This window comes from Lolium rigidum, chromosome 2 (genome assembly GCF_022539505.1).
Source record: "Lolium rigidum isolate FL_2022 chromosome 2, APGP_CSIRO_Lrig_0.1, whole genome shotgun sequence".
NCBI classification, from domain to species: Eukaryota; Viridiplantae; Streptophyta; class Magnoliopsida; order Poales; family Poaceae; genus Lolium; species Lolium rigidum.
The window spans coordinates 85,069,494-85,134,815 of record NC_061509.1 but is presented as its reverse complement, the minus strand read 5'-3'; the positions used below and the strand labels follow the sequence as shown (position 1 = coordinate 85,134,815).

Sequence of the window (65,322 nt, the reverse complement as noted above, 5' to 3'; positions counted from 1 at the left end):
CATATACTTTGAATAAGGAGGCAATTTAATTGCATCAATCAAAGGGATTTGCAAGAACAAAGGTTTCATCCAATCACAAAATTTATTATAGTGTTCTTCTTCCTTTGATTTTAGTTTCTTAGCAGGAAAAGGAATTTGCTTTTGAACCCAAGGTTCCCTTTCATTACCATGTTTCTTAGCAATAAAATCTTCTTTAGTATACTTTTTATTTTTAGCATGCTTTTCGGGTTCATCTTCAACTTCTTCTTTATCGAAGCATCATTCTTATCATTATCTTTATCATGTTCATTACCACTTTAAGTTTCAAAGCATCGAAATAGAAATACTATTAGGATCATTAACGAGGTTCAGAGGATTCTACAACAGTTTTATGTTTCTTCTTCTTTTTCTTAGAAGGAGCACTAGGTTCAATTCGTTGAGAATCTTGTTCAACTCTTTTGGGATGCCCCTAAGGATATAGAGGATCCTGAGTAGAAACACCGCCTCTAGTTGTTACTTCATAAGCATGTTTTTCTTTAGAACTATTTTTTAACAAGTCATTTTGCACTTTATTGAGTTGATCAATTTGAGTTTGAACCATATGAAAATGTATGACAAGCATCTTAACATCATTGGAGGTTCTCTCCACAATATCATGCAATTTACTAATAGCTTGAGAATTTTCCATTAAATGATTCTCTACTCTCATATTAAAATTATCTTGCTTAACAATATAATTATCAAACTCATCTAAGCATTGAGCAGGAGGTTTTGAATAAGGAATATCTTCCCTAGTAAAGCGTTGAAGAGAATGTACCTCAATCATGGATGAAGGGGGGGTTATCTTACATAAATCTTCTATGGGAGGTAAATTCTTCACATCTTCAGATTTAATACCTTTCTCCTTAAGAGATTTCTTGGCTTCCCTCATATCTTCATCATTTAATTTAATCAAACCCCTCTTCTTCAATATTGGCGTCGGGGTTGGTTCGGTGTAGTCCAATCATCATGATTTCGGCCTATTTTAGCCAATAATTCTTCGACTTCGTCCGGAGTTCTTTTACTGAAAACACAACCAGCACAACTATCCAGGTATGCCCTAGACTCAATGGTTAGTCCACTATAAAATATATCAAGTAAATCATGCTTTTCCAAATCATGTCCAGGTCGAGCTCTGATAAGAGAACAAAATCTTGCCCAAGCTTCAGGCAATTTCTCTCCATCTTCCTGGTCAAAACTATAAATTTTCTGCAAAGCAATATGTTGAGCACTAGCAGGAAAGTATTTCCGAAAGAAAACATCAAGCAAACCACTTGGACTATCAATAGAATCAGGAGGCAAACTATTATACCAAGTTTTAGCATCATCCTTTAATGAGAAAGGAATTTTTTTAGCAACAAAATAAGTACGCTTCTTGACATCATCAGAAAACAAGCTACTTAGAGTAGACAGCTCAATCATGTGTTCTACATCACTTTCCTTTTCAGTACCACAAAAAGGTGTTTTCTCAACGATAGATATATGAGATAAATCAAGAGAAAAATCATAATCCTTATCCTTAATGTTTATAGGAGATGTGGCAAATTTAGGATCAGGAGACAGTTTATGTCTAATGCGTATGTTGTGCAAGAAGGTTTTTAATTTTACTTGCATCAGTAGTAGCATTGCATTTAACAATAAAATCATCATCAAGTTCCACATAATCTTCATCAAGATCATCACTAGAGTATTCAACAGACTCAGGTGAATTAACATGTGTAACAATATTTTCATTAGGAGTTTCAGTATTTTCAATTTGTCTAGACCTAGAAATTGTAGCATCTAGAAAAGATCCTAACGAACCACTATCATCAAGCACAGCAGAAGCATCATCAAAATTATAAGAATTTTCAGATTCAGCAGAAGTACCAGCATGTGAAGCTTGTGGTGGTGAAACAAGTTGACTTATCACAGATGGTGAATCAAGAGCAGCAGAGGTACTCAGAGTTGTACCTTTTCTTGTAGTGGATGGTAATATGGCGACTTTAGTATCGCGAGGTTTACCCATGATGGAGAATTTGCAGCGAACAATATCAATCCAAGTGAACTTGCAAATAAAGCTATGCTCCCCGGCAACGGCGCCAGAAAATAGTCTTGATGACCCACAAGTATAGGGGATCGCAACAGTCTTCGAGGGAAGTAAAACCCAATTTATTGATTCGACACAAGGGGAGCAAAAGAATATTTGTAAGCCTTAAAAATGGAGTTGTCAATTCAGCCGCACCTGGAAACAGACTTGCTCGCAAGAGTTTATCAGTAGCAACAGTTTTATAGCAGTAGCAGTAGTGAAATATCAGCAGCAGTGTAACAAAGATATCAGGAGTGATTATAGTAAACAACATGATTAAAATACTGTAGGCACAGGGATGGATGAACGGCGTTGCATTGATGAGAGAAACTCATGTAACAATCAAGGTAGGGCATTTGCAGATAGTAATAAAACAGTATCCAAGTACTAAACAATCCATAGGCATGTGTTCCATATTTAGTCGTACGTGCTCGCAATTAGAAACATGCACAACATCTTTTGTCCTACCAGCCGGTGGCAGCCGGGCCTCTAGGAAATCTACTGGAAATTAAGGTACTCCTTTTAATAGAGCACCGGAGCAAATCATTAACACTCTGTGAACACATGTGATCCTCATATCACCGCCTTCCCCTTCGGTTGTCCCAATTTCTGTCACTTTGGGGCCTCGGGTTCCGGACAACAATACGTGTATACAACTTGCGAGGTAAGATCATAAAGCAATGAATATCATCATGAATTGATAACATGTTCAGATCTGAGATCATGGCACTCGGGCCCTAGTGACAAGCATTAAGCATAACAAGTTGCAACAATATCATAAAAGTACCAATTACGGACACTAGGCACTATGCCCTAACAATTTTATGCTATTACATGACCAATCTCATCCAATTTCTACCATCCCCTCCAGCCTACAGCGGGGGAATTACTCACACATGGATGGGGGTAACATGGCTGGTCGATGGAGAGGTGTCGGTGGTGATGATGGCGATGATCTCCTCCAATTCCCCGTCCCGGCGGAATGCCAGAACGGAGTTTCTGGTCCCGAGACGGAGTTTCGCGATGGCGGCAGTGTTCTGGATGTCTTCTGGCGATTTCGTCTCACCCCCTGTGCGTTTTTAGGTCGAAGCCTTTAAGTAGTCCAGAGGGGAGCACCTGGGGATGCCCGAGGCGTCGCCACCATAGGGCGGCGGGGCCCAGGGGCCCACCGCGCCGCCTTATGGGGTTGGCGCCTCATGGCCCCCCTCCTTCTGGTCTTCTGGCTCCATCCCTCTTCTATAAAAATAGGCCCATTGGAATTAATCCCGGGGATTTTCCTGAAAGTTGAGTTTCTGCACAAAAACGAGACACCAGGGCAATTCTGCTGAAAACAACGTTAGTCCGTGTTAGTTGTATCCAAAATACACAAATTAGAGGCAAAACAATAGCAAAAGTGTTCGGGAAAGTAGATACGTTTTGGACGTATCAGTCTCTGGAACTTTTTCCGTATCGTGGCTCTCGGTAATAGGGTTTTCGCGACGGAGAGTTTAAGTAGGCGGAAGGGCAGGGTCGGTGGAGGCACAGGGGCCCACACCATAGGCCAACGCGGGCCCCTCCCTGGCCACGCCGCCCTATGTTTTGGGTGCCTCGTGGCCCCACTTCGTATCCTCTTTAGTCTTCTGGAAGCTCCGTGGAAAAATAAGACCCTGGGCGTTCGTTTCGTCCAATTTCGAGAATATTTCCTTTGTAGGATTTCTGAAACCAAAACAGCACAAAACAGGAACTGGCGCTTCGGCATCTTGTCAATAGGTTAGTGCCGGAAAATGCATAATAATGATGTAAAGTGTGTATAAGACATGTGAGTATTGTCATAAAACTAGCATGGAACATAAGAAATTATAGATACGTTTGAGACGTATCAAGCATCCCCAAGCTTAGTTCCTACTCGCCCTCGAGTAGGTAAACGATAACAAGGATAATTTCTGAAGTGACATGCTATCATAATCTTGATCAATACTATTGTAAAGCATATGAGATGAATGAAGTGATTCGAAGCAATGGTAAAGACAATGATTAAACAACTCGAATCATATAGCAAAGACTTTTCATGAATAGTACTTTCAAGACAAGCATCAATAAGACTTGCATAGGAGTTAACTCATAAAGCAATAAATTCTTAGTAGAAAGTTTTGAAGCAACACAAAGGAAGATATAAGTTTCAGCGGTTGCTTTCAACTTCAACATGTATATCTCATGGATAATTGTCAACACAAAGTAATATGATGAATGCAAATAAGCAAGTATGTAGGAATCAATGCACAAAGTTGACACAAGTGTTTGCTTCTAAGATAGAAAGAAGTAGGTAAACTGACTCAACATAAAGTATAAGAAAGGCCTTTCGCAGAGTGTCGGGGGGGATGACCCCCGGTATGGCAAAGTCCTAGAGTGGACGACCGCGGAGCACTTCGTGGATCAAGAAAAGATGCAACAGATCAAAAGATATGCAAGAAAGAAGATAAAAAGAAGAAGAACCGCCCGCTGGGCCGGCTTCCGGCTCAGCGGCCCGTTCGGCTTCCGCCATGCCAAGCCGGCTTCCGCTCCCATCGGCCCGTCTGGCTTCAGCTCTACCTGGGCCGTCTTCATCTTCAGCTAGGCCGCGTCCGGCTGACGGCACCCAGTCCAGCTCGCCCAGGCGTGGCCTCGCTACGTTCGGCTCACCATCTCCTCCTGGCCGACACGATCGAGGCCAGCTGCTCCCTGCCATGCATGCATACGCGTACGTCCGGGCGCTCTATGTACGTGCGTGGCCGGCTGCCGCTTCCTCTCTCCACGGTACGAGCTGGCCGAGATCAAGTACCAAAGCCACGTACAAGCCAGCTCCATCTCCTACATCAACGTGAAGACCAAGGCCAAGAATAGGATCGACGACAAGCACAAGGCGTTGGATCCTTCTGCCTAGACAGCGATTGTACGAGAAGACAGGGCATCGTACATGCCTGCTCTGCCAGCGACAATACCAAGCGACCAGGCTACCGATAGGCTCACTGTGGTGCAATAGTAGCACTGTAGTGTACAGTTGATGAGACCCTAGTAGTCAAATCGTGTACAATGCATGTGGGCCATCTCTTGTCCCCTGGGTGCCACTATATAAGACACACCAGGGGGAGCCCTTCAGGCTCATTTGGTCCAGGCTCATACGCCTCTCTCTCTCAGCTCACATACGAGCAGCCGGCCAGGCTCTCTCCAAGCCAGCTAGGCTCCCTCTTAGCTCATAGTAGCTTCTTAGTTATCAGGACAAACAACTCAAGGAGCAACTCTATCTCACACATATACTGTCATATACATCAGACATGCAGGAGTAGGGGTTTTACCTCCACCGCGAGGGCCCTGAACCTGGGTACATCACCGTGTGCTGTGTACCAATCCCGCATCCGGATACCGTCGACGCCCATACATGAACCACCTCTCTTTAGCTACCCCGTAGCATATGGCCGTGACGATACCACGACACAGAGGGAAGCATGGATTACTATTTTTGTGCTAGAGCTTTTATTTTGAAAACATAGAAACAATTTTGTCAACGGTAGTAATAATTCATATGTGTTATGCATAAGACATCCTATAAGTTGCAAGCCTCATGCATATAATACCAATAGTGCTCGCACCTTGTCCTAATTAGCTTGGATTTACATGGATTATCATTGCATAACAAATGTTTCAACCAAGTGTCACAAAGGGGTACCTCTATGCCGCCTGTACAAAGGTCCAAGGAGATAGATCGCATTTGATTTCTCGTTTTTGACAGATCTCAACTTAGGACATCCATACCGGGACAACTTAGAAAACAAATAATGGACTCCTCTTTAATGCATAAGCATTCAACAACAGATAATATTCTCATAAGAGATTGAGGATTAATGTCCAAACTGAAACTTCCACCATGATACATGGCTTTAGTTAGCCGCCCAATGTTCTTCTATAACAATATGCATACTCAAACCATTTGATCATGATAAATCACCCTTACTTCAGACAAGACGAACATGCATAGCAACTCACATGATATTCAACAAAGGTGTAATAGTTGATGGCGTCCCCGAAACATGGTTACCGCTCAACAAGCAACTTATAAGAAATAAGATACATAAGCTACATATTCTTTACCACAATAGTTTTTAAGCTATTTTCCCATGAGCTATATATTGCAAAGACAAGGAATGAAATTTTAAAGGTAGCACTCAAGTAATTTACTTTGGAATGGCAGAGAAATACCATGTAGTAGGTAGGTATGGTGGACACAAATGGCATAGGTTTTGGCTCAAGGTTTTGGATGCACAAGAAGTATTCCCTCTCAGTACCAGGCTTTGGCTAGCAAGGTTGTTTGAAGCAAACACAAGTATGAACCGGTACAGCAAAACTTACATAAGAACATATTGCAAGCATTATAAGACTCTACACTGTCTTCCTTGTTGTTCAAACACCTCACCGGAAAATATCTAGACTTTAGAGAGATCAATCATGCAAACCAAATTTCAACAAGCTCTATGGTAGTTCTTCATTAATAGGTGCAAAGTACATGATGCAAGAGCTTAAACATGATCTATTTGAGCACAACAATTGCCAAGTATCAAATTATTGAAGACCATATACCAATTACCACATGAAGCATTTTCTGTTTCCAACCAAATAACAATGAACGAAGCAGTTTCAACCTTCGCCATGAACATTAAAGGTAAAGCTAAGAACACCAGTGTTCATATGAAACAGCGGAGCGTGTCTTTCTACCAAACAAAGAATGCTAGGATCCGATTTTATTCAAACACAAACAAAAATAAAAACATACAGACGCTCCAAGTAAAGCACATAAGATGTGACGGAATAAAAATATAGTTTCACTAGAGGTGACTTGATAAGTTGTCAATGAAGAAGGGATGCCTTGGGCATCCCCAAGCTTAGATGCTTGAGTCTTCTTGAAATATGCAGGGATGAACCACGGGGCATCCCCAAGCTTAGACTTTTCACTCTTCTTGATCATATTGTATCATCCTCCTCTCTTGATTCTTGAAAACTTCCTCCACACCAAACTCAAAACAAACTCATTAGAGGGTTAGTGCATAATCAAAAATTCACATATTCAGAGGTGACATAATCATTCGTAACACTTCTGGACATTGCACAAAGCTACTGAAAGTTAATGAAACAAAGAAATCCATCCAACATAGCAAAACAGGCAATGCGAAATAAAAGGCAGAATCTGTCAAAACAGAACAGTCCGTAAAGACGAATTTTTCAGGGGCACTTAACTTGCTCAGATGAAAAAGCTAAAATTTAATGAAAGTTGCGTACATATCTGGGGATCACGCACGTAAATTGGCAGATTTTTCTGAGTTACCTACAGAGGGGGCTACTCAAATTCGTGACAGAAAGAAATCTGTTTCTGCGCAGTAATCCAAATCTAGTATCAACCTTACTATCAAAGACTTTACTTGGCACAACAATGCAATAAAATAAAGATAAGGAAAGGTTGCTACAGTAGTAACAACTTCCAAGACTCAAATATAAAACAAAAGTGCAGAAGTAAAATAATGGGTTGTCTCCCATAAACGCTTTTCTTTAACGCCTTTCAGCTAGGCGCAGAAAGTGTGGATCAAGTATTATCAAGAGATGAAGCATCAACATCATAATTTGTTCTAATAATATAATCATAAGATAACTTCATTCTCTTTCTAGGGAAGTGTTCCATACCTTTCTTGAGAGGAAATTGATACTTAATATTCCCTTCCTTCATACCAATAATAGCACCAACAGTTCGAAGAAAAGGACTTCCCAAAATAATGGGACAAGATGCATTGCATTCAATATCCAAGACAACAAAATCAACGGGGACAAGGTTATTGTTAACCGTAATGCGAACATTATCAATCCTACCCAAAGATTTCTTTATAGAATTATCAGCAAGATTAACATCCAAATAAGAATTTTTCAATGGTGGCAAGTCAAGCATATTATAGAGTTTCTTAGGTATAACAAAAATACTTGCACAAAGATCACATAGAGCATTACAATCAAAGTCATTGACCTTCATCTTAATGATGGGCTCCCAACCATCTTCTAACTTCCTAGGAATAGAAGTTTCAAGTTTTAGTTTCTCTTCTCTAGCTTTAATGAGAGCATTTGTAATATGTTTTGTAAAGGCCAAATTTATAGCACTAGCATTGGGACTTCTAGCAAGTTTTTGCAAGAACTTTATAACTTCAGAGATATGACAATCATCAAAATCTAAACCATTATTATCTAAAGCAATGGGATCATTGTCCCCAATATTTTGAAAAATTTCAGCAGTTTTATCACAAGCAGTTTCAGCAGTTTTAGCGAGTTTCGAGGCGGTTTTGCACGCTTTGCATTAGGAGTAGAAACATTGCTAACACCAATTATTTTACCATTGATAGTAGGAGGTTTAGCAACATGTGAATCATCAACATTACTAGTGGTGGTAATAGTCCAAACTTTAGCTACATTATTCTCTTTAGCAAATTTTTCTTATCTTTCCCACCTAGCATGCAATTCAGCCATCAATCTAATATTTTCATTAATTCGAACTTGGATAGCGTTTGCTGTAGCAAATGACTTAATATCTTTAGTTTCATTAGGCATGGCTTTCAATTTTAAAAGATCATCATCAACAGCAAGACTATCAACCTTAGAAGCAAGAACATCAATTTTACCAAGCTTTTCTTCAACAGATTTGTTAAAAGCAGTTTGTGTACTAATAAATTCTTTAAGCATGGCTTCAAGACCAGGGGGTACACTCCTATTATTGTTGTAAGAATTACCATAAAAATTACCATAACCGTTACCATTATTAGAAGGATATGGCCTATAGTTGTTACCAGAATTATTCCTATAAGCATTGTTGTTGAAATTATTATTTTTAATGAAGTTCACATCAACATTCTCTTCTTGAGCAACCAATGAAGCTAAAGGAACATTATTAGGATCAACATTAGATCTACCATTCACAAGCATAGACATAATAGCATCAATCTTATCACTCAAGGAGAAGGTTTCTTCAACGGAATTTACCTTCTTACCTTGTGGAGCCCTTTCAGTGTGCCATTCAGAGTAGTTGATCATCATATTATCAAGAAGCTTTTTTGCGGCGCCTAAGGTGATGGACATAAAAGTACCTCCAGCAGCTGAATCCAATAGGTTCCGCGAAGAAAAATTCAATCCTGCATAAAAGGTTTGGATGATCATCCAAGTAGTCAATCCATGGGTAGGGCAATTCTTTACCAAAGATTTCATTCTTTCCCATGCTTGGGCAACATGTTCATTATCCAATTGCTTAAAATTCATTATGCTACTTCTCAAAGATATAATTTTAGCAGGATAATATCTACCAATGAAAGCATCTTACATTTAGTCCATGAATCAATACTATTCTTAGGCAAAGATAGCAACCAATCTTTAGCTCTTCCTCTTAAGGAGAAAGGAAACAATTTCAATTTTATAATGTCACCATTTACAGCCTTATACTTTTGCATTTCACGAAGTTCAACAAAATTATTAAGATGGGCAGCAACATCATCAGAACTAACACCAGAAAATTGCTCTCTCATAACAAGATTTAGTAAAGCAGGTTTAATTTCATAAAATTCTGCTGTAGTAGCAGGTGGAGCAATAGGTGTGCATATGAAATCATTTTTATTTGTGCTTGTGAAGTCACACAACTTAGTATTCTCAGAAGTACCCATTTTAGCATTAGTAAATAAAGCAAACTAAATAAAGTAAATGCAAGTAACTATTTTTTTGTGTTTTTAATATAGAGAACAAACAAAGCAGTAAATAAAGTAAAGTAAAGCAAGACAAAAAACAAAGTAAAGAGATTGGATGTGGGAGACTCCCCTTGCAGCGTGTCTTGATCTCCCCGACAACGGCGCCAGAAAAAGAGCTTGATAACGCGTTAAGCACACGTCCGTTGGGAACCCCAAGAGGAAGGTGTGATGCGTACAGCAGCAAGTTTTCCCTCAGTAAGAAACCAAGGTTATCGAACCAGTAGGAGTCAAAGGCCACGTGAAGGTCGTTGGTGATGGCGTGTAGTGCGGCGCAACACCAGGGATTCCGGCGCCAACGTGGAACCTGCACAACACAATCAAAATACTTTGCCCCAACTTAACAGTGAGGTTGTCAATCTCACCGGCTTGCTGTAAACAAAGGATTAAATGTATGGTGTGGAAAATGATGTTTGTTTGCGAAGAGCAGCAGAGAACAATGATTGCAGTAGATTGTATTCAGATATAAAAGAATGGACCGGGGTCCACAGTTCACTAGTGGTGTCTCTCCAATAAGAAATAGCATGTTGGGTGAACAAATTACGGTTGGGCAATTTACAAATAGAGAGGGCATAACAATGCACATACATATCATGATGACTAATATGAGATTTACTTAGGGCATTACGACAAAGTACATAGACCGCTATCCGAGCATGCATCTATGCCTAAAAAGTCCACCTTCGGGTTAGCATCCGAACCCCTTCCAGTATTAAGTTGCAAACAATAGACAATTGCATTAAGTATGGTGCGTAATGTAATCAACACAAATATCCTTAGACAAAGGATTGATGTTTTATACCTAGTGGCAACATCACATCCACAACCTTAGAACTTTCTGTCACTGTCCCAGATTCAATGGAGGCATGAACCCACTATCGAGCATAAATACTCCCTCTTGGAGTTACAAGTATCAACTTGGCTAGAGCCTCTACGAGCAACAGAGAGCATGCAAGATCATAAACAACAAATATATGATAGATCAATAATCAACTTGACATAGTATTCCATATTCATCGGATCCCAACAAACACAACATGTAGCATTACAAATAGATGATCTTGATCATGATAGGCAGCTCACAAGATCTAACATGATAGCACAATGAGGAGAAGACAACCATCTAGCTACTGCTATGGACCCATAATCCAAGGATGAACTACTCACACATCAGTCCGGAGGCGATCATGGCGATGTAGAGTCCACCGGGAGATGATTCCCCTCTCTGGTAGGGTGCCGGAGGCGATCTCCTGAATCCCCCGAGATGGGATTGGCGGCGGCGTCTCTGGAACTTTTTCCGTATCGTGGCTCTCGGTAATATGGTTTTCGCGACGGAGAGTTTAAGTAGGCGAAAGGGCAGGGTCGCTGGAGGCACAGGGGCCCCACACCATAGGCCTGCGCGGGCCCCTCCCTGGCCGCGCCGCCCTATGGTTTGGGTGCCTCGTGGCCCCACTTCGTATCCTCTTCGGTCTTCTGGAAGCTCCGTGGAAAAATAAGACCCTGGGCGTTCGTATCGTCTAATTCCGAGAATATTTCCTTTGTAGGATTTCTGAAACCAAAAACAGCACAAAACAGGAACTGACGCTTCGGCATCTTGTCAATAGGTTAGTGTCGGAAAATGCATAATAATGATGTAAAGTGTGTATAAGACATGTGAGTATTGTCATAAAACTAGCATGGAACATAAGAAATTATAGATATGTTTGAGACGTATCAGAGGCGCCCACACCACCAGGCGGCGCGGTGGGCCCCTGGGCCGCGCCGCCCTATGGTGGCGTCGCCTCGGCCAGCCCCCGACGCTCCCCTCTGGACTACTTAAAGCCCTTGACCTAAAAACGCACGGGAGTTCGACCAATTTGCCAGAAGACATCCAGAACTCCGCCGCCATCGCGAAACTCCGTCTCGGGATCAGAAACTCCGTTCTGGCACCCTGCCGGGACGGGGAATTGGAGGAGATCATCGCCATCATCACCACCGACGCCTCTCCATAAACCATCCATGCTTCCCCCATCCATGTGTGAGTAATTCCCCCGCTGTAGGCTGAAGGGGATGGTAGGGATTGGATGAGATTGTTCATGTAATAGCCATAAGATTGTTAGGGCATAGTGCCTAGTATCCGTAGTTGGTACTTTTACGATATTGTTCCAACTTGTTATGCTTAATGCTTGTCACTAGGGCCCGAGTGCCATGATTTCAGATCTGAACATGTTATTGATTCACGATGATATTCATTGTTTTATGATCTTACCTGCAAGTTGTATACACATATTGCTGTCCGGAACCCGAGGCCCCAAAGTGACAAAAATTGGGACAACCGGAGGGGAAGGCTGTGATATGAGGATCACATGTGTTCACGGAGTGTTAATGCTTTTCTCATGTGCTCTATTAAAAGGAGTACCTTAATTACCAGTAGATTCCCTAGAGGCCCGGCTGCCACCGGCTGGTAGGACAAAAGATGTTGTGCAAGTTTCTCATTGCGAGCACGTACGACTATATACGGAACACATGCCTATGGTTGTTTAGTACATGGATACTATTTTATTACTATCTGCAAATGCCCTACCTTGATTATTACATGAGTTCTCTTATCCATGCAGCGCCCGTTCATCAATTCCTGTGCCTACAGTATTTTAATCCTGCTGTTTACTATAATCACTACTGCTGTCTTTATTACACTGCTGCTTATATTTCACTATTGCTACTGCTATAAAACTGTTGCTACTGATAAACTCTTGCGAGCAAGTATGTTTCCAGTGCAGCTTGAATTGACAACTCCGCTGTTAAGGCTTACAAATATTCTTTGGCTCCCCTTGTGTCGAATCAATAAATTGGGTTTTACTTCCCTCGAAGACTGTTGCGATCCCCTATACTTGTGGATCATCACTCATGTGATTGCCTTGCTTGTTTCTGAAGCTCTGCACCAAGTACTGGTGCATGTTGTTGCTTGGTTATGCATGGTTGTGGCTGATTGATCTCTATGATGCACTTGGTGTCATCTATGCAAGCTATTTCAATTACTTGTGCTTGTCAGTGAAGCTTTGCTTCCTATTTCTGACAAACAGGCATGAACTGATTGATGCAGTGGTGATTCATGTGCATTTGTGCAATATCTGGATGGAAACCAACATGTGTTGGCACCTCCTGTTGTGTTTGAACTCCTAGGAGTGATGATATGCTTCTCTGGTTGGATTTTATGTATGGCTGGGTAGCTGTTGTGACCCTAGTAGTGCTTTGCTTGCTAGATATGGTTGCTCCTACCTCTTCTGTATGCTTCTGTGCAATAATACTGGTAGTCATTTATATGATTCCAGTATCTTTGATGTTGACATCGAAATAGACATACAAATGTCTATAGTCTGATGGTTTAGCTAGCTATAGGGTGCTAGGTGAGTCTGGGTTGGTTAGTTAGGGATCAAATCCTTGCTGCATTGCTTTGGTTAACTCAATGATGATTATATTGACTTAACCAGTGTTCCCTTAGATGAATTTATACTAGCCTCTCCCTTATTTTGCTTGCACCATATGGTTGGGTGCCAAATGATGATACAAACAGGGTAGCTTAACCCTATGGCTTGTGTGGATTATGCATATGGTTGATTATTATGAGCAAAACAATGCTTTCTCTTGATTCTTTGGTATACCTCGCTCCAGCTCCTAGATTAGTTGTTGATGTAGAGGTTTGCTTCTGGATATGTGAGATAGATGATGTGCTTGTCCTTCTCTCCTCCTCTGGATTGTGATCTACGATGCTTCTACTCCATTCTTGATCAACAACTATCTGTTCTAGTGGAACAGATGCTGGATGGTTTTGGGTTTACAATGGTGTTTTTGCTTGCTGTTCTTACCTCCTGATGCTTGTGTCGGTGCGCACTTAGGGTTTGGGGCCGAAAAGCCTTTATACTACCCTGTGCTATGCTCCCTGGTTGACAACAAGGCTGTTTGTGTTGGTGACTAGCCAGAGTTGTTGTGTGTTGTTGGTCATGCAAGTATCCTTGTGAGCTGTGTGCTTCACTGGGTTGGAACTTGGGCCTGTGGAGTGGATCAGCTCAGCTGTGCAAGCTTATCCCCTATAAATTCCATTTTTTTACTAATCTGTCAAGTGGTTTTGCCACTTGGTTCAATGTAGTGTATTTGTGCTTCTTTGATTGCAGGTTTGGAGCAAGATCAAATCATTCAAGGCTTGAACAAGGTCAAGATGAATTTTAGTAGTTAGGGCTCTAGTCATATAATCATGTAATTTTCCTTTTTGTATTTATTTCATTTTCTATTATTTGCTGTATGGTAATATTCATAAGAATATTGTAAATTACAATGTTATTATTTGTGTATGGTTCAATAAAGCTCAAGGTTTTCTCATTTGAGCTTTATATAATTTATTTATCTTTATTTTATATTGTCAAGTGGGTTATCCAATATTATTATTTTATGATTTGAATTATATTTGAATTGTTTGAGTTTGAATTTAAATTCAAACTCAATTCTTGTTTCATGTTTGAATCACACAAGTGATACTCAACTTATATGCACTCTAAATACAAAGTGGTCATTTCAAAGTTTATAGTCTCGAAACCCTAAACCGTAGATGGTGTCGAGAAAGAAACTTCACCCCTCTAAGATGTATTTTGCAATTAAGCGCGGAATTTTCCCAGTTTTTATGATGCAATGCACATCCCGTTCTAAAAACTACACCGCAATTGTCTGAAATCCTGGGATGTTACGTTAAGTTACATAAACAATGGCGCAGTCATATAGAGCATCTCATGCGTTCTTAAGAAATGTGAGTACATAGAGAGATATGATCATCTAGTGCTACTTCTTACTCTCAATTCACGGTGGAGATCAACAAGGATGTGATGGAATACCATGTCACTTTTCTTGTTCTTACCACCCTTCATAGTCTAGGATTCTTTCCTTTTCTTATGACTTTCGTTCAGTTTAAAGTAGTTTTTACAAGGTAATGCGTTCTTAAGAAATGTGAGTACATAGAGAGATATGATCATCTAGTGCTACTTCTTACTCTCAATTCACGGTGGAGATCAACAAGGATGTGATGGAATACCATGTCACTTTTCTTTTTCTTACCACCCTTCATAATCTAGGATTCTTTCCTTTTCTTATGACTTTCGTTCAGTTTAGTTTTTACAAGGTAACACTTCCCCAACCTTCGTGAATCACCAGTTCATGGTAGCCGAATCCCCAAATCCTCGGGTGCCCAAAATCGTGTTTCCCGTGGAAGAAGTGTGAACCGAAAAATAAGCATATTTTAAAGCGAGAGACCTCTATCTTGTTATTATTAAACCTAAAGGGTGGTTGTTCCTCTCAAGTTCATGGTCAACCCACATTCTCCTTCGTCATGCTATGAGCAAAGACAAAATAAAAAGTAAATTCTATTTTTTTGGCGCACATGGAAATTTACTTAGAGTGTGGGTGAATACCACATATAGGTACACATGGTGGACATGTAACATTTAATGTTTGAAATAAAATTCCACTTGCAATCAAGACCATGTCATGCATCCTTGGTTTAAAAATTCTAAACAAATGCATTGAGGGAAATCAAATCACCTCATACTCCTATTTGTCTCCTTATGTTAAATGGCCTTGAAAAGGTCTAATTTTGAAAAAATAAAAATATATGAAGCTTCTATAGTATGTTTAGAAGCTTTGCAATAAGAAGGTTGATGGACAAATAAGTTAAGTGAACATTTTTGGGCACAAAAATGTGATTGGAAACAATAAATATCGTCCATATATACAATTACCCACGCACCCGATGGTAAACCTAAGGAGGCAAATCGCGAAGACACAAGTTCTGAGCACTTAACGATCGTTCTGGGCTGTATCACGCGGCGTTGGCACCGCCTTGTAAATTAGTTTCACCCGGGAAATCAGATGAGATTGGACACACAAGGAAGGATCTGAAGGGGCAACTTGCAGAAGGGCCTCCATCTCCACCCTAGCTCAGATCCTGAAGGATCTAGCATTGATTTTCATCATCATCATCATCATCATCATCATCATCATCATCACCACCACCATATCCATCACCATCATGAACCCTCCATATATATGGTTGTAATAATTCCAAACCCTAGTGTGGACTTGCACATGTAATTTTTTTGGACCCTGATACTCTATTCATATAATCACGACGATGTTGTTTGCCTTAATGTGCGACTAGTTTCAGTACTTCTTGGGGAATGGAGAAACCCTAGCACCACCATGAATTGAATATGATTATGATGTCTTGCCTTATATAAGTGTGTAGTAACTTTCTTCAATGAGGTTGTGCGAATGTCAACCACGCAATATTTAGCTCCTTGCAGACTTTGGAGGAAATTATCGTTGTGCACTAGTAGGGAAATGCTTATAGGTGGATCTTAGTTCTGTGGCGCACCAGCAGAAATGCGCCACAGAAAGATTTTCTCTGGCGCATGAGACAGAATGCGCCACAAAAATAAGCTATTTTTGTGGCGCACTACTGAACCGTGCGCCACAGAAAGTATGTGGGGCCCACATCCTGCCACCACCAACTATTAGTGTAGGTATTTCTGTGGCGCACGTGGCCTGCTGCGCCACAGAAATAAGTGTTTCTGGGGCGCACTGTCTTTGGTGCGCCACAAAAGTAGTTGATTCTGTGGCGCACTCGTGCGGGTGCGCCACAGAAATAGCGCCTTCTATATCCAACCGTACCCCCTCCCCCGCCTGTACTTCTTCCTCCTCCACCCCTCTTCCTCTCCCTCGCGCGTCGCCGCCTTCCATGGTGAGCGTGGCCATCGTCGTCGCCGCCGCCTCCTTCCTCCGCGAGGGCCGCATGCCGCCACACTCCACCCATCCCCGCCACCAGGAGCACAAGCCGCTGCGGCGTGGAGGAGGAGGGGCCTCCGCATGGAGGAGGAGGGGCCGGCGGCGCGTCAAGGAGGAGGATCCGCCGCGTCTTCCTCCTCCTCCACCCCTCCCATCATCGTCAACCTCCTCCTCCACCCCTACCCGCCCCCTCCCTCTTCCTCTACCCGGCCCCTCCTCCAACAGCATCGTCGGTGAGCTCCACCTCTAGCGCCTCCCCTCCCCTCCCTCTTCCTCTCCCGTGCGGGCACAAAGTGCTCGACGAAATTACTTTGTCTCTTTGTCCCTGGTTGCCTCCTTAATTGATGCCTTATGATCCAAATTACTATATTATTGGATTGAGTGATATGGCTACTACTTGTTTGCTCTCCAAATTACCAAGTGATGAATATATATAATCCCTTTGGAGCATCTGCCCCATCCTATATATGTGTATTTGACCATGCTTATGATGGATTTCTTTTAAGGACTCTAGCTAGATTACAGGGGGAAAGTTGCTGCTTTGTTGCCTATGATAATGGATCATCAAATGTTTCCCTTTGTCCCTGGTTGCCTCCTTAATTGATGCCTTATGATCCAAATGACCCAAGTCCCTTGCATGATCCCATTTGTCCCTAATGTTGCTTAAGATGAATAAATCCCCTCTAATCACCATTTGGTGATCAAGACTAGTTCTTGATTTCCATTAGCTAGACTCCAATATTAAAAATGTCTCCCAAATATGGAGACAAACATTTTAACATTACCCCAATGTTATTTCTCTCAAATGGACAGTTTCTGATGGTATGCTTGCTCCTCACTGTACTTTATCAATTCCCTACTGATCCTAAGTACCCATGAATATTTGGTGGTGTTCTTCTGCTGTTTAGTTACTGTCAACACATGTGTTTGCATATGTGTGTGAGCTGCTTGCAGATGTTTATCCACTGTTGGCCTTTATTCTTGGTAGCTCAAAGTGTCATGCACTTACTAGATCATCAAATGTTTCCCTTTGTCCCTGGTTAATTGCCTCCTTAACTGATGCCTTATGATCCAAATTACTATATTATTGGATTGAGTGATATGGCTACTGCTTGTTTGCTCTCCATATTACCAAGTGATGAATATATAATCCCTTTGGAGCATCTGCCCCATGCTATATATGTGTATTTGACCATGCTTATGATGGATTTCTTTTAAGGACTCTAGCTAGATTAGAGGGGAAAAAGTTGCTGCTTTGTTGCCTATGATAATGGATCATCAAATGTTTCCCTTTGTCCCCGGTTGTCTCCTTAATTGATGCCTTATGATCCAAATGACCCAAGTCCCTTGCATGATCCCATTTGTCCCTAATGTTGCTTAAGATGAATAAATTCCCTCTAATCACCATTTGGAGATCAAGACTAGTTCTTGATTTCCATTAGCTAGACTCCAATATTAAAAATGTCTCCCAAATATGTAGACAAACATTTTAACATTACCCCAATGTTATTTCTCTCAAATGGACAGTTTCTGATGGTATGCTTGCTCCTCACCGTACTTTATCAATTCCCTACCGATCCTAAGTACCCATGAATATCCGGTGGTGTTCTTCTGCTGTTTAGTTACTCGTCAACACATGTGTTTGCATGTGTGTGTGAGCTGCTTGCGGATGTTTATCCACTCGTTGGCCTTTATTCTTGGTAGCTCAAAGTGTCATGCACTTACTCGGATCATCAAATGTTTCCCTTTGTCCCTGGTTAATTGCCTCCTTAATTGATGCCTTATGATCCAAATTACTATATTATTGGATTGAGTGATATGGCTACCGCTTGTTTGCTCTCCAAATTACCAAGTGATGAATATATAATCCCTTTGGAGCATCTGCCCCATGCTATATATGTGTATTTGACCATGCTTATGATGGATTTCTTTTAAGGACTCTAGCCAAGCATCACTTGGTTAATTACTACCAAGTGATGAGTAATCCCTTATGGTAATCCCTTATTTCTTGTTGGCTTTGATGAAAATAGAGATATCCACGAGTAGGGGATCATGTAAATGAATGCCACCGTGGTATCCTTTGAAGAAAATGGACTAGTTTCGATGGTTTTAAAAGGCTAGGTGGTGCTAGGTGATTAAGTTGGCTACCAAGACTTGTCTCATCTGGTTAGCTGGGATATGCTATGTGTTGTTGCTTGTTTAGGCATATCTATCACTTACTGGATTTACTGGTTCTTGATTGGCCTCTCTTTTGCCAGTATCACTTGGTTATACCAAGTGATGAGTAATCCCTTTGGAGCATCTGCTCCATGCATGCTATGTGTGTTTGCGCATCTTGACTTATATCACCATGGTTGCTGGTTTGTTGGTGTTTTTGTACTTGCCGATGATTAGATGGTTGGTCGATCACTCGTACACTCGGGGGTGGAGCAAGTGAGGCTTGGTGTGATGGCACAAATATCAATATCTTGTGCATCCTACCTGGCCTCACTTACTCCATCCCTGGATGTTAATATTTGTTTCGACCAACAAAGTATGAGGCATTCCATTTAGTTCATACTAGCTACTTCTTGATTGCATTGGCTCTTTCTTCCATTTTAGTGCCGATGATTAGAATGTTTGGTCACCTATACGCCGCAATATACTTTGTAGACGGGCCCCCTTTCCCCGGCCGCCGTTCCGTGAACGAGTCCTTGACGAGACAACAACGCCGACCTACCTCTCCGGTGTAGAACCACGCCAGTCCAAGCCTCCTCCCTTGTAGCCACAAGGGAGGCGGCTGGGACTGCCGTGGTTCTGCGCCGGAGAGGCAGATCGGCGTTGTTGTGTCGTCAAGGACCCGTTCACGGAACGGCGGCCGGGCAAAGGGGGCCCTTCTGCAAAGTATACTGCGGTGTATACTGCAACTATGGTTTCTGACCATAATATTTGTGTTGACCAACAATGTATGAGGCACTTATTCCATTTTGTCATTCCATTTTCTTTGGTATTTTCAAAATGCCGATGATTAAAATGTTTGGTCACCATACACTTGGGGGTGGCGTAAGTGAGCCTGGTAAGATAGCACAAATATCAATCTCTTGTGCACCGGACTTGGTCTCACTTACGCCATCCCTGAATGTTAATATTTGTGTTGACCAACAATGTATGAGGCACTTATTCCATTTGCTTTGGTATTTTCAAAATGCCGATGATTAAAATGTTTGGTCACCGTACACTTGGTGGTAGCGTAAGTGAGCCTGGTAAGATAGCACAAATATCAATCTCTTGTACATCGGACTTAGTCTCACTTACACCATGCCTGAATGTTAATATTTGTGTTGACCAACAATGTATGAGGCATTTATTCCAATTCTCTTGTGCATCGGACTTGTTGGTCTCACTTTCTTCCATTTTAATCATAGTAGGAACTGGATGAAGACCCCGATGCAAGCGAGCCTGGTGGGTAGAGAGGAGGGAGCAAAGGAGGAACCGGATGAAGACTACTTTGTATCTCGAAATTGTGAAATTTGTATGAATTAAGAGTTGTATGCAAAACATTTGATACTTGGCACTATATATGTAACTCGATCGGGCTATAAGTACTGTGATGATGATGTATAATGTTGCTATGTTATATGTGTCAATATTATATCTTTCTATCTCTCTATATTATACCTGTATACTGTGTACAAAACCTGTATAAAATCTGTATAATACACCAGGGAGCACAAAATCGAGTATACCTGTACATTGTTCTGTGGCGCACCTTTTTCTGTGGCGCAGCACGTCCATATGCGCCACAGAACAACTTAATTATGTGGCGCATGGTCAGGTGCGCCACAGAAACCCTATTTTTGTGGCGAAGTTTCTGTGGCGCACCGCCCGTGAGCCACAGAATCAAAGTTTCGTGTGCCACTGATGAGGCTTTTCCTACTAGTGGTGTGTGGTTGGTGGTACGCGGATACAAGTGACATGATATGCTGCCTACGCCGCCATGTATTGACAAGGGAGAAATAGAAGATTCACAGAGTGGATATCCATAACCACGGGAAGAACCTTTTAATTACAAGTTTTTTGGCTGCTTGCTATATGAAGAAATTGTTGTGGTTATGAGAGGTGTAATGCATAAGCATATGCTTGCATCTATGTATGGGACCCCTTTCCCTGCACATGAATACAACCAAGACATGTTATATCTTATTTACATTCTAAAAATGCTAATGGTGAACCAGTAATTCCCCGAGAACGCCTTTAGCCCTATGGCAGTTTCATAATCTTTACATTGTTTATTCTCTATTAGCACCTTTTACTTGCCTTTCTTTAATATTGTTTTTCTCTCAACACACAAAGTCGGAAACACTTTCAGCACGTTCTTGCTTGCGATCTAGAATTACGTGCAACTCCGTTTGGCAAACGATAAGAAGATACATATATACCTCTACCAACAGCTCCACCATGATTTGAAATTCTTATTTTTCAAACTAGCTACTTACAACATGTGCACTTTCGGTCACGCTAAGTTAACTTTACGATTTTGTAGAAAAACTAGCAATAAATACTATACTATAGAGATATCTAATAAAATTAATTTTATAATGTACGTGTGAATGATTTATTCTAGAAACTTGGTTAACTTTACATAATTTGACTTTAAAAATATAGATTTTATTAATTGGGATGGAGATAGTAATAATCTAATTTGTTCTCATAGCCACGGCCATCAGCAAATACTACTCCCTCTGGCCCTGAATACCTGTTGCATGTTTAGGCAAACTGGATGCTAAAATATATCTACTCCTAGATTTAGGCTAGCCATAGTGCTAGTATCATAGCTAGTATCATGCATCCTAAGACTATCCACAATGGGAGTATCATAGGTAGTATCATGCATTCCATGCATGCAAAATGCTGATGTGGCAGTGCAATTAAGGATGAGAGATAGTGTACTAGTATCATAAATAGATACCGTATCATAGCACATACTACTAGAAAAAATAATGTCAAGTAAAATTTTGTACACATATTTGCATTGAGATTCGACAAAACAATTAATATATGAAGGCTATGATACTAATATATGATACCATGCATTGTGGAGATAGTAACATGTAGTAGTATCATACGCATGATACTTCTATATGATACTATGCATTGTGACTAGTCTAATCCCACCAAAAATGCTGATGTGGCAGGTAATTATGGATGAGAGAGAAGATTAGAGTATCATAGGTAGATACTGTATCATAGCGCACATCACGAGAAAAGTTAGTATCAAATAAATCTTGTACGCAAATTTGTATTGGGATTCTGAAAATCAATTAATAGAGCAAAATTATGATACTAGTCTATGATACTATATTATGGATCTAGTATCATAGAAAAGTATCATATACATGATACTACTATATGATACTACCCACTATGACCATCCTTAAATACGGAGACCTGTATACAGCTAGAAGCATATCTCACGCACACATCAGCACTCTCCATAGGTATATGCTCCAACAATTAACGCGGAGATATCCTTGGTGGATTTCCATTTCCGACGAAACCGAACAGAGAGCCCAATGCAGTCTCCGGCGTCGCCTAGTGCAGTTGTGCGCAGACCACACAAGCAAAACGCCGAATGTGCCACCCTATCAGATTGGACCCTACTCAGTGGGAAGAACTCACGGCCTGTCGCCTGTCGGTCCACTCCTAAACCGTGACGACCACGGTAAACTCAAGTCCACTCTACAGGGGCAGAACAGTCACTACGCACTCTCTCGGCCGGCTGGACACTCTAAAACCTCCCACTGTTGCAGGCTGGCGTCTGATTTCTCTTTGTCGCTTCGAGTTCTCCGACGGAGAGAAGGGGCGGCGCCATGGGCTCGAGCAATCTCGAGCAGACCAACGCGCTCTTCAGGAAGAATATAGTGATCCAGGTGACGCGTCCTGGGATCTCCCCCCTCCTCTGTATTTTCGGTTTCTTGGTGTCCAGGTCGAACTGTATCCCGCGGAATTGGCCTTTCTTGCTTTTCCTCATCTTCTTCTTCTGTTCTTGCCTGCAAAATTCGACAGAAATGCATCTTGTGTGATCCTGCATGTATCCCGCGGATTTTACCGAAGAGGAGTCATGATGTTCATCAGATGATCGATCCTAATTAATTGGGCCTGTGTTATCATGCTATTAGTTCTGGCCAACAAAGATGCAGCAAGTACATACGATTTTGGTTTCAGGATCCAATTTTGCAACAAGTATAGGGAGTTCCAAGTTTTCAAACGCCAAAATCACACCTCAGATGCTTGCTAAACCTCTTTGAATTGCAGGGTTCCAGGGTTTTTTCTATAGAATTTCTTTTCTGTAGAACTAGAGTTGTCGAACAATGCCCCCAATTTGATGGCATAACAAACATAATCTCTTTTTTTTTTCGAGAAAATTCAATTTATATAATATCTATCTGTCACCAGAATATATGTTCTAAAATCCTGTAGAATTATGTAACACTACCCCGTGACATCATACTTCAATGTCTAATTCCCTTGAGAAGATTATTTCAGTATATATGTTATACTATATTTCTTCCTGTTTTCTGTTTCTAATTTTCGGGATAAAGAAACCCTGGCTCTCATTCATCTGAGTCTGTGGCTTCCCCAATTGGCAGAGGCGCGCCCGCAAGACCAACTGCTGCCTCATCTTCTTCCCGCTGATCATCTGTGGGGCCATCGGCGGCCTGCAGATCACCATCGACCGAGAGATAGCCAAGGAGCAGCGAGAACATCCAATCCTCGTGGACTGCTCCTGCAACAATGCCGTCGTGTCGGGCAACAGCACGGGGGGCGCCGTGTGCTCGGACTCGTGTCCTCTGCCTCGCGCCCCCAAATGGCCACCCGTGCTGCAGATCCCGTCGCCATCGTCGAGTAACCCGTTCTTCTACGATGGCGGCGCGTCGTGCAGCGCCGGCGCAGCGGCTCCCGGATCCTGCGCCGCCAGGTTCCTCGTCACCGGCACCAACCAGTCCTTCGTTTCAAGTATGCTGTAACTCTGTTCTTTCTGTCAGTGCGTGGTGAAGTTGAAGTTACGTCCACGGATGCAGAGTTACTCTATATAGTTAAAGTGTCGCGTTTTGATAGAATTTTGCTCTATGCAGGTGTGATGGATAACATGATTCCCGTGCAGAGCACGTCGGTGAACGTGTCGGCCGACGACATCTCCGCGTTAGCCGATTTTGTTCTGGTAGTACTTTCCGTTCCCCTAGTCATGTGTTCTGAATGATCCTTGTTGTTCTGGAAATCCCGTGACGTATCCAAAACTGCAGGTTAACAGGTACTATATGCAAAATACACTGTTCAATCCTCCAGGAGTGAACTCATTTCTTCAGAACATATGTACTCCGAACCTGACACTTTCATATGCTTATATAGAAGGCAAGGAAACTGTCACCAAAGGTAAAAAAGAGTTCTCATAAAAGTTCAAACCTGTACTTTTTACTGAGCAATGATCGTCGGAGCCTTAGTAGAAAAACTTTCAGCAATGACAGCTTCAGCTATTCTTAATGTCGTCTTGACATCTAGCAATTTCACCCAGTTGCGGTGCATTTTAGTTATTTCTGATGTTTACTGAAATCTGGAGCAGATGTGAATTGCACGGAAGGATTAATGCTCTGGCGCGACAATTCGTGGCTCATTAGTGATGAACTGTATAAAGCATACTATGGAGGGAACAAGACAAATGAAATTGCTGCAGGTAAAACCTTTCCAACTTATTGAATCATTTCTTCTACTCTACTACTCACTAATATTGGGTTATGTTGTTTCCAGCGTACGACTTCTTAAGCTCTGATCTGAGCAACTTTAACTTGGTCATTTCATATAACTCGACAAACAAGTTTGGTAAGGTGGACACAGGAATCTCTATCATCCAATTACCTGGGCCATGGGAAGCACCTAGATTGCTTCAAGTTCCAAGGTTAACAAATATGGTATGACTTTTCTCATTTTAGAGAAGAATAGTACATTCTACCTCCAGGATAACCTCTCTCCATTTCTTAACTGTGTATTTGCAACTTCTTAGCTCTCTACAAATTAGCTTAGTGTCATACTAGCACACAGTTCTTCATGTCACAGACTCAATTCGCATAGTGTTGTCTTTGTTGTTAAATTATTGTTGCTCCCACTTTACAGAGTTTCATTTTGCAGGCATCAAGTGCATACCTTCATTTAAGAGGCAATGCTCTTAAGATATCATTTGATTTTGTTAAAGATATGCCCAGAGCAGCTAAATCATTTAGCTTTGATATATCTTCAATAATAGGACAGCTGCCTTATCTATGGACTATGATGCTTCTTTTCCCGGTATGGCAGATCTTTATACATTTATTTTCAACGCCAGTCAATTTGAAATATTTACTTATTCTGAGATTTTTGCAAGCAAATAAAAATACTAGCAACCTTTTCATCTTATAGAATGAATTGATATTGCAGGTAATTTTGACCAACCTTGTATATGAGAAGCAAAATAAGCTTAGGATCATGATGAAGATGCATGGTCTTGGTGATTTGCCATATTGGACTATAACATATTCGTATTTTATCCTTCTATCAACGCTATACATGCTGTCCTTCATGATATTTGGTGTTGCACTAAGTAAGATAATACTTTAAGTACTACAGATGTTTTTCTGTGCAAATAAATATAAGAATGACTTTCACTTTGAAAATTTGGGAAATGTTATTTCACCTATTTTAGTTGGTTCTTGGTATGATCAATCAATGTTATTATTTAGTACTGTGATAAATTTATTTGATAAAAGATTGTCATCAAACTGTTACAGTTTAGAAGGATATTTCTTATATTTTTGTTTTATTTTCAGGAATATCATTCTTTCGACTAAATAATTATGACCTGCAGTTTGTGTTCTACTTTGCTTACATGAACTTGCAAATTTCATTTGCATTTCTTGTGGCTACATGCTTCTCAAATGTGAGGACAGCTACTGGTATGCTTCCATAAATAGTATTGGCACAGTCCTTCCATCAGATGGTATAAAATTATCCACTCTGATTATTTGGCATATCACGCTGCAGTCACAGGATATTTCTACATATTTGGGTCCGGACTTATAGCAGAATTTTTTTTCAAGCCATATATTGAAGACATTTTCCTCTCAGGTACTGTATATATGTGATTTTATCTTTGTAGAATATCATTATGCAGTTGACATTAAGATTTTAGGGCTTCTTTCATGTAACCTTTTGTTCTTTAATTCCAATGATTTGTGTGGAACTTTCCTTTTTGTTCATTCAAGGAAGCTGGATTATACTTTTGGAACTTTTTCCTCCATTTTCTTTGTATCGCATTGTGTACGAGTTATCACAATCTGCATTACTGGTAAGTGTTATGGGCTCCACGGGTATGCAGTGGAGCGACCTGAGTGATACCAAAAATGGGATGAGAAGTGTTTTAACCATAATGATATTCGAATGGATCCTATTCATGTCATTATCATTCTACCTGGATCACTTTGGTTCCTTTCAAAATGGAATAAGAAAAGCAGTATTACTTCTTCACTCACACCGGGCTGCAAAGCAATCTTCAGCAGCTCAACAGCAGACCATGCAAGTTCAAGAGTTCAAAGCTTCTGTTGAAATGGAGAGGACAGATGTTATCAAAGAGGTGTGTTATGTTTGTCCCATACGTATATATTAACTCTGTTCTCTGGTCCATTCTCTTAACCTTATGATCATTGGCATGTTAAAAATTTGAGTCTAGCCTCTGGAGTTACATATTTTTTTCTTCTCTACACTTTACCAGACTTCACTGATGTATAAAATGTGATAGCAGCTTAGCCTAGAGTGTAATTCTAGTCCTGCGCGAATATGTTTCCTGTTGAACCTTATGACAGAGTACTAATTAATGTAGCATTGCCATATTTGCTTACAGAGAGAAATAGTTGGACAGCTATTACAGGAGCCAAATAGAAGTTATTCAGTCATATGTGACAACCTTAAGAAAGTGTATCGTGGAAAAGATGGCAACTCAAAGAAAATTGCTGTCAGAGAGTTGTCCCTTTCAATGGCTCGGGGGCAGTGCTTTGGTGTTCTTGGTCCAAATGGTGCTGGAAAAACCACACTCATCAACATGGTAAGTATGAATTTAATAGATACTATAATTTACTACAGGGCTACCCTCGTCAAAATATTTAATACGGGGTCTGATTTCGTTATATTTTATTAAGATTTTATGCCTCCTAGATGTGCAAACCAAACAGATATCCCGCAACAGGTGGAGTTATTGTGAATTATGTCTAGCACATCCTGTTCTGGGAAATATAACCATTTCAAAAGTGCAGCCCATTTCTATGCATCAAGAAAGAATTTGTGTGCTAGCAGTCGCTGTGGATTACGTCTAGCACAGTCTATGGTTTTGTGTACTAGCTGGATTGAAGAATTTGCTGTCCATGCATCCCAAATGGTTCTAGCTATAGTCCATAACTATTGGACGCGAATTTTTGGCACATGGGTGCTATGCACAGCATAAAGCCCAAAATTGGTAGTAATTTCAAATATTGAAAAAAATCCGAATCCTCCTGGAAACAAAATATGATCAAGTATTGTTCTCGTATATAAACATATTTGGGCTCGAAATGATTCCCATGGTATCCTAGGAAAAAAAAGACAAATTTATGACGAATATAGCGGACATGGGGCTTTTCGATTTTGTCTTTTTTACCCAGGATGCAGTGATAGTAGTTCCCTCACGGAATATTTTTATACAAGTACAATACTTAATCATATTTGTCCCAAATGGGTTCGGATTTTTTAACCTTTTTTAAATTTATTGTGGATTTTTTTGGATGCATGGGGTGCTTGGCACCCGTGAGCATCAATGTATTTTCCATAACTAATAGCATATAATCAGGTAGATCATGTAATCAAACTGAAGGACTCTTAACCTGACAACAGCTCACTGGATTTACGAAACCTACATCTGGCACGGCGTACATAGAAGGAATGGACATACGACTGGACATGGACAAAATTTATTCAGGAATCGGTGTTTGTCCGCAGCATGAGTAATTTCTAATCTCTTTCCATCAGATTTTTTGGATTAGTGATGTAGGTTAGTTTGACACAATCTTTACTCTTATAAAGACCTGAGCTGGTTGCGGTCTGGTCACCCTAAGATTACTTCTGATGCAGCGAAGAAATTAATTACCGCTGGTAGAAATATTTATCATTAACATTTGATAAATTACAAAATCAATGTATGATTACAGTACTTATTTATTGGAAAAATAAATTATAGTCGTTCTTTATTTTACATTAAGTTGAGGACAATGAACAACTCAAGCAATCCAAAAAAAATCCGTAGCAGTGCGAGAGCATTTGGCTAGTGTAGTTTTAAAAATTGTGATTGTAGTCACTTTCTCCTTCTTTGACTGTCACCATGCAGCTTGCTTTGGGAAACACTGACTGGCCAAGAGCATTTGTTGTTCTACGGAAGGCTTAAGAAATTGAAGGGTACACAATTAGCTCAGGTAATGCGTTACAGTATTTAATATGGTGATATTTTCAATGCATTTTGTATGAACTCGACTAAAGATACCATTTACCACTAGATACTGAAGCACCATAATATTCATTTCCATGACCAGCTGACCAAAGCTGAGCTCATCACTTGCACATAGGGCTGATTTGTTCTGAGCTAACCCGTACGCTTCACAAATTTTCCACCACAAATTCAAAGCCATAAAGTCTTTTATCTGAACAATTAGGGCTGATTATATACCTAGGCTTAATGTAGAAGTGGATGTCAAAATAAGCGATACACATTTTAGTTTTCTGATGCAGTCATAATTAACAGGCAAGAATTAGCATATTCACATACTCCTGCCCACTTTCCTGGACTCATTTTTTCCTCTTATGCAGAGAACTCGCTGTTTTATCATCACATATTGCCATTTGCTTAGATGGAAAACCAAATCATCATTCCCTACAGAAGCAACTACTGAAACATCCCCATGTTTTGTTTTCAGGCTATCAAACAATCTTTGAAAAGTGTGCGTTTGTTTGAGGGTGGTGTTGCTGATAAGCTTGTAGCAAAATACAGCGGTGGCATGAAGCGTCGTCTCAGTGTTGCAATCTCTCTAATTGGTGACCCAAAGGTACTTGTTTTTATGAGAAGAATTCATGCATGATTCTGCGATCTTCTGAATATTTTTGCTTGGAGAACATTGTAGGTTGTTTATATGGATGAACCAAGTTCGGGCTTAGATCCCGCATCGAGGAAAGACTTATGGAATGCCGTAAAGTCTGCTAAACAGGACAGGGCCATAATTCTCACGAGTACAGTACTTTACCTTCAATTCTCAAACAGCAGTATATTTTCAGTTCAGTACCACATTATTGTGTGTGTCTGTGCAACTTGAGCTTGATACCGCATCATCAAAGTTCAAACTTACTTCCATCAATATTGCAGCACATTCAATGGAAGAAGCCGAAGTTCTGTGCGATCGAATAGGAATAATCGCGAACGGTACCTTGCAGTGCATCGGAAACTCAAAAGAGGTGCATCAACATGCGCCGATAAATTTATCATACCTCACAAATGATCATTGATCTTGGATGCTAACACGGCCACCCAATCTGCCTTTTTCCAGCTGAAAACCAAGTACGGAGGCTCATATGTACTGACAATAACGACTGCGGCAGGTGAGGAGGCGGAGGAGGTGGAGAAACTAGTTCAGTCCATCTCGCCTGGGGTGAGCAGGGTGTACCATATCTCTGGGACGCAGAAGTTTGAGATGCCGAAGCAGGAGGTCAGGATATCAGACGTGTTCCATGCCATGGAGAATGCGAAGAGTAGGGTGACGATTCTCGCCTGGGGCCTGGCTGACACTACTCTGGAGGACGTGTTCATCAGAGTTGCCAGGGAAAGCGAGGCATCCTCTGTTTGCAGCTCATCATAGTAGCGGCTTCAGATATATGTATGACGAATGTTTTTTCGAACACAAATGTATGGCGAATTAGCAATGCGCTGAGCTTGTACGGCTTCAAATGAGTTTGGATCATGTCTGGTGTAGCTTCAGATCATCAGATACTACCTCAGTTCTTATTTAATCGACGCACGCCATCACGTGAAACGTACATTGGTATGCACCGCTCCAGGTCGATTAAAACGGTACGGAGGGAGTACATGTGACTAGCAGAAATGATGAATTAGTAAAACAATTCAAACGACGTGAAATTTATTTAAAATGAGGTAAATTATAAATAAAATCATAAACTGAAGTAAACTTATTAGAGAATCCAAACAATAGTTAGAAAATGAAGAGAGACATTCATGAATAGTCAGGTAATATAGCAATTATAATTTCATAATGTTTTTTATTATTTGGTTGTTTTCTCTTATCACTGATTTTTATTTCCAGCAAACGTGTTTGTCAGTTTTTATTTTTTCTGTATTTGTATTTCAAATTTTATTTCTAACTTTTCTGGATTATTTCTCTGCTTTTTAAATATTATTTTTATAATTTTTTACAGATTTGAAATAGGTTTTCTGATTTTCAGAACTTAACACTTAACAAAATTAGTTATTAAGAATCTTTAAATTTATTTGAACAGTTTGTTCGGTGTATTCTCCTTTGAATGATTTTTTTTTTGTAAACTAGGTTGCCGTTTGTGTAAAAGTACTGCCGCATTATTAATCAAACTACTTTTTTGCTTTGAGAGACGGATACAAAGCAGGTTACCAAACGGTACACAAAAGCTATAAATTCTTTTTTGCAAACATTTTTAATGACGTACGGACTAGAATATAATAGGGTACCCAATATAATACTCCCTCCGTTCCTTTCTATAGTGTTTCCGTTTCTACAACCTTATATTCTGAAACAAATGCCAAAAATCTATAGGCACTATAGAAAAGAACGGAGTGAGTATTATATTCGAGTCCGTACGTCATCAAAAATGTTTGATATCAAATATCTAGCGCATCCCACCGTTGATATGCATCTAAAGTAGCACGCATGCTCCGCACTCAGAAAAGGCAAGATATTGAATCCAAACAAATCAGAGATTACATGAATAATTAAATGGGTAATTAATCAGGCCGAAAAAGGGCTAATTAATCAACCTTTCTAGCACTAGCACCTTGCCCGCTCATTAGCGCCCAACCAAATGAAATCTTTCCTTGCCTCACTGCCTTGTTTCCTTGTAATGCCATCAAATGAAATCTTTCTTCGCCTCATTAAGTCAAACCGAACTCTACACGGATCTCCATCATCCCCGACTGACGGTAGGGACACAAGCACGCAGAGGTGACCGCCACCATCCGAATCCTGGAACCTCACTATTTATCTTGACAAAAACTCCATCGGCGGCAGCATCTCATTGCCTCCATGTCGCTCGGGCAAGATGCAACAACTCGACGTTGTTGCGCTCGTTGGTCACGTCCAACAGCCAAATCCTGGCGGACAACACGACTCTCCAGGCCACATCCTGCACCCACCGATGGTCTTGTGTTGCGTGGGCCATATTGGGTATTTCAACATCTTCTCTAAAACAATCATGGGTATTTTTTTTTCGAGGTTGACCGGGGGGGGGAACCCCACCGTTTGTTTTTATTGCTTGATACAAGTGTGAGAGGTACAGGGGGGAAGAGTGGTGACGAGCCGAAGCTCAAGTAAGCTTGGTCAAGACATAGGACCGTAGCCTATCCAGGCCGCCACGGCCGTCCGTCGACATCCTCCATCGCCAAAGAGCAAGGTCGTCGCAAACACGGAGCAACGTGGAACTCGGGGTTGAGGGTCTTCCGTTGAAGACAAGATCATTGCGACTCTTCCAGATGGCCCAAAGGATCGTCGCAACTCCCATACGCCAGGTGTGGACCGGAATCTGGAGGGGGGGACGGATGCTCCAGATGCAGAACCGCCCATCCGGGATTGAGACATCCAGATGGGTCCAGACCGAGGAGGCAAGGCTGCAGTCGAAGAACAAGTGCCTCCCGGTCTCGGCAAAAGGGCAGGAAGCGCTCGAACGGCGCGCAATGCTTGTAAAAGAGGTTCGCGCGGGTACTCAGCCGGTCGATGTCGAGGAGGTATGCGAAGATCTTCAGCTTGGAGGGGAGCCGTAAATCCCAGGTGATGCAGGCAGACACGTCCCTAGGACGCGGCGGGGGGGACCATCCGGTATGCCTCCCGCGAGCTGAAGCTGGGACCCGAGGCGGAGTCGATGGAGCGGTCGTCGGGGGAGGGCGTAAGATGAGTGTCGCCGATGATCCGGCGCATCAGGACGAGCTCGGCCGCCGCAGCTCCGGTGAGCCGTGGCTGCAGGTCCAGCCCCAAGGCCACCACAGTAGCCACCGAGGCGTGTTGGCGGGTGCAGTGGGAGAAGAGGGCGGGGAAGCGCAATCATGGATATTTCAACATCTTCTCTAAAACAATCATGTATTTCAACATCATGGTGAAGTGGTTCAGTTTGTTAGAGGCTAGAGTTTCTGATAGAGGGTTGTTGCGGAACTCATATTCTCTTGGTTAGGTATTTGATTTGAATGTTGTATTATTAGTCCATTGCGAACCATATGCCAAAGAACTGGGTTTACACATTGGAGGATTTGAAAAGAACTATATACTGATTTTCCTTTTTTTTTGTACTGCTACCATGTAGGAATTGCAGAAACATTCCAAGAAGGTAAGAACGCGAAGAGCTATGACCATGGTAGCCCACTGCTATAGCCTGTCCATATTGCTCTGAGATTGCAGGATAATGAACATGTCAGCAATCAACATGTTTATGTTGTCTCTATATATTCCACCAAGTATTAAGACCAGAGATGTGAGGCAAAATCATCTTGATATGATCAGGCACATGCCTGTCACTACGGGGAAGACGCCGTGGGCCGACGGCCCCGCACCGTCGGCACAGGTAAGTCCACCGTCGGCACCGTCTCTGCCGACGGTGACCGTCGGCGTACCGGCGTCGGCACAGATGGCGTCGGGGTTCGCGCGAGCACCGTCGGCGTAGCACGACACCGTCGGCACAGGGCGTACGCCGACGGCTGGACGGTGGCCGTCGGCCTGCCCATCGTCGGCACAGTCATCTCGCCGTCACGCCGGCTGCCGTCAACGTGCCCACTTGTGCCGACGGTGACACCGTCGGCACAGTTTCATTTTTTTTTTCCCAGAACCGGCGGGAAATCGTTCTGATTTGAACTGGGAAAAACGCGCGCTGGGCAGCAGCTGTGCCGACGGTGTCACCGTCGGCACAGACCCTGCCATTTGGCACAGCTATGGGCCTGTGCCGACGGTGACACCGTCGGCACAGCTGCTGCACATTTTTTTTTTAATTTGCCTGATTTTGCTCCATTTGCACAGCAATTGCATATAAAATAGCAGTATCATATACGAATTGCACACATATAGCTCACATCACAGATATAGCACAAATATGGCACCAAATCCCAAATTTAGTACAAATATAGCACACAAGCAATACGGTACATATAGTCATCCTACATAGATCATTCTACACATATAGCATGTGTCATGTAGCTAGTACAATGTATGGTGGTGCACCACCCGAGTGACGATCTAGCTACAGTGACGAGCTAGCTCCGAGTCGGTGAAGTGAGGCCGCTGTATCTCGACGGTGCTCGGGGAGGTAGAACCACGACGAGAGCCACCGGAACCAGAAAAATGCCGAGGTTCGGCAGAAGCACCAGGAGAATGGCGACCGGGGTGCATCGGCGTACCACAAGGAGTGTCGTTCCCGGATTCTCCCAATCCCTACATGTTGGAGGGAGTTACAACTTAGCCATGTCACACTAAGTTAGCAACTTAGCCAAGTTAGCAACTTACCGGGGTCAACTGACGCTGACGCTTGTACATGATATAGAACTCCTCCTTGGACGGGAACACTGGCGTCGGCCCCGGATGAGGTGGCTCGGGAGTGGTTCCTCTCGCACTCCGGGTCATCATGAACCGAGTGAAACTCTGCAAGAAACGGGAGAGATAGCTCAGATTCAAACATGGGGACTTATGATGTTTTGCAACCATAGAGATTGAAACTTACCGCCATCTGGTTGCTCGTCCACTGGACATAGGCATCTTTCACAAGGTCATGCTCCTTAACCTTCTCGAGATACTCCTCGTAAGCTACCGCATATGCCTCCTCGAGCTGAGTCTACAATTTCAGAAATAATGCGTCTCATCAACATAGCCATTCGGGAACAAGAGTCAAAACGAGAGGATGAAAGTGTGGATGACTTACATCTACCTCTACCCGAGAACGGCATGTAGTCCGCGAGGAGGTAGCGTAGCTGCCGGAGGGAGGGTAGCCTTGATCTGCGTGAAGTTCCTCCGAGGCTTGAAACCCCCGGCAAGGCGGGCAGGACGTCCATGCGGCCGGCCGTACCCCGCCGAGCATCATCGCCACCTCGTCGACCGGCTCGGTCATCGGGTCCTCCACCTCCGGATGGAGCTTGGCGTACTCCTCGCAGTATCTTTCCTTGCTCTCTTTGGCCTTGCCGTAGTACCTCTCGGGCGCGGGCCGAGGCTCGTTCGGACCGGGCGTCACCGGCTTCATGTGCGTCCACGCTTCCATCTCACCAACTTCCCTCCCGAGCTTCTTCCCCTGCATCACAAAACAAATGTTATGCATATCATCGAAAATCAAAAAAAATGCAGCTTGTTCCATTTTTATATGTACCAGACGCTCCCGATAGCGATCGGTGCTGCTGCTCCCCGCACTGTGTGTTCCCTGGTTCCCACGGTTGGCCTTGTTCCGGTCGCTCACGGCCTTGAAATCGGGGTTTTCGCCGACCCAATTCTTGACCAACTCCATGAAGGCGGCCCTCTTATTATTATCAGCCCAATGTGGTACAACTCTGCAAAATCAAAACTCATTTGAAGAACAAACAATATAGTTGCAAGTTAGCCGCAAGTACATAGAATCGCATTGACAATTACTTACCGACATGAATTGCTCTATCGTCATAGCCGGGCGAGTCCCCGCACAATCTCAGGCTTTGTGTACCTTACGCCCTGCTCAGCATAGAAGTGGCCGATGCACGTGATCCTCTGGTTGTACCACTGCTGCCGTGTCAACTTCCGACACATGCTACGGAGGATCACGTCCGCCCTCTCCTTATGCTCAGTCGCCACCCTATAATTGCGCTGCAATCAAGCATAACGAAAAGTGTGAGAGGCATGAGTTATCACGGTGGGGTTATCAACTACATATGAACGAAACCCAAAGAGTATGCATTACGTACCCAAAACTTCTTGATCACGGCGTCGGCGGCGGAAGTAAAGCCGGGGTAAGGCGCTATCTCAAAGTCTTCCCAAGTGTAGGCTAGCTTGGACTCGCCCCCAAGGACCGGAGTGTACATCCCCGGCCGGTACTTCCTAATAGCAGCTCCAATCGGACTCCCCGGCACGCGGACATTCCCCGTGTATGTGAAATTCCTGCACAATTATCAAACATTAGAAAATGCTAAGTGTCATAACGAAAATGAAATCACCTTACTACTTACTCTGTCTTTCCTGGGACAAGGAGCCACTTCTCATCCTCCGTAGCCATCTCCGTCGAAGCCTCCTCGTCCCTAGACTCCTCCTCCTCCTCCCTAGTGTCCTCCTCCTCCTCCCTAGTGTCCTCCTCCTCGTCCAGCGACTGTGAAGCCACTGAGCCAGAAGCAGAGGGAATGTCAGCTAGAAGGAGCTGTGCATTCCCCCCTCGTCCTCCAGCTCGTCCTCCCCCTCGTCCTCCCGCTCGTCCTCCCCCTCGTCCTCCAGCTCGTCCTCCCCCTCGTCCTCCCCGTCCTCCGTCCGCGTCTTCGTAACGCCGGGTGGGAATAATGGGTCTTGCACTCCGTCCGGAAGCACCCGGCCCCGGCTTCCGCCGATGCATCTGATCAAGCAAGGAGCTCGATGATGCCTTCCGTCCGCTCATATTGGGCAATTACCTGCATAAGAAAAAGAGAAAATAATTAATAAGCATGTTGAAAATTAATAAGCATAATGACAAATATAGGTACTAAGCATAATGAAAAATGTAGGTATTAAGCATAATGACAAATGTATGTATTAAGCATAATGATAATGTAGGTACTAAGCATAATGACAAATGTATGTATTAAGCATAATGATAATGTAGGTACTAAGCATAAAAGACCCTCACCATTCATCACCACTCTCATCTCTAGGCATTGGGTTCTCGGCCTCACTATCAAAATCGGTATCATATGAGTATTCATGGTCGGCATTGGGTTCCGGTTGAGTCTCGACAATGTTGTCTTTGCTCGCATGGCGCTTGGTGAGCATAGCTATGTCCTTCGGGTCCACCACGGTCTCACCACGCATTTGTACATCGTTGTGGAGATCCTGAAGACCTATGTCTATTTGAAGAGCCCCGAACTGCTCTTCCTCTTGATAGAAAATTCCCTCATATGTTACCGGGTCAATGTTGTTGTAATCGTCCTCGGAGGGGATGGGTAGCTTACCATGTGGCGATACCTGGAACACGACTTCCCAGCCCATGAGTTCCTCATTCTGACATGGGTAGGACAAATAATAAACTTGCTTGGTTTGGTGAGCCACAACATAGACGTCGGATCCGTTGTAGGTGGTTGTAGGCCTAACTTCAACTAAACCAATGGAAGGGGTGCTTCTCATTCCACCGTGTGGGTCAAACCGATGGCATTTGAACACAAAGAGCTTGAGTTCTATGTTTGCGTTGTTGAACGTCAACTCGTATACCTTTTGTAACCTTCCATAGTAATCAAGATCATCGGCTCCGCGGGTGTAGACCCCGGTATTTATTGTTTTTGCATTAGGCCGGTTCTTCCGGTGAAACTCCGTATGGAAGCGATACCCATTTACATCATACTTCTCATGCGTATGGACTCTACGGTTAAAACCCTGGGAAACGCATCTCAACTCATCTGTCATCTCAACGTTGGGATCAGCTCCCTACAAGTTCAGTTCAGATTATTTTGTGCATTAGTTACGTGTAATAAGACAAGTCACGGATTGCAAAGTAAGAGGAACATTTGAGAAATTACTTTTTCATGGAACCAGTTCACGAAGCTTTTATTTAAGGGCGGGGCACCCTCTTTCAGAAGAGTGTACCACTGCGTGGGAGTGGGACCATTTCTTCCTGACCACATTTCATCATGGAATTGGTTGAAAGGAGAAAATACGTATTAGACCAAAACCAAGTTACTGGTTGCAAAGTAATTGGTTCATCATTTTACCTCATGAAATCGACCACTTCCTCCATGTTCATAAGCACGTAAAGCATTATGCAATCCTTCTCTTCTGGCGAAATGTTCTCCACTTTTGAGGCACCGGCCTTGCCACCGGGATATTTGAAGAGCAAGAGCTTTGGGTCACGGTTGGGCTCATCGGAATTGTACCGAGCGACCGGGTTATGCTTAGTGGGCACATCATTGGCATAGTACATTGTCGTGGCGTCTCGCCATCTCATGGAGGAGAGTTGCCTCAGCTATGCATGCTTCAATCTTATTTTTGTTTCCACATTTGTACCGAATATATTTGAACTCCCTCTCAATACAAAACTGCCAACGATCATTGCACCGGTCCCCCCAAGAGTGCCTCGTTGGCGAGATGCACGATGAGATGTAACATCGGAGTGAAGAAGCCCTGGGGGAATATCATCTCTAACTTGCATAGCATGTCCGGCACTTGCTGCTGCAGCTTCTCAATCACCTCGGTACATATCCGCTTAGCACGGACCGTGCGGAAAAAATGGCTCACCTCCGCAAGCACTCGCCGGACATGATCGGGGAGATACCCTCGAAGCATCACCGGCATCGGCCGCTCAATCCATATATGATAGTCGTGACTCTTGAGCCCGTTTATTTTTCCCGTAGCAAGATTGACTCCCTTACTCATATTCGAACAATAACCATCGGGGAACATCACGTCATATTTGAGCCACGTAAATGCCTCCTTCTTGTCGGCGCTATCAAGACGAGTACTTGGCATGCGGCTTTAACCAACCTTTTCGATTGCCCTCGGGAGGCTGCATGTGTAGAGCCACCCTGTCACATATCTCCTCAATATCGACTCTAGCTGAAACATTATCCCTTGACTTGCCCGGTATGTTGCAGCAGGTGTTAAGGAATGCCTCCCCACAATTCTTTTCGGTGTGCATCATATCGATATTATGGGGAAGTTCAAGGTCCTTGTAATACTCGAGCTCGTTATGCCCGCTATGTGAGTCCGAGTTGTGCGTTTTACCATATCCCTCAAATTGGTGGCCGGGTTCCTTACTAGGCTGGAGAGCACGTAGCTCAGCATCAACAGCTTGCACCATTGAACTTTGGTATTTCTTTATGTTCAAGCACAACTACGCCTTTCGTGAAGTTTTTCTTGTCGGATCTGAACCGATGCCCTGGATCGAGGAACTTGCGGTGTTTGTCAAAGGCAACATATTTGTGTCCAGCTTTTAGGTGCCTGAATTCTAGTTCGTGCTCGCACACTCGGGCATGGAAACTTACCAGCTGTACTATGCCCACGGAATAGGGCGTACCGGGTAGGTCATGCATCGAATAGTGGAACCAAACTTTCATGATGAAGTTTCTCTTTGATGCTCGGTCGTATGTCAATGTACCGTGATGCCACGAGTGGTGCAAATCATCCACAAGTGGTTGCATTAAGACACTCAATTTCTTCCCTGGATATTCGGGCCCTGGAAGGATCATCGACAAGAATATGTTCTTCCTTTGCATTACGACTCCGGGAGGGAGATTGAGCGGAATAACAAACACGGGCCAGCAGCTGTACGCGGCGGTCGACATACCATATGGGTTGAATCCATCGGTTGCTATCGCAATTCTAACATTCCGAGCCTCACTTGCCTCATTTGGGTGCTTTTGATCGAAGCGCTTCCATGATTGACCATCAGATGGATGTACCATGGGTACCCGTTTCTGCTCGTCGGGCAATCTTATCCCGGTCTTATGCCATGTCATCTGCTTGGCAGTCTCCTCGAACATGTAAAGCCGCTGGATTCTTTTGATGAATGGGAGATAACGAAGAATCTTTATGGCTACTTTTGTCTGCCTCTTCTGACCATTGCCTACATCTACCTCATGATACCTAGAGTGACCACACTTGGCACCGTACTTGTCATCCGCATAGTCTTTCCAAAACAAAAGGCAAAGTTTTGGACGGACATCATATGTTACATAATCCATTTTCAATGCTTTCAAGATTTTCTTCGTTTCGTACATGGTCTTGGGCAAGCAATGACCTTCAGGCAACATGTTACCTACTGTGCTCAGAGTCTTTTCAAAGGATGCTCGAGTACTCTCAAACATGCACTTGTCGGCTAGCAACTGCGTGATGCCATCAAGTTGAGACATTTTTGCACCCGGGTATAGAGGCCTCCTAGCTGAGGCCATCATATCAATGAAGGCCCTCGCGGTTGGCTCAGGTTCCTCCTCTGGAAGTTCCTCCGGTTGTGGCGGTCCCTCCGGTTCAGGCGGTTCCTCCGGTTCAGACTCGTTCGTCCCATGGTAACTACGGCATGTCGGCATCCCGAAGATCATCTAGCAAGTTTAAGATGCCATCGTTCTCATTGCCATCGATCCGCTGCCGCATCACCTCACCTCTATCACGTTCGTGCCGAGAAAAGTCGACCGGCGGGTCGTAGTCACGCATATACCCATTCCACCAAAGGTGTTTAGTCATCTCTAGAATATCCTTAGGATGACGCCTCCTGCAGACATTGCAAGGGCAACGGGGACGAACAATCCCCTTCGAACCACGAGCTAACTCCTTCACTAACAAATCGGTCTTCCATTTCCATTCATCTGTCACTTGAGTCGAACTAACACGGCCACTGTACATCCACTCATTATCAGCCATCCTGCTTTATTGCGTGACAAACAACAAATAGTAGCATGAAATTGAATGCATCATATTTTTATTTTTCTACCGGCGAAAACGCGTGCATCAACCTACATCTCTACTAGGTGGGCTCCTAGCAGCCCCGGACCCGTAGTTGGGTACGTTCTCCACGTTCTGCTCGGGTGCGAGACGGAATTTCGGCAGCACCTCCCCGCTGCTCTCCCGATACACGTCTCGGCAAAAAGCCGAGAGGATGTGCATCCGGAGAACAACGGGGAGGCGCGACGAAATCCTGTCTCGCACCCGAGCGAACATGGAAAACGTACCCAACTACGGGTCCGGCGACTGTCCCGTAAATGCCACAAGCGTTACGGTTCAAAATATGCTGACCACTAATGCATATTTATCCGCGTAACGCTTGCGGACGGGAATTGACACCTAGGTTACGCGACTTGACGGAGAAATTAAATCTAATGACATAAAAAATGCGAAGGGGGAGTCGGCAATTCAGCTCACCCTCGGGCTGTAGAGGAAGTAGTCGAACAACCGGCGATGTCGACGGTCGTAGAGATGCGCCGCAAGATCCGGGATCGTCACGCGGGATGCTCACTACGGGACCTAGTTAGAATAATCAAAATTTGTCAATGCAAATTCATCAATTGATAAAACAAATGCATTTCTACAAAATTCTAATTTATTTCATTTCAATTTCCATTTCTATTCCTTCATTTCAATTTCTATTTACATTACAAAATTCTATTTTACTTCATTTCAATTTCCAAATTCTTTACATGTTTCTTTCAAATTCTTAACATTTCAAATTACCTAGCTAATTGCAAATAGCCAAATACTAAAAAGCTAAAAAAATAAACAAAAGGTAAGAGTACCTTACCATATGGCCGGCGGCGGCGGGGTGCTGCGGGGTGCTGCGGGGTGCTGCGGGGACGGCGCGGCGGCGGGGTGCTGCGCGGACGGCACGCGCGGGCCGGGAACGGGCCGGCCCGGGCTGCTGCGGGGCCGAGGAGGCTGCCGGGGCGGGGAGGCTGCGGGCGGCGGGGTTGCTGCGCGCGGCGGAGCAGCTCGGCCGCGCGGGGTGGTGGCGGCAGGTGGCGGCGGAGCGGGTGGCGACGGGGTGGTGGCGGCGAGTGGCGGCGGGGTGGTGGCGGCGGCAGCGGGATCCGGCGGCCGCGGCAGGTGGCGGCGGCGAGGGCGGCCGGTGAGGGCGGCGGCGGCGCGGCGGGCGGCGGCGGCGGGCGGCGGCGGCGGGGCGGCGGCGGCGCGGGGCGGGTTGCGCGGGAGGCGGGGTGAGGCTGGGCGCGGCGCAGTGGTTTGTGGCCCCCGACTGTGTCGACCTGGCCGTTATGGCCACGGCACTGTGCCGACGGCCGTGTATGTGCCGACGGTGACCGTCGGCATAGGTAGGGTTTTTTTTTCTTTTTTTTTTTAATTTTTTGGCTGCAAATAATAAGAATAGATTATCACACATGGCATGGAAAGCAAAGGTTGGGCCCACTTTACCATGAAATAGGAACCGACAAACCCGCAGCGGGAGTTTCCACGTACAGATTCAGGATTACAGCAAGTGTTCGTGTGGCATGTGGAGGGGGTAGCATTGGATATAGAACCATCTCAAATCACTTTTGTGCATGCCATGTGGACACACACAACTTTTGGGGCCATTCCCTAGGTCCGATGCTCGATTTCTGACGAAACCCTAGTTACCGTTGACCGCGTCGTCTACCCCTTTGATCGCGTCCCATCGGGGTCCCCGGTGGGCGTATGCCTACGTTTGAGCTTGCTTAGGTCATAGGTACATGTGGAAACAAGTATCATCTCATATGATCCCAAGGTTCTCTACGGTTCACCTCCGAGGGAGTTCCCCCTATACATGCGAGAATCCGCCTAAGTGTAGGAACCCCATGTCCGAGAAGCGGGCACACCGGAGGGTAGCATTGGATATAGAACCATCTCAAATCACTTTTGTGCATGCCATGTGGACACACACAACTTTTGGGGCCATTCCCTAGGTCCGATGCTCGATTTACGACGAAACCCTAGTTACGTTGACCGCGCCGTCTACCCCTTTGATCGCATCCCATCGGGGGTCCCCCGGTGGGCGTATGCCTACGTTTGAGCTTGGTTAGGTCATAGGTACATGTGGAAACAAGTACCATCCCATATGATCCCAAGGTTCTCTCCGGTTCACCTCCGAGGGAGTTCCCCCCCCTATACATGCAGAATCTGCCTAAGTGTAGGAACCCCATGTCCGAGAAGCCGGGCACACCCGGAGGGGGTAGCATTGGATATAGAACCATCTCAAATCACTTTTGTGCATGCCATGTGGACACACACAACTTTTGGGGCCATTCCCTAGGCCCGATGCTCGATTTCCGACGAAACCCTAGTTACGTTGACCGCGTCGTCTACCCTTTGATCGCATCCCATCGGGGTTCCCCGGTGGGAGTATGCCTACGTTTGAGCTTGGTTAGGTCATAGGTACATGTGGAAACAAGTACCATCCCCTATGATCCCAAGGTTCTCTCCGGTTCACCTCCGAGGAGTTCCCCCTATACATGCGGAATCCGCCTAAGTGTAGGAACCCCATGTCCGAGAAGCCGGGCACACCCGGAGGGGTAGCATTGGATATAGAACCATCTCAAATCACTTTTGTGAATGCCATGTGGACACACACAACTTTTGGGGCCATTCCCTAGGTCCGATGCTCGATTTACGACGAAACCCTAGTTACGTTGACCGCGCCGTCTACCCCTTTGATCGCGTCCCATCGGGGTCCCCCGGTGGGCGTATGCCTACGTTTGAGCTTGCTTAGGTCATAGGTACATGTGGAAACAAGTATCATCCCATATGATCCCAAGGTTCTCTCCGGTTCACCTCCGAGGGAGTTCCCCCCCCTATACATGCAGAATCTGCCTAAGTGTAGGAACCCCATGTCCGAGAAGCCGGGCACACCCGGAGGGGGTAGCATTGGATATAGAACCATCTCAAATCACTTTTGTGCATGCCATGTGGACACACACAACTTTTGGGGCCATTCCCTAGGTCCGATGCTCGATTTCGACGAAACCCTAGTTCACGTTGACCGCGCCGTCTACCCCTTTGATCGCATCCCATCGGGGGTCCCCGGTGGGCGTATGCCTACGTTTGAGCTTGGTTAGGTCATAGGTACATGTGGAAACAAGTACCATCCCATATGATCCCAAGGTTCTCTCCGGTTCACCTCCGAGGGAGTTCCCCCTATACATGCAGACTCTGCCTAAGTGTAGGAACCCCATGTCCGAGAAGCCGGGCACACCCGGAGGGGGTAGCATTGGATATAGAACCATCTCAAATCACTTTTGTGCATGCCATGTGGACACACACAACTTTTGGGGCCATTCCCTAGGTCCGATGCTCGATTTACGACGAAACCCTAGTTACGTTGACCGCGCCAGTCTACCCCTTTGATCGCATCCCATCGGGGTTCCCCGGTGGGAGTATGCCTACGTTTGAGCTTGGTTAGGTCATAGGTACATGTGGAAACAAGTACCATCCCCTATGATCCCAAGGTTCTCTCCGGTTCACCTCCGAGGGAGTTCCCCCTATACATGCGGAATCCGCCTAAGTGTAGGAACCCCATGTCCAGAAGCCGGGCACACCCGGAGGGGTAGCATTGGATATAGAACCATCTCAAATCACTTTTGTGCATGCCATGTGGACACACACAACTTTTGGGGCCATTCCCTAGGTCCGATGCTCGATTTCCGACGAAACCCTAGTTCGTTGACCGCGCGCGTCTACCCCTTTGATCGCGTCCCATCGGGGTCCCCGGTGGGCGTATGCCTACGTTTGAGCTTGCTTAGGTCATAGGTACATGTGGAAACAAGTATCATCCCATATGATCCCAAGGTTCTCTCCGGTTCACCTCCGAGGAGTTCCCCCCTATACATGCGGGAATCCGCCTAAGTGTAGGAACCCCATGTCCGAGAAGCCGGGCACACCGGAGGGGTAGCATTGGATATAGAACCATCTCAAATCACTTTTGTGCATGCCATGTGGACACACACAACTTTTGGGGCCATTCCCTAGGTCCGATGCTCGATTTACGACGAAACCCTAGTTCACGTTGACCGCGCCGTCTACCCCTTTGATCGCATCCCATCGGGGGTCCCCGGTGGGCGTATGCCTACGTTTGAGCTTGGTTAGGTCATAGGTACATGTGGAAACAAGTACCATCCCATATGATCCCAAGGTTCTCTCCGGTTCACCTCCGAGGAGTTCCCCACTATACATGCGAGAATCGCCTAAGTGTAGGAACCCCATGTCCAGAAGCCGGGCACACCGGAGGGGGTAGCATTGGATATAGAACCATCTCAAATCACTTTTGTGCATGCCATGTGGACACACACAACTTTTGGGGCCATTCCCTAGGTCCGATGCTCGATTTACGACGAAACCCTAGTTACGTTGACCGCGTCAGTCTACCCCTTTGATCGCATCCCATCGGGGTTCCCCCGGTGGGAGTATGCCTATGTTTGAGCTTGGTTAGGTCATAGGTACATGTGGAAACAAGTACCATCCCCTATGATCCCAAGGTTCTCTCCGGTTCACCTCCGAGGGAGTTCCCCCTATACATGCGGGAATCTGCCTAAGTGTAGGAACCCCATGTCCAGAAGCTGGGCACACCGGAGGGGTAGCATTGGATATAGAACCATCTCAAATCACTTTTGTGCATGCCATGTGGACACACACAACTTTTGGGGCCATTCCCTAGGTCCGATGCTCGATTTCGACGAAACCCTAGTTCCGTTGACCGCGCCAGTCTACCCCTTTGATCGCGTCCCATCGGGGGTCCCCGGTGGGCGTATGCCTACGTTTGAGCTTGCTTAGGTCATAGGTACATGTGGAAACAAGTATCATCCCATATGATCCCAAGGTTCTCTACGGTTCACCTCCGAGGGAGTTCCCCCCCTATACATGCAGAATCTGCCTAAGTGTAGGAACCCCATGTCCGAGAAGCCGGGCACACCCGGAGGGGTAGCATTGGATATAGAACCATCTCAAATCACTTTTGTGCATGCCATGTGGACACACACAACTTTTGGGGCCATTCCCTAGGTCCGATGCTCGATTTACGACGAAACCCTAGTTACGTTGACCGCGTCGTCTACCCCTTTGACTGCGTCCCATCGGGGGTCCCCCGGTGGGCGTATGCCTACGTTTGAGCTTGCTTAGGTCATAGGTACATGTGGAAACAAGTATCATCCCATATGATCCCAAGGTTCTCTACGGTTCACCTCCAGGGAGTTCCCCCTATACATGCGGAGTCCGCCTAAGTGTAGGAACCCCATGTCCGAGAAGCCGGGCACACCCGGAGGGGGTAGCATTGGATATAGAACCATCTCAAATCACTTTTGTGCATGCCATGTGGACACACACAACTTTTGGGGCCATTCCCTAGGTCCGATGCTCGATTTATGACGAAACCCTAGTTCTGTTGACCGCGCCGTCTACCCCTTTGACTGCATCCCATCGGGGTTCCCCCGGTGGGAGTATGCCTACGTTTGAGCTTGGTTAGGTCATAGGTACATGTGGAAACAAGTACCATCCCCTATGATCCCAAGGTTCTCTCCGGTTCACCTCCGAGGGAGTTCCCCCTATACATGCGAGAATCCGCCTAAGTGTAGGAACCCCATGTCCGAGAAGCCGGGCACACCCGGAGGGGGTAGCATTGGATATAGAACCATCTCAAATCACTTTTGTGCATGCCATGTGGACACACACAACTTTTGGGGCCATTCCCTAGGTCCGATGCTCGATTTACGACGAAACCCTAGTTCCGTTGACCGCGCCGTCTACCCCTTTGATCGCATCCCATCGGGGGTTCCCCGGTGGGCGTATGCCTACGTTTGAGCTTGGTTAGGTCATAGGTACATGTGGAAACAAGTACCATCCCATATGATCCCAAGGTTCTCTCCGGTTCACCTCCGAGGAGTTCCCCACTATACATGCGGAATCCGCCTAAGTGTAGGAACCCCATGTCCGAGAAGCCGGCACACCCGGAGGGGTAGCATTGGATATAGAACCATCTCAAATCACTTTTGTGCATGCCATGTGGACACACACAACTTTTGGGGCCATTCCCTAGGTCCGATGCTCGATTTCCCGACGAAACCCTAGTTCCGTTGACCGCGCCGTCTACCCCTTTGATCGCATCCCATCGGGGTTCCCCGGTGGGAGTATGCCTACGTTTGAGCTTGGTTAGGTCATAGGTACATGTGGAAACAAGTACCATCCCCTATGATCCCAAGGTTCTCTCCGGTTCACCTCCGAGGGAGTTCCCCCTATACATGCGGGAATCCGCCTAAGTGTAGGAACCCCATGTCCGAGAAGCCGGCACACCCGGAGGGGTAGCATTGGATATAGAACCATCTCAAATCACTTTTGTGCATGCCATGTGGACACACACAACTTTTGGGGCCATTCCCTAGGTCCGATGCTCGATTTCCGACGAAACCCTAGTTCCGTTGACCGCGCCGTCTACCCCTTTGATCGCGTCCCATCGGGGTCCCCCGGTGGGCGTATGCCTACGTTTGAGCTTGCTTAGGTCATAGGTACATGTGGAAACAAGTATCATCCCATATGATCCCAAGGTTCTCTACGGTTCACCTCCGAGGGAGTTCCCACCCTATACATGCGAATCCGCCTAAGTGTAGGAACCCCATGTCCGAGAAGCCGGGCACACCGGAGGGGTAGCATTGGATATAGAACCATCTCAAATCACTTTTGTGCATGCCATGTGGACACACACAACTTTTGGGGCCATTCCCTAGGTCCGATGCTCGATTTCCGACGAAACCCTAGTTCCGTTGACCGCGCCGTCTACCCCTTTGATCGCATCCCATCGGGGTTCCCCGGTGGGAGTATGCCTACGTTTGAGCTTGGTTAGGTCATAGGTACATGTGGAAACAAGTACCATCCCCTATGATCCCAAGGTTCTCTCCGGTTCACCTCCGAGGGAGTTCCCCCTATACATGCGGATCCGCCTAAGTGTAGGAACCCCATGTCCGAGAAGCCGGCACACCGGAGGGGTAGCATTGGATATAGAACCATCTCAAATCACTTTTGTGCATGCCATGTGGACACACACAACTTTTGGGGCCATTCCCTAGGTCCGATGCTCGATTTCCGACGAAACCCTAGTTCCGTTGACCGCGCCGTCTACCCCTTTGATCGCGTCCCATCGGGGTCCCCGGTGGGCGTATGCCTACGTTTGAGCTTGCTTAGGTCATAGGTACATGTGGAAACAAGTATCATCCCATATGATCCCAAGGTTCTCTCCGGTTCACCTCCGAGGAGTTCCCCCCTATACATGCGAGAATCCGCCTAAGTGTAGGAACCCCATGTCCGAGAAGCCGGGCACACCGGAGGGGGTAGCATTGGATATAGAACCATCTCAAATCACTTTTGTGCATGCCATGTGGACACACACAACTTTTGGGGCCATTCCCTAGGTCCGATGCTCGATTTCCGACGAAACCCTAGTTCCGTTGACCGCGCGCGTCTACCCCTTTGACCGCATCCCATCGGGGTCCCCCGGTGGGCGTATGCCTACGTTTGAGCTTGGTTAGGTCATAGGTACATGTGGAAACAAGTACCATCCCATATGATCCCAAGGTTCTCTCCGGTTCACCTCCGAGGAGTTCCCCCTATACATGCGGAATCCGCCTAAGTGTAGGAACCCCATGTCCGAGAAGCCGGGCACACCCGGAGGGGTAGCATTGGATATAGAACCATCTCAAATCACTTTTGTGCATGCCATGTGGACACACACAACTTTTGGGGCCATTCCCTAGGTCCGATGCTCGATTTCTGACGAAACCCTAGTTCTGTTGACCGCGCCGTCTACCCCTTTGACTGCATCCCATCGGGGTTCCCCCGGTGGGAGTATGCCTACGTTTGAGCTTGGTTAGGTCATAGGTACATGTGGAAACAAGTACCATCCCCTATGATCCCAAGGTTCTCTCCGGTTCACCTCCGAGGAGTTCCCCCTATACATGCGGAATCCGCCTAAGTGTAGGAACCCCATGTCCGAGAAGCCGGCACACCCGGAGGGGTAGCATTGGATATAGAACCATCTCAAATCACTTTTGTGCATGCCATGTGGACACACACAACTTTTGGGGCCATTCCCTAGGTCCGATGCTCGATTTCCGACGAAACCCTAGTTCCGTTGACCGCGCTCGTCTACCCCTTTGATCGCGTCCCATCGGGGTCCCCCGTGGGCGTATGCCTACGTTTGAGCTTGCTTAGGTCATAGGTACATGTGGAAACAAGTATCATCCCATATGATCCCAAGGTTCTCTACGGTTCACCTCCGAGGAGTTCCCCCCTATACATGCGAGATCTGCCTAAGTGTAGGAACCCCATGTCCAGAAGCCGGGCACACCCGGAGGGGTAGCATTGGATATAGAACCATCTCAAATCACTTTTGTGCATGCCATGTGGACACACACAACTTTTGGGGCCATTCCCTAGGTCCGATGCTCGATTTACGACGAAACCCTAGTTCCGTTGACCGCGTCGTCTACCCCTTTGATCGCGTCCCATCGGGGTCCCCCGGTGGGCGTATGCCTACGTTTGAGCTTGCTTAGGTCATAGGTACATGTGGAAACAAGTATCATCCCATATGATCCCAAGGTTCTCTACGGTTCACCTCCGAGGAGTTCCCCCTATACATGCGGAATCCGCCTAAGTGTAGGAACCCCATGTCCGAGAAGCCGGCACACCCGTGAGGGGTAGCATTGGATATAGAACCATCTCAAATCACTTTTGTGCATGCCATGTGGACACACACAACTTTTGGGGCCATTCCCTAGGTCCGATGCTCGATTTCCGACGAAACCCTAGTTCCGTTGACCGCGCTCGTCTACCCCTTTGACTCGCATCCCATCGGGGTTCCCCGGTGGGAGTATGCCTACGTTTGAGCTTGGTTAGGTCATAGGTACATGTGGAAACAAGTACCATCCCCTATGATCCCAAGGTTCTCTCCGGTTCACCTCCGAGGGAGTTCCCCCTATACATGCGAGAATCCGCCTAAGTGTAGGAACCCCATGTCCGAGAAGCCGGCACACCCGGAGGGGTAGCATTGGATATAGAACCATCTCAAATCACTTTTGTGCATGCCATGTGGACACACACAACTTTTGGGGCCATTCCCTAGGTCCGATGCTCGATTTCCGACGAAACCCTAGTTCCGTTGACCGCGTCGTCTACCCCTTTGACTGCATCCCATCGGGGGTCCCCCGGTGGGCGTATGCCTACGTTTGAGCTTGCTTAGGTCATAGGTACATGTGGAAACAAGTACCATCCCCTATGATCCCAAGGTTCTCTCCGGTTCACCTCCGAGGGAGTCCCCCCCTATACATGCAGAATCTCTCCTGCCCTTTTTTTCCCGCCCACCCTTTTCCCGCTGCTTCTCTCCCGCCCCTTTTTCCCCCCCCCCCCTTTCCCCCCCCTTCTCTCCCCCCCTTTTTTCCCCCCCCCCCTTTCCCGCTCGCTTCTCTCCCGCCCTTTTTTCCCGCCCCACCCTTTCCCGCCCATTCTCTCCCGCCATGTTTTCCCGCCGTTTCAGCCCCTCGTCGGCCTATATATAGCCATGGCTTCTCCACTAACAGCACCAGCAACATTTCTCCCTTCATCACTTCTCTCATCCAATAGAACCACAAAATCCTCCGAGCCGAGCTGCCGCCGAGATGGCTCCTCGTCGCCGTAGCAACACGGGCTTCATCGGCGTTCGCCTGCGGCCTGCGGGACATTTCGCGGCTGAAATCACCGCCGGTGGTACGCGTGTGTGGCTCGGCACCTTCTACACGAAGGAGGCTGCTGCCCGCGCATACGACGTTGCGGCTTGGAGGTTTGGCCGGCCGCGCCACGAAATGAACTTCCCGGAGGTCAGGTCTCTGACGGAAGCTCAGAGTCTCTCTACTGAGCCACTACTTCGCTCACAGGGTGAAGTGCGGCGGTACAGGGCTGGCCAGCGGCGGATTGATACCACCGAGACGGACGAGCAGTTCATGGCACAGTGGGCGCGGAGACCATCCCGGAGACGTCGAGGCAACGCGCGCATTCCGGAAGGAGAAGCGGACGTACGGGAGAGAGAGGAGGGCGGGAAAGCGGCGAGAGGAAGGCCGAGGTTGAAGCAGAGTACGCCAAAGGAGAGGCGTCGACATGGGGGAGAATGATGAACGGTGGTTGTGGAACCTCACAACCACCGCTTCGGAGGACACCCCGGCGAGGATGAAGATTTCGACTTCTCCGATTAATATGTGTGTGTCGAGTCCGTGTGTCTAGCGGGTCATGTGTCGACCCGTTGTTCTTTAAATGCTTTGGTTTGTGTGTGGGTCTAGTTCTTTTAGCCGTTTTGGTTCATGTGTGTGGGTGTAGTTTCTTTAAGTGTTTTGCTTCCTCTCGTGTGGGTGTAGTTCTTTGTACTGTTTCAGTTCGTGTGTGGGTCTAGTTCTGTAAGCGCTTTGGTATGTGTGTGAGATTAGTTATTTAAGTATTTTGTATCGTGTGTGGGTCTTAAGTATTTTGTATCGTGTGTGGGCCATTCACCCCCTCCGAGGTTCGATTTACGGCGAAGGGGTTCTATACCGCCCTTATACATATATATAGGTTTCCCGCAAAGGGGTTCGCCAAAATAGCAGTGAGAAATAAATAAACAAAAAATGATTGGGATTAATAGTTATCTCTTTGGTGCAAAAAAAAAATGGAAAAACAAAAAAAATAGCTGTGCCGACGGCCTTGTTTGTGCCGTGGGTGACCGTCGGCACAGAAGAAGGGGGACCCAGTTTTCAGTCCCTGTGCCGACGGCCGCTGTTGCGCCGTGGGCTACCGTCGGCACACTGTAGACGGCGCCGTGACAGCCTAACGGCTGGGCCCGCCTGTCTGCGCGTGTACCGACGGCCGTGGCTGTGCCGACGGTGACCTTCGGTCGCCACCTTCTCGTGGCCGACGGTCCGATTTGCGCCGACGGTGACCGTCGGTGTAGCCAGCAGTGTGCCGACGGCCGGCCTGTGCCGACGGTCAGCTCCGTCGCCGGTCGACCAGGGCCTCTGTGCCGACGGCCCCGACATTTGGCCGTCGGCACATCGGCTGGCCGTCGGCACATGCCGTCTCTCCCGTAGTGTGTAGTGTAAGTGTGTAACTCGATGATCACACTTAGCACCGCAGATGAATGAGCTACAAAATAATCAAAAGGGCTACCAACAGTTATTGTATGTATTCATAAAAAACCGTTGACATTTGATAAAATACTGCCTTAGCCCCTTCAGGTTCAAGAGGTGAGGATTGCCATGTTGGGGCATCTTCTCCGTTTGCTGAATGCACTGCCCGTGGCGCCGCCGCCGAGAGGCACCAACAAGCTTCTTCTTAGAGGAGACCAGTGCAGTTTATTTGCATGCATCAAGGAACAAGTCTCTTAGCAAGCGCGATCTCCACTGAGGGCCGAGATAGAGCCGCCTCCGCTGAGATTGATGCGCTCGCCGTGAAGGCAGGGTTCCACCGTGGCCGAGATGTTCTTAGTGGCTAGCTTGGCAAAATGCATGGTTCGTGTATTGTTCCCATTCCAAGGGACTCGATTGTGTGCATGCAGCGACCTGGTACGGTACGTGACATGCCTAAACAAAATTTTCCGTAACTATGATTTATAAAGTTTGCACGCAGATTCACATATAATAGTTTCTGGTTGATATTTCTTTCTTCAGTGTCTGCATTTCCTAAGAGCACCGATTTTAATTTCTTTTATTATCTGAAAATATACATACATATAACTTATCTCCAATTTATACTTGAGGATAGGCTAACATGTTATCATTTTTCCATCTACCAAATAACTTTCTGGTTTTTATCAATGTTTTGTAAATCATCTTTCATTCTTAGCTATGTCTTTTTCATTTGTTAATTTCTTTTGCTTTTAACAATGGTGAATTATATTTACATGAAATCCAATTTGATATCCAAATTCGTTGATGGTGGATAAATTTATGCATTATGATGGCCTTGGTAAATTTTTGTTTGCTTCATATGCAAGGTCATAAGGAGAGCACGCCAACGGATCACCATCCCCTTTGCGTTCTTCATGGTAACTTGAGCACCGCTTCTGATTCTGATTTTTTGTAGATTCTTGAGAAAGTGTTTATCAAACACCAATGAATAACCGATGGGTTGACCTCTGCAGAGAAGGAGATCATTGCTAAGTTGGCGACATTATCCGGCTATATATCACTATGGTTGATGATTCACGGGATATTTGGATGTTGACTTCAACATGGCTACGATATCTACAGACTACACCAAGTCGTACATGTTGCCGTTGGGAAATTAAATGCAAGTCGTGAAAATGCATCTAAATAAAGATTACAAGTCAGCAATTTATGTTATGTTCTACCTCGTTTCAAAATATAAGCCTTTTTAGAAACCTAGAAAGGTTTATTTCAGAACAGAGATAATATTTGCCAAGAGTGATGGCGCAAATATACAAGAAGTCTAGAGAAGAGATGCTACAAAGAGACAGCGCAAACACGCTCTCTTCTCAAACGGTAGCCTTGCAGGTCATCTGGAGAACACATGCGCCCTGGGATATCAAGGAAATTTTAAGACAGATGCATGTTGCTGATTCAGTAAGAAATAATCTGCATTGCCTAAGAGTTGTAGTTTAGAGAAAAGAATGGAGGCTTGTGCTTCCATAGACTACCAAATCTCAAAATAATGTAAACCACTGAAGATTTATCTTCCTAAGTGAAACACGAGAACAGTTGAGATTACAGGATACATGTTCGGGATTAGGGGTAGGATGGCTGAGATTAAATGATACCACGATACCTTTTCGGGGGTTACACTGTTTTAAAATTTGGGGATCTATGGAAGCACAAGCCATGGATTAATAGGTGCTACGAAGTTAGTTCACGGCTGATTTTTCCCCTAGATCCGTTCTCTTAGAAAATGATTTTTTTTTTCTGTTTGTTGTGTGATGAGAAGAACCAAAAATAAACTTCTGGTTTAATAATTGACAATCTATTGCTGGAAAACGATATTTCTAGGGAATCCAGGTCAAAGTGATAGGATTGCTCGTTGATATGGAGATCACCGCCTGCCCCAAGATAGGTGCTACGAAAAATAAGAAAATTAAAAGAAAGAAAAAACATATACAGTTTGGCTCTTGTGCACATATGTATACTCTTGAAATCCCTACCAGACCTTGAATTAACTCAACTAGGGAGCATATGAGATGAACAATACTTTAAATTTTATGTAAAAAATAACCGTAGCAATCCACGAGCATTCAACTAGTTTAACTAGCGCCTCAGATATAGATATCCAACATTAAAAAGATGCAACTTTTGATTTTGCTTATGCCTCTTAGGGCATGTACAATGCGAACGCGAAACACATCCCCTAGGGTGGATAACGTATCCGGTGAAACCACTCCATTTATGCACCAGCTGCACCAGTAGAATGTCATGTCCCAGGTCCATGACCCATGTGCACTTGGACTTAGTCCAGGGTACTGAATCGGGGTTGAAGAAAAATTTATGAAGTTTGACTCTCCCTCATCCTTGCTCTGTTTCCTCATCCCAGCTCCTTCTTGTACCTCTCATCCCTGAATTCTCCCCTAAATCGTGGTAATCCACCTTATCAGCTGAATCTGTCATGCATCCATTCCTGTGACACGACAATCTGGTATCAGAGCCAACAAAATCCACAAAAAAATCACCACCCCATTTCCTACCCACCACTTGTTCGACGAAATGTCGATCCCGAGCCCGACACAGGTGTTCGCTGGCGGTGTTCTCCGCGTCACTGTGCACTATCTGTACTATCCGGTTACTGAGGAGACACTGCAGCAGGTATTTGCGGCACATGGCGTGGTAAGTATCTATGTATCCCAGAGGAGCGACCATGTAGAGGCAGTGGTTCAACTTCGATCCAGAAATGGGGAAGCACGGGCTCTTGCCTTGCATGGCCGTTGCATCTGATAGACAACGTATCTGACATGTATTATATAGTTGGTAGTTGATCAATCTGTTATGATATGATCAGATTTAGTCTGTTGTATATTAGGCAGGATATGCCTTGTACTCTAAGCCATGTACCTACCCTGATGACTATATATATATGACACGGACGTGATCCTAAGAGACACGATCCATTACCCTACCATAATACTGTTTTCATGGGATCAGAGCTTAAGGCTCAATCCTGATCGCATCTACATCTGCGTTCCATCATGTCTTCTCCCGCTCAGAGCGAAGCTTCCTCTGGATCGGTTCTCAGCGGCACCGGCGGATCCATGCTGGGTCACCCGACGCTCCTCTTCGGCAACGCGTCGTCGTCTTCATCAACAGGCGCGATGCAGGCGCCCTTCAACTTTGCGCCGCTCGTCACGACGCGTCTCGGCACCGACAACTACCTCTACTGGAGAGCGCAGGTGGCGCCCATACTCCGCAGCCATCTGCTCACCGGCTTCATCGACGGCACTTTTCCCTGCCCGCCGCAGTTCATCGACAACCCAGCATTCAATCCGACGACGGCCAAGGACGAGGCACTCAAGCCTCGCCACATCCCCAACCCTGCCTTCACCGCCCGGCACCAGCAGGGACGCGGCGATTCTGTCCGCGATCATCTCCACGTCCACTGAGGCGGTCCAGGGTATGATCCTCTTCGCCAACAACTCCCTGGACGCCTGGACTACCCTCGCGTCGAGTTTTTCGTCGCAGTCATCTGCGCGGTACATGCAGCTCCGTCGGCAGATCGACGAAGTGAAGAAGCTGGACTCCTCGGTGACAGTCTACTTCAATAAAATTAAATCGCTTTCCGATACACTAACCTCTATTGGCCAGCCTCTGCGACCTGAAGAGCTCATCTCCTGCATACTCAATGGCCTCGACGAGGATTTCGATGCCCTGGTGGAGGTTGTCTCCGCCCGCACCACGCCGATCCCACTCCGTGATCTGTTCTCGCAGCTGCTCAGCACGGAGCAGCGCATCGCGAGGCGGAAGGCGACCCTTCATGGTGGCCACGGTGACTTCTCCGCCAACGCCTCCTACCGCAATGGTGGCAGCAAGCCGTCACCACCCTTCCGCCCCGACTATCGCTCGGGGCCTGACCCGCGAAACCTGCCCCGGCCGGTCTACATCACCAAACCAGCTGGGCAGGGCTACACTTCTGGCGGCGGTTCTCGTCCTGGCCAGGGCGACCGCGGTGGTGACCGCGCTGATCGCGGTGGTGACCGCGGCAACTACGGTGGCGACCGCGGCTTCTCTTCTGACCGTGGCGCACGCTCAGGCGGTGGAAGTGGCAATCGTCCGGTCTGTCAGATCTGTGACAAGCCCGGTCACAAGGCTTCCAGCTGCTTCAAGCGTTTCAAGCAGGACTACCTCGGCGTCGACAACGACGGCCGGTACATGGAGCGCCAGGTTGCTGCAGCAACTACCCCTGGCCAAACGAGCTCATATTCCGTCGACTCCGGCTGGTACATGGACACCGGAGCCACCGATCACCTCACCAACCACCTTGACAAGCTCACGGTGAAGGAGAACTACAATGGCACTGATCAGGTGCATGCGGCAAACGGACATGGTATGCACATTCATCATATTGGCCATTCTCAAATTCCAACTTCATCATCACATTCTTTACATCTTAAGGGTATATTGCATGTACCATCTGTCACTCGTAGTCTCCTTTCTGTTCGTCGATTCACCATAGACAACAAAGTGTTCATTGAATTTCACCCCAATTTTTTCCTTGTTAAGGATCGAGACACGAGGGCAATTCTGCTTAGTGGTCGGTGCCATGGTGGGCTTTACCGTCTTGATGAGTCGTCTCTGAAACAAGTCTTCAGCGGAATAAGGGTGTCCCGTGACAAGTGGCACTGTCGCCTTGGGCATCCAGCAACACCCATAGTTCAGCATATTTTACACCATCGCCAGCTTCCTTCATCTAGTTTGCACAATAATGGAGTTTGTGATGCATGCCAGCAAGGCAAAAGTCACCAATTACCTTTTTCCCTTTCTAGTCGTGTGATTTCTTCTCCCCTTGAGATAATATATTCTGATGTTTGGGGTCCTGCCCAACCTTCTGCTAGTGGACACACTTTTTATGTCAGTTTCATCGATGGTTATAGTCGTTTTACATGGTTGTATCTCCTTAAAAGAAAGAATGATGTCTTTGATATTTTTCTTCAGTTCCAACGCCATGTTGAACGCCTTCTGAATAAGAAAATTGTGCATGTCCAAACTGATTGGGGAGGCGAGTATATCAAACTTAACAAGTTCTTTAGTGACATTGGCATCACCCATCGAGTTTCATGCCCTCACACGCACCAACAGAATGGCACTGCTGAACGCAAACATAGACATCTTGTCGAAACTGGACTTACTCTTCTTGCGCATGCCTCTCGTTCCTTTTCGATTTTGGAGTGATGCCTTCTCCACAGCTTGTTTTCTCATTAATAGACTCCCTAGCCGTGTCATTAACATGCAAACTCCCCTGGAACGTCTCCTTGGCGAAACACCGGATTATACCTTTTTCCGTGTGTTTGGATGTGCTTGTTGGCCTCATCTTCGCCCATACAACAATCGAAAACTCGAGTTTCGTTCGAAAAAGTGTGTGTTCCTTGGTTATAGCTCCTTACACAAAGGTTACAAATGCCTCCATGTGCCTACTAACCGTGTCTACATCTCTCGCGATGTTGTCTTTGATGAAGACAATTTTCCCTTTTCACAACTACCCACCACTTCACAAGATCCTCCGAATCATTCTCTTCCTAACTTTGGCCAATTTGTTGATGTTGCACATAGTCCTTTGTTGTTACCTAATCATGGTGCAGGTACTGGGCGAGGAGCTCGCTTGGAATTATTGGACGAAGAGGTTCCTGTTGGTCACACTTCAATGTCCCCGCTGCATGACGATCACGTCGATCGCTCCTCGTCGAGTGTGCCAGGCCATGCTGGGTCGGGTCCTGCCGCTGCACCGGGCGCTCTCTCATCCGGCTTGCCCGACCCACCCACTCCTGGCGCTGGAGTGCCCTCCGACTCGGGCTTCCCTACGTCGGCCCGTGCCTCTCCGCCCATCGCACCGCGTCGCCTGGATCTCTCCTTCGACTCGCCCGCGCATGACACTGCGCCGCCGTTGGCCCCTGCTCCCGCACCGTCCATCCCGGAGCCTGCACCACATGGCCCTGTCACTCGTTTACAACGAGGAATTCGGCAGCCCAAAAAGCGCTCGGATGGCACCGTCGCCTGGATGGCAACGTGCATGGCACATGCAGCTGAAGCTGCCGAGTCTGAGCCTCGTACACTTCGTGATGCTCTTGGCTCCTCTCATTGGAAATCTGCTATGGACTCTGAATATGCTGCGCTGCTCAAGAATGGTACATGGAAACTTGTCCCTTCCCCTCCCGGTGTTAATGTGATTGATTCTAAGTGGGTGTTTAAAATCAAGAAAAATTCCGATGGCACTATTGAGAGGTATAAGGCCCGTCTTGTTGCAAAGGGGTTTCGACAGCGCTATGGACAAGACTATGAGGACACCTTCAGTCCCGTGGTTAAACCGACCACCATTCGTCTTCTGTTATCTCTTGCAGTGTCTCGAGGGTGGCATTTGCGACAGCTTGATATTCAGAATGCATTCCTTAATGGAGTTCTTGAGGAGGAGGTGTTCATGCGACAGCCTCCAGTTTTCGAGGATCCTACTCGTCCCTCTCATTTATGTTATTTGCAGAAAGCTATCTATGGCCTTAAGCAAGCTCCCCGGGCGTGGCATGCTCGCCTTAGCACCGTCCTTGGCTCCCTTGGTTTTCGCGCCTCCACTGCTGATACATCTCTGTTTATACTGTCTAGAGCTGATATCACCATGTTTCTCTTGGTCTATGTTGATGATATTATTGTGATCAGTTCCCTGCCTACAGCCATTGACAGATTAATTCTTCGGATGCGTTCTGAGTTTGCCGTTAAGGACCTTGGTGCACTCCACTATTTCCTTGGTATCGAGGTTCATCATCAACCCTCTGGTGGTCTGATTCTTGCTCAGAAGAAATATGCCATGGATATCCTTCAGCGTGCCAACATGCTTCAGTGTGCCCCGGTGTCTACACCTATGACTGTTGTTGATAAGCTCTCTGCTCATGATGGTATTCTTCTTTCTTCTGATGATGCCACTCGTTACCGCAGTATTGTTGGAGGTCTTCAGTATCTTACACTGACCCGTCCAGACATCTCCTTTGCTGTCAACAAAGTCTGTCAATTCTTGCATGCTCCTCGTGACTCACATTGGGCAGCTGTCAAGCGCATTCTTCGGTTCATTAAGTTCACTGTGTCTCATGGTCTGACTCTTCGGCGTACCTCTGACTCTCTCTTGTCTGCATTCTCTGATGCTGATTGGGCTGGGAATGTTGATGATCGGCGATCCACGGGGGGATATGCCATCTTTTATGGTGGTAATCTGATCGCCTGGAATGCGCGCAAGCAAGCTACTGTATCACGCTCTAGTACTGAGTCAGAGTATAAAGCAGTGGCAAATGCAACAGCTGAAGTCATTTGGGTACAGTCTCTTCTTAAAGAGCTTGGTGTGTCTCAAGAGCGAGTACCCATCTTATGGTGTGATAATATCGGTGCAACATATTTATCTAGCAATCCGGTATTCCATGCACGCACTAAACATATTGAAGTTGATTTTCATTTTGTGAGAGAAAGAGTAGCTCGGAAGCAACTTCAGATTAAATTCATTTCCTCAAAGGATCAAGTGGCGGACATATTCACAAAACCACTATCCTTGCCAGCGTTTGAAGCATGTCGACGCAATCTCAACCTGCTGCAACCGGTTGTGATTGAGGGAGGCTGATAGACAACGTATCTGACATGTATTATATAGTTGGTAGTTGATCAATCTGTTATGATATGATCAGATTTAGTCTGTTGTATATTAGGCAGGATATGCCTTGTACTCTAAGCCATGTACCTACCCTGATGACTATATATATATGACACGGACGTGATCCTAAGAGACACGATCCATTACCCTACCATAATACTGTTTTCAGCATCTACAAGTGTTCCTGCCTCCTCGACATTCAGGATGTTTCACCGGTTGCCCCATCGGCCAAGAGAAATCTGGATGAGCTCTGCGATCAGATCCGTGACCAACTATGAGATTTGTCCGTGATGATGCATGCAGTGTCACAGGAAACTACTCCTTCCTCACAGGAGACCACCATGGAGGAGTCTAGACTCGAGCATGAAGAACTGGTCACCGATGTCTTCCTCGAGGTCACTGCCCCAGTGGTGTGCGGTGCAGACCAAGGCATTGTCTCCATTGACCCCAGTAGCCTCGCTGATCCAACTCCCAGAACATGCTCGATGGAGTGTCTGAGTAGCAATGCCACCTTCGATGTTTTCCCCGAGCTCACTGTCTCGGCGGAAAACAATGAGGACATCGACTTCAAAACCACCGGTGTCGCTGCAGTGACAAACGCCACGTACTCGATGAGTGGCATGGCAGATTGTTGTGACAGCGGTAACCTTGTGGCAGTGTACCCGGTCCTCTGGACCACGACACCATCCTCCACAACTCTAGCAGAGGACGCACCAACCCTATCACATCGTCCATTTTTTGTCTTCAGTCTGGACAACATGTTGCCGGCAAGGTGTTCCGAAAGATGTTTTGACAACAACATTGCCAAAGTGCTGACACAGGGTAACAAGGAACGAGGGAAAATGCTCAGGCCATCGCCATGGCCTTCGTTTGTCACCAAGTATCCAAGTATAACTCACAGCGGTATCATCGAGCCGCCACTGAGCGCCACTACTGCTTTGAGCAGGGATGTGATTCCCCGTTCTACTTTGCTACTGCTCTATTCCATATTTGAGGCGTCATGGACATCCTCACCTGGGAGAGGACATTCAGGCCCCATTGCACACCTTGAAGCATCATGTTACTTGGATTCTGTTGGGTCTTCAGATTAGGTGTAGGAGATGCTGCCTGAGAATATTTACCAGGAGAAGGCGTGCCATGAGGAGCTCCACTTTTGTTCTTGGCCAAACTTGAGGATAACAATCTCTCAACCTCTTGGGCAAAGAGGAGGGATGGGTGACGAGTTTCCATGCTATGGGGATATTACTGTGTGTCCCTAGATTTACAATCAGTGGAAGTGTATATTGATGCCACCATGTTGTGAAGAAATTCTCGAGGAAAATGCGATTGGTACAGAAGATTTCAGCATAACTGAAGAGGATTTTCAGAGCTGGTTGATACTGATCGAGAGCATCTTGGGCTGGTCCTTACCTCTTCTTAGAAGTCTGAAAATGCTAAATTTTGCGGGAGAGATATACTGTGGAACTGAGCACTTAGTAGTATTCTTGTCAATGCTCTGCACAATTTTAGTGCGATGTGGTGCTTGGATGTTGTGTTCGGGAGGCTTAAGAAATGGTGGCCTCGTACTCGATGTGTTCAGTCAGCCAGTGCACCTTTTGAAGCTTACAACCAGTTCCTTGATACAAGTGAGGTATTCAATACAGAACATTATTGGAAAACTGAACTTTTGTGTACAAAAGTCATGTTTGGTTGGTACAGATTGTTGAATGGAATTTTTGTATAGTGTGTCCAGTCCAGCTTGATTATCCTCTACTACCGACTAAACCTCCTGATCGTAGCAAAGTATATAAAACTATGCTCAGTTGTGATCAGTTCTATACGGGTGGAGTTAAAGGTATCTCTCATGAAATTCCACCCTGTAAATTAGTGCTCAACTGCTACTGTTTCGTGTTTGCTAGTACAACTGAATATTCTTGTGATATTATGATTATCAGTCAATGGTGGATAATACTAATGATAATGCACAGTTTGAAGAGAGGCCAGTTCACTTATGCTGGAGATCAGTTTCCTAAAATACTGGAAAGATACGTACAAAGTCATGGAAAAGTAGTTGTCATATTCTCATGTCCATGCTCAGAGTCTGGAAGAAAGTGTTGAAGTCCTAACCTTTCTGTATATTAAGTTGGTTAATGAGAAGGAGCATCATTAAGTGGGAAAGAAACTACTGGGAGCTATACTGATACATACACACAATAGCACTCTCCAGGTGCTTACTAATCCTCCATTCGCTTACAAGAATACCAGTTTGTCAGTTTGTTGCATGGTGAACCAATGAGTAAACATCAAAAGGTGGTATGCAAGCCAACGGACAAAGAGCAATCCGATTGTGTGTTACACATTTTGTTCACTTCGAGTTATCTGGATGCAATTAGTAAGACGTGGACTGCATTGAATATATTATCCAGCATATTCCTTGTTAATATGGGCATGGAAACTGAAGGCAATACTATGTCAATGCAGGTCAACACATATCCAGAAATTGTTTTCTATGCATATGCAAGGATGGTTCTGGGAGTTCGCTTTGTGAGCAGTTATTTAGATGATGGGTCTTGTTTAGGTTATGAACTCTTATCCAATAAGAAGCAGCCAGGATATATGTCAACTACCTTGCAAGGGTTATCCACACATATGAAGTGCAAATATCTCTTGCATCCATGGCTTATTCAACGGGATGAAGTCACCTTGTGCACATTGCTTATCTCAGTAGCACCTCTTGTTGGTTCAATGAAGAGAAATTATAATCTAGCTAGATATATTGATAACTTGAATGATGGAGAAGGGATAAAATATCTGGAGATGACAAAACCAAGGGACTATGCAGATCATCGGACTGTTAAATCAGTATCATCACAACTAAAGTGTGAGAGCACTGAACAACTCTTGGATCATATTCTAAATCCATAAATCTGGGTACTGCAAGTAAAACATCATCTGGTCAAGGTTGCATGGCAGAACCTCTTACAACACCACGTTTGTGGGTTCTCCACATGGGATCCGGGCGGCGTGCGCTTCGTGAACAATCTGGAAGTTATTGTTAAGTTGTAAGTTCCATGGGATCCTTGCTCTGTTTGCATCCCAGCTCCTTAATCGAGCAGAAGTTCATCAACCTGGGCCGGCCGAGGAAGAAGGGGATGTAACCAAAGAGCACAACTCCAGCTTCACGGGGTGGTTCAAGAAAATGCTACTGTAAAGTCGCACGCAAACGCCTTGTACTGAAGAGTAGAAACTCATATTCTCCTTGTCACAGGGACCCGCGCACAACCAAAGGATCTATCAGTCGTACGACATCAACGGCTATAGAATCTACACTGAGGAGAAGGACAAGAAAAGAGAATATCAAAACTCGGGAGTAACTATGCTATCCTACACCGATGACGAGACTGATGTCAAGGAAAGATTCTACGGAAGGATCGAGGAAATTTGGGAACTCTACTACGTTGGAGAGATGATGCTGATGTTCTGTGTGAGATGGACCAAGAGTGTCGAAAAAGATGGCCGGTATTTCACCACCATGGTTATACCTGATGCCAAATCGAAGACCCCCTCCTCGAAAAATGCGCCATGGGTGCTAGCCAAGTTGACCAATGCCTCTTCATTACCGAGCCGTCAAAGCCCAGCCGTGTGGTCGTGATGAGGGGAAAGAGGAGCATCATCGGAATGGAAGGAGCCGCCAAGAAGCAAGACATCGATAAGAACAACGATCCGAAGTTCGAAGAGGAATTCGGCAAGTACTTCAACATGCCTACTAATTATTTAAAAGTAAGAAGGAAGACCACCCTACCTGCTAAAGTTTGCCCACACATGATAAAAAATCTCAAGGTGGCCGGGCTAAAGCATTCAACCGCGATGAAGAAGGACAAGAATATTGTCAAGAGACGCTAGCCACCTCGGAACTGAAAATTTGTCGCTTTTTTGTGTGTACTAATGCACATATATATTTACTTCAACAAACACCATGGTATGCGGATATTTATGTGTGTGCATGTGTGACAAGCATGTATATGATGCGAGTTTTTTTGAATTATCTATATTAATTAACATAACTGATAAATAGAACCTTCATTTATTTCTTGAATAAAACACTAGAAATGTATTAAAGGAAATACTTTTAGAAATAAAACACTAGGAATATATTAACATAATTGATGTAGGGATTTAGAAATAAATTTTATAAAGGAAAAAACTTATGTGGTGCATGTACAATAATATGCGCCACAGAATGTTGAAATTCTGTGGCGCATATGGCAATAGGTGCACGACAAAATTTCAACATTCTGTGGTGCACCAACGGCCATATGCGCCACATAATTTCTTGACTTAGGCATATAGCGGTTCACCCTTTTTTCCTCGGCCCCTTCTTCCCCAATTCCCCACTGCCACAGAGAACCCTAGACGCGCGCTAGCCTCGTCGGTGCTGCGCTCGCCTCCTTGGCCGTAGCCTTGCCTCACTGCACCGCCGCCCACCGCTTGATAGCCTCGCTGGACCTCCCCACCTTCCGTCCCCTCCTTCCCTCCCCTCTCCTTTCCTAATCGACCTCGCCTCTCCTGCGAGTAGGACCAGAAGGAGGAGCACCAGCATCAGGAGAGGAGCACAGCCCACCGCCTCGCCTCGGCAACCAGCAGGACTAGGACGAGCACCCGGACCAGTAGGAGCGCCACCCGCCTCACCTCATCGACGACCACCGCATCGAGCAAGCCTCGCCGGTGAGGAAATTACTCATCCCTCCTTCCCTCCCCTCTCCCTTTTTTGGTTATGAATCGAGCACCGAGACCAGTAGGAGCTGTTTCTTGCCTATCAACTTACCAAGGAAAACAATGGTTTTAAGCTTGCACCTAGTAGGATCTTTCTTGGTTATTATGCATGCACCTTGTAATAACTAGCCAATATTACATTAGATCTTTATTCATTCATACCCCACAGCAACACATAGTAGTACACACACCAAACTAGTACATAGAAACTAGAACACACATGGCTACGGAAGTACATGAAACATCGGCCTTGTCCTTGCCCTTGCCATTCACTGCCTCTTTGACCCTCTTGGAAAAGAACTTCATGCTCTTCTTCAGCCAACACAGGATAACCCCACATGTCACTTTTTCTTCAAGATTTAGTGGCACATTGTAGGGCAGCAGCTCTATGGGTCCTCCTTCCCTCAACTGCTGCCTGTTAAACCATTTCTTTCTGGGAATTGGTCTTAGTATTGGATGTGCAATCATCTATGTTGGGTACACAGGTACTTCTAGCTGCTCAAGGCCTGCAATTCTGCTTCTTCCATCTCGCTTTGCCTTACAGCAACTTCCCTCTACCTCACACTTCTCCTGTGATACATTAGCAACTTTTTTTTCTACCCTAGACACAGATGCACTCTTGGAAAGAGAGGCATTCGTGAAGCCAGAATCACCCCAGGAGCCAGTGCTCCTCCTTCTATCCATACTTGAGGCTAGCTAGTTTGAGTACCTTTGCTGGTTCATAGCCAGTGCCCCTCCTTCTATCCATATTTAACCTGGCTGACACAGATACAAGACAGGGGTAAAGTGCACACATGGTTCACAGTGTATGCTTATAGGACAATGCATGGCATGAGTTTCTTTTCTTGCACTGTAATGTCACAACAGGAATACAGAATATTCTCCACATTGGGCACAACTTTTCAGAGTTCAGCACTGCCATATTCTCACCTATCATTTAAAAAATAAGCACTTTTGCTCTCTGCCATGTTTAAAAAATAAGCACAAATACAAGCAGTAGGTTTCTTGCTCTCTGCCATGTTCAAAAAATAAGAGAACAAATCCTTGGCAGCAGGTTTAGTAGCAAGTAGTTTATTTAGGATTTAGTAGTAGCTTTAGTTGGCAGTGGGTTTTTAATTCATTTTTTAAATTCATTTTTCAGTGGTTTAGCAGGTTTACTTGGCAATTAATAATGATTCACTTGAATTTGGGTGTATATGGTTTAAATGGATAGCTTCAATGAATAATTTTACACTATAATTTGAAAATGTTTGAGTTCATGACCCTTGGCCACTTGATTCACTTAAAAGAATAATGAAAAAATGAATTACATGAACAAAATAATGTAAATATAAGAAATGTGAGAAACAAAGATGAAGTATAAAGGAGTCAGCTAATTGAATACTAATTAGTAAGGACATTATAAAAGGGGAGTGAACATACTAACTAGTCCTATTAAGATAAATTTGTGGATCAACCACAAAGTTTGTCAATGGATTTTTCTCCTTTATTGATTATATTTCTTAAAGAGTTATGAAAATTTTAGATTTATAAATAAATGTAAACAATTGTTTATAGTAAAATGCACCATAAAATATGCTTACCAAATTAAACATGGACTCTTGTTTTGTTTTCTACTATTTCTTGAACATTGAGAGCTTATGCAGTATATTTGTCTTTTTATGTATAATTTAGGCTTGAATCTAACACCTATATAGGCCACTATAATCCATACAACATATAACCATTTGCATTCGCTATGTTGAATCAAATTCTTGATGAAAATAAAGAAATTAAACAATTTAATCTAGTTTGGTTTGTTGCTAATTGATGTTATGGGAACAAAGAGGCATCTAAGGCCTTACATTGATTTTATGTTGTTACAATGCAAATGTTTAGAAAGTTAAATGGCAATTTTTTTTTTGGATCTTGCTAACTGATGAGAGGCCCGTTGATGGAATAATGTGGGTATACCTGGAAGTTCTTGTGTTGTTTGGACAAATTAAGGAAAAATAAACTATAGTTTGGTGATTATACATGCACTTGCCACAGTAACTAAATAGTGCTATTAATTTTGCTAACATAATTTGTAGTGTATAATACATTTTCTATTATGTCCATGCTCTTGTTGTCCAAACTCCTGTGTATGAAG

At 45.3% G+C, this 65,322-nt stretch overlaps 1 protein-coding gene across 1 annotated transcript; it reads left to right on the top strand.

The window, feature by feature from the left end:
• Window positions 1-22,475: 22,475 nt before the first annotated feature.
• LOC124692040 (ABC transporter A family member 8-like) lies at window positions 22,476-29,756 on the top strand. Its single transcript, XM_047225337.1, has 18 exons — window positions 22,476-22,574; window positions 23,295-23,661; window positions 23,781-23,866; window positions 23,949-24,078; window positions 24,266-24,376; window positions 24,451-24,611; window positions 24,829-24,984; window positions 25,114-25,276; window positions 25,503-25,628; window positions 25,717-25,800; window positions 25,938-26,305; window positions 26,573-26,773; window positions 27,595-27,704; window positions 28,085-28,169; window positions 28,668-28,796; window positions 28,872-28,977; window positions 29,111-29,199; window positions 29,292-29,756. The coding sequence occupies exons 1-18, from the start codon at window positions 22,515-22,517 to the stop codon at window positions 29,598-29,600; spliced, it is 2,841 nt and encodes a 946-aa protein (XP_047081293.1). The 5' UTR covers window positions 22,476-22,514; the 3' UTR covers window positions 29,601-29,756.
• The last annotated feature ends 35,566 nt before the right edge of the window (window positions 29,757-65,322 follow it).

Coding starts and splice junctions, on each gene's coding strand:
- LOC124692040 (XM_047225337.1), top strand. CDS start 22,515: ATGGGCTCGAGCAATCTCGAGCAGACCAACGCGCTCTTCAGGAAGAAT. Junction 24,985..25,113: donor CTATGATGCTTCTTTTCCCG/GTATGGCAGATC, acceptor TTGATATTGCAG/GTAATTTTGACCAACCTTGT. Junction 29,200..29,291: donor GCATCGGAAACTCAAAAGAG/GTGCATCAACAT, acceptor GCCTTTTTCCAG/CTGAAAACCAAGTACGGAGG.